Source organism: Dama dama, chromosome 5 (assembly GCF_033118175.1).
Source record: "Dama dama isolate Ldn47 chromosome 5, ASM3311817v1, whole genome shotgun sequence".
In the NCBI taxonomy this organism is placed as follows: domain Eukaryota; kingdom Metazoa; phylum Chordata; class Mammalia; order Artiodactyla; family Cervidae; genus Dama; species Dama dama.
Window position 1 is genome coordinate 106,096,701 of NC_083685.1, and position 67,423 is coordinate 106,164,123.

At 52.2% G+C, this 67,423-nt stretch overlaps 2 protein-coding genes across 2 annotated transcripts; one reads left to right on the plus strand and one right to left on the minus strand.

The window, feature by feature from the left end:
* Positions 1-18,463: 18,463 nt before the first annotated feature.
* COL1A1 (collagen type I alpha 1 chain) lies at positions 18,464-36,281 on the plus strand. The gene is made up of 51 exons (XM_061143758.1): positions 18,464-18,691; positions 20,180-20,374; positions 20,538-20,572; positions 20,683-20,718; positions 20,808-20,909; positions 21,727-21,795; positions 22,013-22,057; positions 22,216-22,269; positions 22,464-22,517; positions 23,040-23,093; positions 23,211-23,264; positions 23,597-23,650; positions 23,738-23,782; positions 23,899-23,952; positions 24,068-24,112; positions 24,280-24,333; positions 24,585-24,683; positions 24,770-24,814; positions 24,912-25,010; positions 25,143-25,196; positions 25,364-25,471; positions 25,550-25,603; positions 25,868-25,966; positions 26,146-26,199; positions 26,286-26,384; positions 26,998-27,051; positions 27,243-27,296; positions 27,414-27,467; positions 27,566-27,619; positions 28,052-28,096; positions 28,189-28,287; positions 28,567-28,674; positions 29,248-29,355; positions 29,564-29,617; positions 29,827-29,880; positions 30,090-30,197; positions 30,284-30,337; positions 30,456-30,509; positions 30,649-30,810; positions 30,902-31,009; positions 31,155-31,262; positions 31,367-31,420; positions 31,515-31,622; positions 32,162-32,215; positions 32,334-32,441; positions 32,785-32,838; positions 33,120-33,227; positions 33,503-33,785; positions 33,893-34,083; positions 34,373-34,615; positions 34,730-36,281. The coding sequence occupies exons 1-51, from the start codon at positions 18,589-18,591 to the stop codon at positions 34,874-34,876; spliced, it is 4,392 nt and encodes a 1,463-aa protein (XP_060999741.1). The 5' UTR covers positions 18,464-18,588; the 3' UTR covers positions 34,877-36,281.
* Positions 36,282-44,126: 7,845 nt separating this feature from the next.
* On the minus strand, positions 44,127-53,114 carry SGCA (sarcoglycan alpha). The gene is made up of 10 exons (XM_061141104.1): positions 52,967-53,114; positions 52,000-52,122; positions 51,741-51,895; positions 51,492-51,564; positions 50,969-51,167; positions 50,379-50,541; positions 49,164-49,372; positions 48,938-48,964; positions 44,490-44,682; positions 44,127-44,223 (listed from the first exon to the last, which is right to left on the minus strand). Exons 1-9 carry the CDS (start codon positions 53,001-53,003, stop codon positions 44,502-44,504), a joined length of 1,167 nt encoding a protein of 388 aa, XP_060997087.1. The 5' UTR covers positions 53,004-53,114; the 3' UTR covers positions 44,127-44,223; positions 44,490-44,501.
* Positions 53,115-67,423: the final 14,309 nt, after the last annotated feature.

Genomic DNA, 67,423 nt, shown 5'->3' on the forward strand with positions numbered 1-67,423 from the left:
ATTTAATCATGAGAAAATATCAGACAAACCCAAATTGAGAGATACTCTACAAAGCCCATACGCTTCAAATTTACAAAGTCAAGATCTCCAAGGAAGGACTATTTTTAACACGGTCTCCTTCCAAATTGAAAGGGACTAAAGAGGCATGGCATCCCTTGACACTAAACCGGGTCTTTTTGCTACAACTAACTTTATTAGAACAAATGGTGAAAAAGGAATAAATTACAGTAATACATCTGCAATTCTTATGGTTCCTTTGTGATTATTTAGGAGAATGTCATTGCAGGACTTAAACTAAAGTTTTCATGAATGGTGGGGACATTTTGTCAGCAATTTAGCCTCAAATGCTTCAGGAAAAGAAAAGTTCTTTGCACTATTCTTGGAACTTTTCTGTAAATTTGAAATAATTTCCAAATAAGAAGAAAAAACAGTGACAAAAAGCTTATCAATATTATGTGTATGGAAAGAGTACGTGTGTGTCTATATGTTACCAGCCAAGGGGTGGAATTTTTGGACATCCATTGTTTCTGCCTTCCCTAGCATTCATTCCTTCTCCCTCCAGAAACAGCATCCAGATTTTATTTTCGGGAACTGCCCCTTCCCAACTCTTGGTTTATGTGTCACTGGTGTGGGCATGTGCCCAGGTCAACAAGCACATTTCATCTTCTTGGCCACAGTCATTGCTTTAGGGAAGGACTCAAGTTAGCTTAATATGGGTCAACACTGTGATTTTTTTTCCCTGAAACTATTGTGAAAGAGGTTCTGTTTTTCTCTTGGGGTTGCTTAGCTTTTAGAAAATAAACCTGGAACTGCCCAAGACTCTACTACATGGAGCCAGACTGTCCAGAGGGGGGATAATCCATTTCAAAGAAAAGCAAAAGTAAGAGACAGAGAAACTCAGTCTTTTTAATAACATTTTAGCCCACAGATCCAGCTGTACTTTGGCTTTTTGGTTAAATAACCCACGTATATTTAATTTTCTGCATAAGCCACTTTGAGTTAGGTTGTTGGCACTTGCAACCGAAAGATTCATGACTAATGTTAGGAAATTCCTAATTCAGCTGGATGGGAGTTTGTGGGTGGGGGAGGGGAAGAGAGTTGTAGCTGACAGACATCGCAGGGCCTCTGGGTATCAGGCTTCAGAAGGGATCTTGGGGCCCTCAGGGGAACTTGAAGGTACTTTTGGAAAGGCGGTGGGAGCAGGCGGCATGGACAGAATGACCAAGCAGTAGCCACTAGGCTTATCCCTAGCCAACCCCACCTCATAAAAGCTTGCTCCCCACTCAGAGCCCAGTAGTCACACCCTTGGCACAGCCCTAACCAGAAACGCCTGCAGGCCCAGAAACGCCAATATCCCCACTTCCGACGCCATGGTCAACGTGCTTGCATTTCTTCACACTGCCTCTGTTTATAAAGCACCCTTCCTCCAGTTTGTGCAACTGAGCATCAGGACAACTCTATGAGGCAGGCAGGACTGAGATTATTCCCATTTCACAGATATGGAAAGTAAGGCTCAGAAAGGGAAAGCAACCCTCCCAAAGTCACACTGTTCAGTGGCAGAGCCACTAGGGGACAGGGTTCCTCTCTCCAAGTCCAGATCTCTCCGAGCTCTGAAATTTCTGAGAAGGGCCTGAGGGACTGGAGTGTGTGGTGGAAGACAGAATCTCTCCCTTTGGATTTTGGGACTGCCCTTGAGTGAATGAGGAGGTGGTCAGGCTTTCAGGGGCACATGAGCGCTCAGGAGAGGAGAGTGGGATGGGAAGTCTGTCAGGGGTCAGGATGCTGTTTGGGACAGGGTAGGGGAGCTTCACAGAGGATATTCAATCCCCAGGGAAGATCCAAGGACAGCCTGATGTCATGCTTTGGATGGGGCTCTGGGGACTCAGGAATAGAGGGCTCCTCCCACACATAAGGAGTTTGCTGTTGAGTGGAAGAGCCTCACAGAGGAAACAGTAAACTAACAACATGAATACAGTTAATAGTAATCACATGAATACCTAATACTCCTTATTCCAGGTACAGCTTTAAAGTCTCACGAAAAAATCTAGCATTAGCCCCATTTTAGAACTGAGGAAACTGAAGCACACAGAAGGAAAGTAAGTTGCCCAGAGTCACACAGCTGGGAACAGGAGCGGTTAGGATTTGAACTGAAAGTCTGAGCCCAGAGCCCAAACTCGAAAGAGCTCCTCTTACTTTCAGCGTATTCACTGAGCACTCACTCTGGGCCAGGCCCTGTGCTGGGAGCCAGGACGAAGATGACAGGCCAGGGCGCCCTTGCAGGGTGGGATGGGAGAGGGCGGCCAGCCAGGCTGGGCTTGGGCTCTGGTAGGGGAAGTGGGGGTCCGCTGGGGGGACCCTGATGGGGGTACTTGAGGTTCCCAAGGTGAGTCTTGTCAGGATGAGGAATCCTGACACAAAAGGGAGAGCAGAGGTGAAACGGTGGAGAGGAGGCTGCTCCAGACAGAAGAGGGGCGCTGGCGCCAAGGCCTCCAAGTGCCTCAGCGCCCCCAAAGCCCTGTAATGGCCGCAGGGTGAGGGAGGCTCCAGCAGGGGTCGGGGAGCGGGGCGACTTGAAGGGCGGTGGGCGGCGGTTTCAGAAATGTACTCGAGAGAGAGGGAGCCTGGGGTCCGGCAGGGAAAGTCCTGGATTGTAGAGGTTCCGAGGAAAATGTCTGTGGAAGTGACAGAAGACAGTGACCGGCGGGGAAGGGCGCGAGTGGCAGAGGTGTGTGTGTGTGAGCAACCGGAGACGTCTACGCAGGACGGTCACACTCCGGAAGAGTTGGGGGGCAGGGTGGGAGCTGGGCGGGGCTGGCTGGGCCGGATTCGAGCGGAGCCCGACCCACCGGCCTGGGTCCCAGGAAGGCGGCTGGGGGCTCGGGTCTTGCGCAGGCGAGGGGGCGCTGCGGCGGGGGCAGAGCCCGGTGGAAGGAGCCGGCGCGGCGTGGAAGGCCACTCCGGCCTCTAGGGGAAGCAGTTGGACGTGGCAGGGAGAAGAGGAGAGAGGGAGGCTCTGCAGAGCTGGCGAGGCAGGCGAAGACAGAGCAGCTCCGAGGAGGGCCGTGGACAGAGATTTTAGAGCGGGGAGAACTCCGAGCCCAATGCGTTGGCCGTTTGCAATGGGGGGCTAAAAGCCCCGGGGCTGTCGGATTTTAGTTTGAAGCCGGTGTTACCACTTCCTAGCAATGGATCAGAGGGCAAGTTATTGCAGCTCTCCCAAGCTCAGTTTTCTCATCTGTACAGTGGAGTTAATACATGGCATATGGTGTGTTTCACCTGCCCCCTGGGAAGGCTGAGGTGATGTGAGAGTAGGGGCCTGGTATTCACTAAGTTCCAAGTAAACTGTAGCCCTTATTATTATTCTGTAGTTGAGGTTATTTGGCAGACATTTAACTATTCAGGAAAGAGCCTTCTGGGGACATAAAAAGACTTGGGTTCTGGTCCCAGCCCCTCCCTCACAAGCTGGAGGCTTTGGAGAGAAATTCCCTGGGCTTCTAGGTCCTGTCCCTACACTGGGAACACGAATACCTCCCACACCGGACTTAGGGTGGAGCAGAGGGAACAGAGGGTGAGCAGGAGCTTGTGACCCACTGGGAGAGGCTGCGCTGGAGGGTCAGTCCAGCTGGCACAAGGGCCTGCACTGGATAGGCAGGGCTGCCAGATCTTAGCCTCCCGCCCCCCACCATGGATTCCCTCTAGGGATTTCTTTATCTGCTGTGGAATGCAGCCATGTTAGGCAGTAGGGGAAAATGTTTCTCACACTCTTAGTATCAGCAATCCCTTAGTGGGTGTCGAGCTCATACACCAACCATCAAGTTTAAGCAAATTTTAAAAGTACACTGTATTTCTAAAATAATAAAAAATGTAACTTTGCAAAAGTAATGTGAAGGATAGATGTTTCATATCAGTGAGACATGATACTGTCCAAAAACTTCCACCAGTGTATCTATGCTGTGTGACAATAAGGAGCCATGAGTTTTCACATCCTGTCAGTTTCTTTTCTTACTCCTTATTTGTACTAAATTAGAAAATCCTAAACCACAATTATAGGTCATTAGAAATGGCAGCAAATGTTTGGTGGATGTCAGACGGTTGTGGATTCAGACCAAACAAAAATCCAGAAATCACAGAGCTAAAGAAGAAAGCAGGTCAAGCTTCCAAACATTAGAAGACTGACTGTTTCACCTTGAAAAAGAAAGAGATTGACAAATGGAGCCATGATCCTCTCTTTGGTTGAATTTGACTCTGGAAAGAATTCTTTAAGTTCTGATGTAATATTTAGATGTGGTTTTTAAATAATCTTAATAATATGTCACCAATTCTTTTCTCCTGCTCAGAAACAAGAATCACCGTGTTCAGAAAGAATTAAACTCTCATAATGAAGCAGTTATACTGCAATTTGGCTTTTAAAAATTGTTAACTTGATAGTCATCAGTAAATATAATAATTTGGTGATGTCTGGGCAGTACAGAGGTTGAACATAGTGCTGTCTGAGCAGAATACTTAAGATTGTAGAAGTGGTCTTGAGTGGCATTATTAGTGATATAAAAAATGGTTTTATCTCATTTCAAAACTCCTCCTGGGAACTTTTTCCTTCCACAGCTAAACTATATCAGGGTGGTAGAAAAGTGGGCTCTTGAACTTGCCATCCTTCTGTTTGCATAAGATGCTGAGAAGTATTCTCAGTGAATGAGACTGGATCATAGCCACAATTTTCAGTATTTCCCTCAACTCTATATTGGGTAGAACAGAGACCCAGAATAATAGTAATAATAGTAACTTCAACAAGCAGCAATTTATTTCTTTTCCATCTAAAAGTCCAGAGACAAGTGGTGCAGTGCTAGGAAGGTGGTTCTTCTGCATTTGCTCGTCCAGAAACCCAGGCTCTTTCTGTCTTGCCATTCTGCCACACTTAAGTCTTGCTCTCATTCATATGCTTGAAACTGGCTCACCATGACATGAGATTCCAGACAGTAGTTGGAGGAAAGTAGGTGGAAAGGCAAGTCCCTATAAGGACCTGAGGGTCATACTTCAGCTCATACCCTTTTGGCTAAAACATCGTGAAATGACCACATCTAGCTGAAAGGTAGGATGGGAAATAGAGTTTTTATTCTGCATGGTGATGGATCCAGCTAAAATTTGGAAATACAATTACTATGAGAGAGAAGGGGAAAGCAATACTGGGGGGCACTAGCTGGTGTTGCCAAAATGCTGGCGAAAGTTCAGAAAATAGATGGGACTTGGCTTTCAGGCACAACTCCTATCAGCCTTGGAGGAGTACCCTTCCCGGTGCTCCCTCAGCAGTAATTGCCAAGCAGTGCTGCCAGTGTTTCTCGTGATTCACAGGACAATCACTTCAGCAAGGAATCTTTTTTCCTGAAGTATGGGTTTTAAGTGATAAAATTAAAAGTTATCAAATGTTTTTCTCTGATACATCAATATGAACTACACATATGCTAAATGTGCTTGGACGCTGCACATCATTGATTTTTACTAACTTCACACACTAGTCACAGCTCTTTTGAAAAGAGAGATGAAAAAAAAAATAAATAAAAATAAAATAAAAAAAGAAAGAAAAGAGAGATGAGATATAACAGTTTCTTCAAGTCATTGATTATGCCACTTGAGACCAGTTCTGAAATCTCAAACAGCTTGCTCAGATGCCAAAATGTTCACTACCTACGGTAGTCCAAACCTAAACTTAAAACAGCAGAAATTTACAATTTTCATGAAAAGTATAACATAGCAGGATTTATTAAAACCAAACTATTTTCTCATAATGCATGCCATTGATACTGTGTGATGCCCAACACTTCCTCAATTTGTTGGAGGAAGTTTGTCAAAAGCTGGTTTTGCAGTGCTGTCTGAGAAAAATGTGTCATTAATAGCACAGCTATTTTACAAGCTTCTTTTTATAGTGTTACTTGTATCTGTGTTTTACTAAGAGGAATGCAATTTTAAATGCTCCCTACATAGTTTTGTTTTTCTTCCTGCCTTTAGTGGGGGGCAAAAAAGCTATCAATTTTGTCCTGGAAAGCTTATTTTACACTTGTTCTGGAAAAAAAAGAAGAAGAAAATGGCTCTAATGGTTTACCAGAAAGGTCACTGTGCTTTGTTTGAAAATGATGTGAAAGCCTTGATGGCTTTATGCCACTACTTGACAAAGTTTCATAACACACAACATGCTGGGGATTAGGATGGGACAGATAGCCAATCCAGTGAAGTCCAGTGTCAGTATTCAATATCATACTCAGTATTCACACTTTTCTTTCTTAGCTGCTTGTGTGAAATCATCATGCATGTCCAAGTTCTTACAGATTTACATTTTTTTGGAACCAGAATCTGGTCCACTATTTACTTTTACAACACTGTTCTCAGCTGTAGTATTCGGGTTACTATTTCCATCACTGTTCTTCAGCTTGAATAAGCCACTTTTGAACCATTGACTTCTCTTTTTTCCCCTTTCCTTTTTATTTTTTAAATTATGAAAGTATGATAACACATTTTTAGGTGACTTGGAAAATAGAAAACAAAGTTACCTGTAGTTCCACTGAATCATTGACTTCTTATTTGAGTTGAGGACACTATACATAACAAATTTATAACAAAAAACCCATAAAGGATCCTAAAAATATATCACCTGAGACAAACTGCCAAGATTGATCAACCTTGATTCAAACCTTGTATCATGCACAATGCTAAAGCATGTGACAGTTAAGAACATAATGGGATTGCAGTAAAAAATCTTAATCAATTTTGCATTTCAAATTTATGAGTAAAATAATTCCATCCTTTCTTCCTTGGGAACCTCCAACACCTATTAACGACTGATAAAGAAAACTCAGGTTATATCCTCAAGGAACCCCGATCTTGAGGGAGAAACATAGTCCCTGTCCTCAGGGAGCCATAAGTCTGAACAAGGAGATATACATCAGATATATTCTGATGGGAGGGACAGCTTCCTCTCCCAGGATGAAGGGGGAGGCAGGTCGCCTCTCTGACATTCAGATATGATATCAAGACTGGTCTTTGGACAATGGACAGGAAGAGCCTGGGAGGCAGGCTTGAGGAGAAGACTACTGTGGTCTTTTTCAGAGAGAAGGCCAGTAGGAAGAATCCTGGGACAGAGCTGATGTGTCCCCCAGAAGTGGGCCCAGCTCAGACACGGATGTCCACTCTGATGGTGGGTGCCCAAGTCCCCCATCCATTGTCTCCACAGTGCCTGATAGCATCTGACAAGCAGTGAAGGGACAGGGAAAGACAGGAGACAGAGGGATACAGAGAGACAGATATGGAGAAAATCAGCCAGAGATGCCAGGAGAAGATCTGAGCTAGAGAGTCCAGAATAGATGGAAGCAGAAGACCAAAATGGAACAGAAACAGAGCAATGTCCCTACCCTCAGCCCTGTCCCCCCACTCACCCCAGCCTCTCCCCCCACACCCCTTCTGGCCTACTCCATTGACGTCTCCCTACCTCTGAGCTGCCATCCAGGCTTTGGCACCACCTCAGTATTTTCCCTCACAAGATGTCAGATGCAAACCAGAACCAAGATCCACATGTCCTAGCTCACTGGGGAGGATGCTCTCTGGGAAGAAAGGAGAGTGAGAGTGGACACAGCCCCCCATCTACCACATAGTACTGGGCAGGGGCAGGCAGGGGGTGATTTAAAAAAAAAGCCTGATTTGGCTGTTGGAGCACGTGGGTTCCCTCTCAGCTCTAGGAGGGGGTTTGGGGCGACGCCTTGATCCTTCTGGGTCTCAGCTCTCCCATCTGTAAAGCAGAGACATTAAGACTGACCTCCCAGAGCTGCTGTGAGGATTAAATTGGATGACCCCTGCAGTGCGGTCCCCTCTCAACAGTTCCCCGGCAGAAGGAGGGAGATGGCACCACTAGGCCAGCAGTGATGGTGCCAGCAGTCCACTTCCAGCCATGGGATGCTGTGATCTTTAGCCTACATGTACACAGATGGAGTGTGTGTGTTTGTGCAAAAAAACACTCTTCACACAGGGGAGAGCACCCCTTGGCATCCACTCTGGGTCTCTTGGACCTGTGGAGAATAGTGGTTAAGTCTGTGAGCTCTGGAGCCAGGCTGCTTGAGTCTGAATCCCAGCTCAGCCACTTTCAAGCTTTGTGACTTCAGGCAACTGACTCAGCCTCTCTGCTTCTCTTTCTTCTTCTGAAATTGGAGGCAATAACGGCACCCACCTGGGAGGGCCTTGCGAGGAGAATGCTAGTTCAAACGTGTGCTGATGGCATGGCCTGGTACAGAGTAGGGCTGGGTCTGAGGGCTGTGCTCTGCGCACAATTCCCAAGGCTTTTCTGGCCAAGAGATAGCTCATCCCCTGGAACAGTTCTTTCTGAGCTCTGACCAGTCTCCCTCAGGCCGGAGTTCCTAGAAGGGTGCAGCCTGGGGCAACCCGGCCAGTGCAAGCTGCAAAAATAATCACACTTCCAGGGAGGCTCCAGGATGGACAGACGCTTTTGAAAGTGAATGTTAATAAAGCTCAGCTGGGGCCGGGGTTGGGGGGGGAGGGGAAGGAGCCACTCTCTGCTTCGCTCCTCCTCTCCCCCCCATCCTCTTTCCCACAGAACCTCAGAACGCTCAGGACAACCGAGGGATCTGAGAGGTGGTGGGAGTGCTCTTTGGCGGGGTCAGAGGTCTGAGGTTCAACTCTCATCCCACTGCCCCTTCTTGCCCTCGTCCTGCCAGTGACCTCAGGAGCAGAGAATGAAAAGGGGTGGGAAGGCGGGGGGCCGTGTGATGGGGGTGAGGGAAGAAAGCGGCTGTCTGAGAAGATGCAGGGGTCTGCAGCACCCAAGTGAACAGGGGGCCAGGCGCGTGCAAAAGGGAGAATGCCCGAGTTGTGAGTGGGTATGTGTGAGAGCAAGAACGTGAGTCAGGGGTACAGGTGAGTGCCTGAGTGTCTGATGGGGAAGAGACAGAATCAGAGACCAACTTCACCAGCAGGGACTTGTTTGGTCCAGACTCCTATTTTACAAATTAGGAAACTGAGGCTCAGCAGTGGAAAGCCGGGACGGTGGGGGTGTCACTAGGCAAGTCAGGCCCTAGACCCTGTTCTCCTGACAAGGAATCCAGGGCTGAGAGCGGGATTAGGGAAGGTGGGGGTAACAGAGTGGTTGGAAAGGAGGGGACTAGAACTTATCTAACGCCAGCCCTTCCCCGCCCCCGCCCCCCCAGCTCCTCTCCGTTCCCAGGCTGGAGAGGAAGAGGTGGCAGGACCAGGCTGCGCAGGAGGAGGAGGAGAAGAGGAGGGGCCAGGGGCAGCCTCTCAGGGTCCAGGCATCAGCCTCCTCCTCTCCTGCAGACGTGGACTCCCCAGCTCATTTGAGACGTGTCATCCTTGGAGCAGAGGCGGCGGCAGCGGTCTCTCTCTCCAGCTCTCTGGCCAGACCCAGCCTCGAATGTGGGCAGGGCCCTTCAGAAAGAGGCGTGGGCAGGCTCCCAGCTTGGCAAAGCTGAGCCCAGAAACGGAGGAGGGGAGCAGCCAAAGCCCAACGCAGTGCAGGCCTTCCTCTACCTGCTCCTCCTCAGTTTCCCCACCTGGGAAATGAGAGAAAGGACAAAGACATTCTATCTGTCATGTGCGAGGTGGAGTCCGGGGGAGTCACTGAAGCCCCTCCTCACAGCACTGGGGGTGCAGGGCCTCACTCGCAGTCTTGCACGGGGCCTCCCTCCCCCTCCTCCAGGGCCCCTTGCCTGGGAGGGGCTCCCTCTGCCCTTCATTTGGGGGAGGAGGGGAAAGAGGGTCCCCAGCCAGGAGGAAACTGCAGCCAGAGCAGACATTCCCGATGGTGACTCACAGGCCCGGAACGCCTTGAGGAGAGGCGGCAGTCGTGGGACAGGCCCCCGTTCAGCTGGGGCAGCCAGAGAGGACCCCGGACCCGGGAGGGCAGGGAGGCCAGGGGAAGGCAAAAGGTCAAGAGGCAGAGCCCAGGGACTTTCCTGGTGGTCCAAGTGGTTAAGCCTCCGCACTTCCAATGCAAGGGTGTGGGTTCGATCTCTGGTCAGGGAACTAAGATCCCACATGCTATGTGGCAAGGCCAAAGTATTAAAAAAAAAAAAAAATCTTATTTAAAAAGGAGAAAGTTAAAAAAAAAAAAAAAAAGGCAAGCCCAAGGGAGGCTGCAGCCTGGACCCAGGATCCAAGGAAAGGTCACTGAGAGGGGCCTGAGGGAGGGGAGACAGTGTGCCGTCCCACTGCCCACAAGCAGGAGTGAGGAAGGCTGCATAGAACAGAAGACACTGCCCACCACCCCCGGCCTTCAGGAAACTCCCCTTTCTTGAGAAGAGGGAGACGTCCTGCTCTGTGCCATCCTGAGATCTGAGGATGACACCTCCTGTCCTAAGGAAGCCTGGGGATGGCTTCAGTGACCTCCCTCGGTTCTTGCCCACTCCAACTTGCTTCCCTGTCATGCTCCCCTCCATTTCCCGGCCGCGTGTTTAGGGAGGGGAAACTGAGGCCCAGAGTGGTCTGGGGCACAGGGAACACATCAGCTCCCCCAACTCTGCCTGACCTGGCAGAGTTCCAGGCTTTTCCTCTCCCTTCGGCTGTGTCCTGTTTTTTCTCTCCCCAGAAGAAGATACAGCTAAAGCCTTCAGTCTACGTGGCAGGCAGAGGGGGGCCTGCAAGGGGGGAGAGCTGGGAATGAGGTCAGCGGGTTGGATGGGCCAGGCCGTAGCTGTGAAGGCATCTGGGCTGCAGCAGTCTGGAAGGTAGGGGCCTCTGGGTCGGGCCACTCCCAGCCCAACCCGCCATCTACCCGCCCACCATGGCCTCTTTCCAGTCTCCTGCTCCTCCCCTCTCTGCAGCCCACACTCCGCCCAGGCCAGATGGTTCACATCAACCGTCTTCCATGTGGCAGTTCCACCCTGCCCACCAGGCTCCCTTCCCCCTCTGGCCACACGACTCAGGGGAGAGTTGGCGAGCAGCTCTCATACCCTGTACCCCCAGATCTGGGCAGGTATTATGCAGGATCCCTGTAACATGTTGAGCCTCCCTCAATCCCAGTTGCTTCTCTGGCCCCTCCAGCTCCTTAACACCCCTCCACCCCCACCAAGAATCTTGAAGTACAACAGAGATCCTTCCTCTAATCCCTGAATCTCAGCTGTGTGACTTTAAGCAGGTCACTTCCCTTCTCTAGACCTTGGTTTTCTCCTCTGTGCAAAAAAGGAGGACAGGGCAGAAGTTTTCTTCCAGCTGAACGTCTATTGTTCTATGGTATTTCCACACTGAAACTATAAGATTCAGAATCTAGTGGAAGTTGAACACCAACTTTGGAGGGGTCATCTGGTCTACCTCTTTGCCTGCCCCCCAAGCCATACTTTCCTGTTGACCCAAGATCCACAAATCCCATCAACTTACCTTGCACCTCTTTCTCCTTTCAAGGGCCTCAGTCTTCTAACCTGAGTTCTCCTACTGTCAAGGTATAGGTTCTCTGGACAAGTCTTTGGCAAAAGGCTCATGAACATACCTTACTCAAGAGCAGTCACTGGCTCTCTGTGGCCACCAAATTGACTGTGAATCTCTCTCCTTGAATTCCAAGGCTCTAGAAGTTGGCCCCAGCCTATCTTTCCAGCCTTTTCTTTCACGTTTCCTCTGCCCAAGGCACTCTCTCTCTCTCTCTGTATGTGTGTGTGTGTTTCAGCTTTCCCAGATTTAGCGATGCCTTTCCTCCCATTCCAACCCTGCATTTCCAACCCTCCCAGGCCCAGTTCTAAAACACACACTTCTCCATGAAACCTCCCTTGTCTCCCACTGGCATCCTTATAATCCCTTGCATCTCTCTGGAGGCTTCCATTTACCTTGCTGGATAAAGTGGTCTTCTTACAACCCCATTTCACACATTGGAGAAATGAGGTTTAGAGAGATGAGGCAACTTCTTAAAATCACACAGCCAATGCTGCCTTGGGTAAGAGACATTTTGGAGGTTTATTTTCTTCCCCTTCCTGATCCTGCACTCTCTGAAGGCAGAAGTCATTGCCCCCAGAACTCTCTCCAATGCAAGGCTGGCCCCAGGAGGTCTGCAGTAACCATCCACTGAATGGAATTGACTAGAGTGTCTGCACTAAGCACTGATCTCAGGATCTTCATCCCTAAACTTGGTCCCTGCCCAGCCTCCTCTCTTCCAGGGTACCATACCATTTGGTCCCTCTGGTCATCCCTATTCTTCACCACCACACTCCCTCATCCAATCCAATCCCAATTTCTCTAAATTCTGCCTCCCAAATTCCTCTTGAATCCATTCCCTTCTCTGTCTCCATCTGCTTCCACCCGATCCAGACCCTCATCAGTTCTCACTTGGGTGCCTCCAGCATCCACTTTCTACCACAATCATCTTTCAGTACCTGTTCCCTTGAGTGACCATGGTGATCTTTGACAACTGTAGACCTAATTGTGACGCTTCTTGTTTCAGATCCTCTACTGGGTCCAAAGCTGTAAGGACAAGACTGAAACTGCTGATGTGGCTTCTTTGGCCCATCTTTGTTTCCTGCGCTCCAGACACACTGCCCTTCGCTGGATTCTGTTAGCATCTAGAACTTGCCACGCTCCCTCCTGCCTGGGATTGCTGCCGCTCAGAGCTGTGTTCATTTCTTTCCTAACATTTACAGTTTTAACTACAATCTGACTTATGTGACTTCATTCCTGTCTGTCTGTACCAGATGTAAGCTCCATGAGGACAGGCACTGAGTGCCCAGTGCCCGGCAAAGTGCCCAGCATATAAGGATGCTGAATGAATGATTCTGGATCCTTCCTGTGTCCAAGCCAGACTCTGACAAAGGGGTCCTCTGCCCAGTGATGACCCAGTTGAGCAGACTACCCCATACTCCAGCAGTTCTCCTGCTGGAACTCCAGAATTCACCCCCTGCTCACTTTCCCACCCAGGGAACTCCAGAATTACAAGTGTACCAGGAAGAAGAACTGGTGGTTGAAGTCACAAAAAAGGACACCAGTTATCTGTGGCTGAGGATTTCTTGTGGGAAGATGAGAGTGGGGGTGACAGAAAGAAATCAGGATCTGGACAGGTGCCCTTGGCTCACACAGGCTGCCCCTTCACTCTTCCACCCCTCCCACAAATCCCAGCTTCAAAGAAACCTTTGCATCCAGCCTCTGAACACTTCAACCAGACATCTGGTTGTGATGCAAGCCTTAACCTCCCTTGATCCCTTCTCTCCTAGACTGCTGAAGCTCTCTCCTTTGGTGGAGTCCACGCACGCGGGAGACAGGCACCACCCCTCAAGAAGGGGTGGAGCACCAGAGATGCTGGAAGAGAATATGAGAGAGAAAGAGAGAGAGAAGGAATGTGTGCATGGAGGGGTGGGTCAGTGGGATGGAGGCAGAGGAGAGAAAGAAAAGAACTAAGAAAAGGAAAAAAAAAAATACATGAAAAGGGAAAAGGTTAAGGGTAGGGGAAGATAAAAGAATCGAAAATGGAAAAGAAATGGGGGATGGATAAAACAAGGGCAGAATTGAACCAAGCCAGGAAGGGGGAACTAGCAATTCATTTGACTGACTCGCTCAATCTTCAACAAGAATTTACTCTGCCTTCAGATGCTGCGAATGGGGCCAGTGATCTGATGATGACCTTGACTGGCCCCTGCCTGGGGAGCTTACGCTTCAGGAGGAAAGGTGGGCTTTGGCCCCTCACTTTAGTCACCAGAGTGGACACTAGGACTGTGGCCCCTAATACTGACAACATCCCCATCTAGGACATTATTCTCAGTTGGGACCTGGCTACAACCTGGTGGGCCTGGGGAGTCCTAAAGTCATCTAAAGGACCATGCCCCAGCCCTTCTCTCCCAGCTTGTTCCAGCTCCTTCCCTGGTTCCTGCCCCAAAGTCCCCCTCTTGGACCGGGGTGCGGGGTTCCCAGAGAATGTGACAGGATCTGCAGGACTAGAAATCAAGCCTTCTCTTTAAGAGTGTGGACCAAGGGCTCGCTCTCGAAGAAAGTGAAATGAAGGCAAGAACTGGATGTGGATATTTGAGAAGATGAAGATCGAAAAAGTCACCCTGAAAAAGAGCTCCAGAGAAGGAAGGATAGAGAAAGATGCAGAGTTCCACAAGGAAGAAAGGGAAGGCTGGGGACAAAAAGATAGACAGGAGCTGTGTGGGGATATAAGAAAAAGAAAAAGAGAAGGAAGGAGGGTAGGTGGGAGGATGAAGCATCTACATGCTCTCCTCCCCTTAAGAGCTAAACTCCTCCTCTGAGTTGTCTGCACTCTGACCCCATTTCCTGGCCTCCCACTCCCTCCTCAGCCCACTCCAGTCTGGCTTCCTCACCCATCACTCCACCCAAACAGCTCACACTTTGGGCACCAGGCACTGCTATGCTGCTTAATCCAGTGACCCTTTTACTCCCTATCATACTAATTCTCTCTGCAACATAGAACTCTCCTAGAACAATCTTCCCTCTGCATACATGACACCCTTGATCTTCCTTCTTGCCTGCTTACTTCTCCCACTCCTGTTTTGTCTCCTGTGCAGGCCCCTCCTCCCCTTCCTGACCCTTCACCCTGAGCATCTTCAAGGTTCCATCTGAGCCCTTCATCTCTCCTCCTTCCATACTTTCTCTGGAAACAACTCCTTCCCGTCATCACCCAGTGGAGGCGGGAGTCGCACATTTGTCTCTCCTCTGGATTCCAGACTCAGATACTGAAGGCTTCCCTCCATGCAGCTGACCGAATGTCTCATAGGTACCTAACACTCAACATGGACACACTTAATCCATCATCTTCCCTCTAAACCTGGACAAGATGAAGAGATGAAAGGAAATCTCAGACCAAGGGACTTGGGTTGAGGCTGAGGCATGGAGAGTGGAGCTGTGCCGGGTTGCTAAGGACCAAAGGACCCAGACAGTATGATGCTGAAGAAAGGGAAGAAGAGAGACTCCTCCACTCCTGGGATCTGTTCCCAGACTCTGACTGCAGGGATCCTCAACAGGAACCCTGATGGGAACATGATGGGAACCCATGACGGGAACACACGGAGACCAAGGTCTTCACTGCAGCCTCACTCTTAGACCTCTTCCCTTCCTCTATCCTCAACCCCTTTGCCAGGGACCCTCTCTTCATCACCATTCTGGGGCAGAAGAGCATTCTGGAAGGTCAGATCAGGGAAGCAGGGCAACAAAACCTCAGCAGGGGACCAGGTAGTTGGAAAGGGCTGACCAACCAGCACCAGCACCTGGGCTGCCTTTTCGCTTTTACTCCACACCAGCAGACCAGACCAGGCCTTGAGGGGCTCCTCGGGAGAAGGGGGAGCTAGGGAGCACAAGCGCACTGAGGAAGGGCACTTGAGGAAATTTGGAAAGGGAGCGAACTCAGAGCTCAGCACTTTCTTCCTTCTGTTTTTCTTCTTGAGGAATTTTTTTTCCCTGACTGCTGATGACTTTACCATTTCTAAGAGGTCGGGGTTGGGGGGGGGAGGAGGAGATTTTGGCTTTTGCTCCCCCCACTCCAAATGCCAGACAAAGTCTTACATTCCACAAGAAGCCAGGGCTTCAGAGTTTCCTAAAGATGAGGTGGCGTCTCCTCCCCTCTCTGGCTTCAGCTCCCTCCCTCCTTCTCCCCCCCACCCCCCCACCCCACACCAAGTCTCAAGCCCTCAGTTCTGGCCAAGGAGGCCCAGGCAGGCTGGGAGGAGACCCCAAGCACATTCTTCCTCTCATTGTCATGCTGCAGAAATTAGAGACACATCTTCGGGCTGGGCGCCCGCCAAGCGTTTCAAGTTGAAAAGTGGCAAAGGAGGCCCTGGGCCTCAGCTCTCTCTGCCACGTGTAAAGGGTGCTTGGGAAACGTCTGCCTGCAGCCCCTGGGATGGAGGTCTGAAACTGGACATTGGAGCAGGGGCTGTCACACACCACACTCACAAAACCCACCCCCCAATCCCAAGGTTCCCTAAATATTCTTCAGAACCCCAGGCTCCTGATATAGCAACTCCCAACCCGCATCTCTGAGTCTTAATCTCTCCTGTAAGGTGGTCGAGGGCCAGCCAGAACAGGGACCAAGTCGGGAGGGAACTGTAGGTACGAGTCTTCTGGCTGCAAAAACTCAGCGAGCAGGGAGGTGGAAGGTCACAGCAACCCTCACTTCTAGCCTGTAACTCTCCGCCCCAAACAACCACTCTGGGGGGTGACTACTCTGAGGGGCAGGACTCCTCGTTTCCCCTGTTAGGGAGGGGGTGTTCCTTGTCCCAGAGCCACGCTGGAGGGGGCAGGAACTGCCATCTCAGCACCTCAGCCCCCAGCCCTGCCCTGCAGTAGCTGGCACGATGGGGGCAGATCCTGGGCCACAAGTTGCTGCCACATGGTGGGGATAATTGATGAAGGCCCATCCCTCCATTGCTGTCTCCAGCCCTGCCTCTCTGGAAACTCTATATTTTCCCTTTAATTATAGCCCCTGCAGTCTCCCTGTGCTACCCCACCCGCACCGCTCATCCTGGCTGCCCACGGCCAGCCGGCCAGCCGACGTGGCTCCCTCCCCTTCTGTTCCCTTGGTCTTTTTTTTTCCTTTGCCTTCGTTGCACAAAACCAGCTGGGGGAGGGCGTGGAGAGGGGCGGGGAGGGGGGGAGGCAATGGAATCTTGGATGGTTTGGGGGAGGCGGGACTCCCCGCTTCCACGTTTGCAGCTCTGGAGTGATGGGGGTGGGGAGCAGCACAGGCGGGATCGGAGTTGACGGGCATTGCAAAGGGACCCTCTTTGACTCTTTGAATTCTCTTGGGCCCACAGATTTTGGCAGGATCGGGAACCTGGATAGATTGGGGTTGAGGTAGAGTACTGGTGGGAGGTTGGGACATAGAGAAGGCAGGACGCTGGCTTCTAGAGTCGTCTCCTATTATAGCCTGTTGTTCTTGGGGTCTCCATCGCTTTTCAGAGTGTAGATGATTTTCTCCTGGTTCCAGGGACAAAGAGCGATGCCCTGGGTTTCCAGGAAAGAGGTGAGGCGGAGAGAAACAGCCTCTAAAATACTGTCACTCACCTGTAATTCCACCTCAGACTTCCAAGGCAAGCCTTCCCCCAGACACCCCAGTTCTCCCATATGTCCCCAACCCTGAATCCAGGTACAGACAGAGACAGAGCTTTACACCGCCTCCAGAAGGAGCACCCTCTCTCTTGTCAAGTGCTTTCCAATACAGTTCTCTCCATTTTGACGGTGCTGGGTAGAAGGGTGTCTAAACAGGCCATGGCCATGGCCGCAACAGACTCTAACACAAGACCCTTTTCTAAGTCACGAGTGACCACGGCCCTTCCGTGCAAACTTACTGCTCCTGGGGTGAAAAAATCCTAGCAATTTCCCACCACCACCCTGCTGCCCCATCACTCAACACTAAAGCGTCCTTCTGGAGAGACCGCATACTCAAATTTTTCACTCAGTGCCTTAGCAGCCCCCCTCACCCCATCTCTTTCAATCCTGCTAGGGTTTAGGGGAGAGTATTTGAATCTATCCTGGAGCCTCAGGCATGGCAAAATTGACATCCTCAAAACAAAAACCCCAGAGTGAAGTAAGCCAGAAAGACAAAGAACATTACAGCATACTAACACATATATATGGAATTTAGAAAGATGGTAACGATAACCCTATATGCAAAACAGAAAAAGAGACACAGAAATACAGAACAGACTTTTGAACTCTGTGGGAGAAGGCGAGGGTGGGATGTTTCGAGAGGAATCGGGTGGAGAGGGAGGTGGGAGCGGGGATTGGGATGGGGAAGACGTGTAAATCCATGGCTGATTCATATCAATGTATGACAAAACCCACTGAAATGTTGTGAAGTAATTAGCCTCCAACTAATAAAAAAAAACAAAAACAAAAAACAAAAACCCACCCTAAGGATCTGATTCTTAACGTCTATAAATGAATCTATGTTGTTCCCCAAATATTCCTACATTCCATACCCCAGCCACACCAGAAGACACCCCTAAACAGGCACTTTTTTTAAAATTCTCTGGTCCTCCTGCTTTAAAGTGGTCCCCAGCGGCCTCTCCATCCCCATCCCTGAGCTCTTGCTCTGGATATCAGGAGGGTGAACAAGGCATGGCGGGCAGGACCCTCTCCCAATCACCCAGAGTCCTTCCATCTTTGAAAGCCTCCCAATTCCAGTCCCCTCCCTGAGACTGGGGGGGTCCTAGAAAGAAAGCCGAAGAGGCGCCCCTACCCACTATTTAGCCGACAGTATGTTGAGGACCTAGCCGCACCCCAGCGGCAGCATCTCTGGCCCAGACTGAACTGGGGGGCTGGGGAGGCAGAGCTGCGAAGGGGGGAGATGTGCGGTGGACTCCCTTTCCTTCCCTCCTCCTCCCCCTCTCGGTTCCGACTCCCAAATTGGGGGCCGGGCCAGGCAACTCTGATTGGCTGGGGGACGGGCAGCCGGCTCCCCCTCTCCCGGGGGCAGGGTTCCTCCCCGCTCTCCATCAGGATGGTATAAAAGGGGCCCGGGCCGGTGGTCGGAGCAGACGGGAGTTTCTCCTCGGGGTCGGAGCAGGAGGCACGCGGAGTGAGGCCACGCATGAGCGGACGCTAACCCCCACCCCAGCCGCAAAGAGTCTACATGTCTAGGGTCTAGACATGTTCAGCTTTGTGGACCTCCGGCTCCTGCTCCTCTTAGCGGCCACCGCCCTCCTGACGCACGGCCAAGAGGAGGGCCAAGAAGAAGGCCAAGAAGAAGACAGTAAGTCCCAAACTTTTGGGAGTCTAGGGCTGCTTGCTATCCTGCCCTGCGCTCGGTCCCGGGGGTCTGCGACTTAAACTGAGACTCGGGATGCTCCGGAGGCTCAGGGATGGAAGGAAGATGGTGAGGGCTCTTCCTCGGTGCCCTCTCTGCGACGGGGTGTTGATGAAGGCCCCCCAGGAGTGAGCGGGGAGGATGCTGCACAGCACGAATTGGCGCAGGAGGAGTTCTGAGCGCTCACTGTGAAGTACAGCGGGAGAAATAGGGTCTGGGCACCGGTTTGGGGGAAAGTACGTCGAAGATGGGATGGAGGCGCCGAATCGGGAATTTGGAGCCCAAGATGTAACAGTGATCAGGAAGGTTATGGGATGATTCATCAGGAAAGACTGTTTGCCCTCTCTGCGGGCTAGCAGTGTTCCTGGGGCCGCGGAGGTCTTGGACTGAGGGGGGAGGGGGCGCAGAGAGTGGGCGGGTTGAATGATGAGAAACTTTGGCGCGGACATGGCCACGCAGGGTCTTTGCGCCCTCTGCTGATCTACACTGGGCAGTGCGCGTCCTTATCCAGCGCTTCCCCGCGCAGGAGCTGGAGCGGGAAGACTGGGATTGTTGTTGGGTGTGGACCCCACCTCTAGATCTGGAAAATAAAGCTGGAGATGGGATAGCCCCTGTCTCTAGAAGAAATAGCTAGTTTGGGGAAATTGCTTAGTGTTGCCCGCCATCTAGTGGCCGTCTGGGTAGAAGATCTGCGGTGGGCGTGGTTAACTAACCACTTACTGTTGCGGACTTTCTGGTTCTTTGACTAAGTGACCCAGAGCACTGGCTGGCTTTGGGAAACGGGGGTTGTCCCTGCGCGAGGCCTTTTGAGATGTCTGGGCGCCGGAGGTTAGGGCGTACCCTATTTTTACCGTACATTTCAAGTCTCTGGGCGGGATCCCACGCCAATCAGCCCCACCCCATCCTCTTAGCCCCGCCCACTCCATCCCACCTGCCCCGGGAATGGGGCGGAATCTGGGTTGAACCTCCCATCTCTCCTCCCATTTTCCTCTGAGGTCTCCAACCAGGGTCACGCCCCAGAAGCCTGCCCTCGGGATGAGGCGCCTCTCTTCCTACTCCTCCATCCTCCACCCCCACCCCCACCCCTACCCAGTGGCCTTTTATTTCACTTGGCTTCAGCGCCAATGGGCTGAGGTTACAGTTGGAAGCGACCCCGGCCTAAAGCTTTGTTTAAATTCCTGAGAACTGGAAAGAGTTATAGCTGCCCTGGCCAGGCGCCTCGGCGCTGTCACTGGCTCTGATGAAGAGCAGATGAGCTTTTAAGGATTTGGGGAAAGGAAAAACAAAAGGACAAAAAATGGAAAGGCGGGAAATGGAAAATCTAAATGTGCCTCTTAGACCGAAGGGAAGGGACGGTGGGGTTGGTGTACCTGGAGCTCCGAGGTGGGGGACTCGCGCGCCGCTGACAGCCCCCGTCTCCCCGTCTTGTCCCAGTCCCACCAGTCACCTGCGTACAGAACGGCCTCAGGTACCATGACCGAGACGTGTGGAAACCCGTGCCCTGCCAGATCTGTGTCTGCGACAACGGCAACGTGCTGTGCGATGACGTGATCTGCGACGAACTTAAGGACTGTCCTAACGCCAAAGTCCCCACGGACGAATGCTGCCCCGTCTGCCCCGAAGGCCAGGGTATATAGCTCGGGGCCTGGGCCGGGACGGGCAGGGACCGGGCGGGGGCTGGGCGGTATAAGGGGGGACGCTCCTTACCCCTATCAGGGAAGGCCTCTTGTCTCTGGGAGCACCTGGAGCAAACCTTGCCTCTAAGTCACGTCTCTCCCCACCCCACCCCCAGAATCACCCACGGACCAAGAAACCACTGGAGTCGAGGTAATCCTCTGCCCCTTTGCCGTCGACTCTCGCCACACCCCGCCCCCCAGGACTCTTCACGATTCTTCTCTAACCCCGTTCCTTTTGTTTCTTCTCCTGCAACCCCATAGGGACCCAAAGGAGACACTGGCCCCCGAGGCCCAAGGGTAAGTGGCGCCCTCTCGCGGCTGTCGGGGGAGGGAAGTGGGCGTGGCTCCCGGCCAGCGCTCACCAGGCCTGCCCTCTCCCGCTGCAGGGACCCGCCGGCCCCCCTGGCCGAGATGGCATCCCTGGACAACCTGGACTTCCCGGACCCCCTGGACCCCCCGGACCTCCCGGACCCCCTGGCCTCGGAGGAGTAAGTGGAGAGTCGAGGCTTCTGTGGGAGGCCTTAGGAGCCAGCCCTGCCGCCCTGCCCCCCAACCCCCGACGGTGTTTTCGTTTGCTGGGTTTTGTTTTGGCAGATGGCATACTTTATATTGTGAAATAATTTCAAACTTATAGGGGAAAAAGGGAAGAAGAGTTGAAAGAATAATGCAAAGAACTTTCATATGTCGTTCACAATTTGTCACATTTGCTTTATCAGTCTCTATGTATACTTAAAATTATCGGGGATTTTTCTCTGAACTCTCTGAGAGTAATTTGCTGGTATTGTGTCCCTTTGCTCTCAAATACTTTAGTGTGTATTTTCTGAGAGCTAGAACATTCTCTTACATGAGCATTACGTAATGATTACATTGTAGAAATTTGGTGTTGATGTGATACTATTATATAATATGCAATCCATATTCAAACTTCAATGTCCTCCATAATATGCTTTACACCATCTCCCCCCCCCCCCATTCAAGATCCAATCCAGGGTTATGAATTGCATTTAATTATCATGTCTCTCTAGTTTCCTTTCACCTGGAACGTTCCTCAGACTTTCCTTGTCTTTCATGACACTGAACTGTTTTGCAAAAGCCAGTTGTTTTGTAGACTGTCTCTTAAATTGGGTTTGTTGGATGTGTCTTCCTGATTAGATTCCAGTGATGCATTTTGGGCAAGACTATGCCACAGGTCGTGTTGTTGTCCTGCATGGAGAATGTGATATCATTGGGTCCCATTACTGGTGATATCTTCTGCCTTTCAACTCACTGCCCTGACCCTGTTTTCTCATGCACTCTCTCTTCTAGAACTTTGCTCCCCAGTTGTCTTATGGCTATGATGAGAAATCAACAGGAATTTCCGTGCCTGGTCCCATGGTGAGTCATCAGCAGACGATGTAGAGGACAGAAAAAGAGCAGACGGGCCAGTGAAGGCGCATAGGGTGGCATAGATAACTTGGGAGGTCAAGATGACCTTTGGGACCTCAGAATCCAGAGAGAACATGAGGCAGCTGGGTGGTCTGAACAGGAACCATGGGAGATAAGCTTTACGACCAAGGCTTCACTATGGCCTCTCTTTCTTTTCCTTCCATAGGGTCCTTCTGGTCCTCGTGGTCTCCCTGGCCCCCCTGGCGCACCTGTGAGTATCCAGGATGTCTACACCCCTTTGGGCTTTGGGCTTTAGAGGGAGGATTGGCATGAGGGCAAGGAAAGTACTCAGAGATCTCTTAGTGAGATGCGGGACATGTTGTCAAGGACCTGCCCTTCTAACCCTACCCCTCTCTCCTTGGCCTCTAGGGTCCCCAAGGTTTCCAAGGCCCCCCTGGTGAGCCTGGCGAGCCCGGAGCCTCAGTAAGTGGCCCCTGATTTGTATTCTCTATGCAAATATCCACCCCCTCTACAAATATATGGATTCTCCTATTGAAGGACCACCATCTGGGGTCTTTCTTACCTCCTTCTTCCAATCCTAGCCTTCCCCTTCTTTTCTGGTCATTCCCCTTCCTTATCCTGGTCATTCTAACATCTTCTCTCCCTATCACCTCTAGGGTCCCATGGGTCCCCGTGGTCCCCCTGGCCCCCCTGGCAAGAACGGAGATGATGTAAGTAGCCCTGGTGAGGAGATACCATCTGACCCCCACCACCTCTCCATGGGTAGGCTCCTGTAATCTCTACCCTAGTGCCTCCACCACCTTTGGGAGTGACACCCAGAGAAAGAAGGACTTGTTCTCCATGACATATGGGACTGCCCTTGAATAGGGAGCTTCCTGGGATGTTTCCCCATCTTCCTACCAGATATGGCTGTCCCTCCCCTCCCCTCAGTCACTTTAAGCAGTCCCCAACTCTATCCTTGACGTGAGGATGACGTGACACCTATGGCTTCCCTAGGTGTAACCTCAGGTTTTCACTCCATGTGGTGAGGTTAAGATGCTGGTGACAGAAATAAACAGAAGTTCTTTGGAGGGAGGCACAGTTCACCAAGCGAGTGTTTCACAGTATATTTAAACTGAGATAAGATTTTGGGTCCCGAAGCCTGACCCTCAGCAATCCCAAGAAGACCCAAGCCTTCCATACTTTTCCAACTCTGGGGGCCTGGGCATGATGGCCTTTTCTTTTTCTCTCAGGGTGAAGCTGGAAAGCCTGGTCGCCCCGGTGAGCGCGGGCCTCCTGGACCTCAGGTGAGCAGGATGGTGTGGCTGCCTCCAGGCTTTGCTGCACTGGGGCTTCATTTGGGAGCTGTGTCCACAGCGGAGTCTTCTAACGGCCATGCCTTTGTCTCTTTCTTTTCTCTCCAGGGTGCTCGGGGATTGCCTGGAACAGCTGGCCTCCCTGGAATGAAGGGACACAGAGTGAGTCTCCTTTGTATCATCTAAGTTCCCAAAGTCCCAGTGTCATATTCTAGTCCTTTCCCCAAAGGATCCTGGCATGTGTCATGGTGGGTGGTAGCTCCATAAGAAGTTCCAAGGGACAGAGAGTAAATGTCCAAGAGAACTTCCCTTTGTTGGAAAAGAAATCCCAATAAAGGGAAGGAGGGAGATCTTGGGTCAGTTGGGGTTTCATCTAGCTCAAACATAGGGGGATAGATGTGATGACCTTCTGAGGCTCCTTCTCTTGGCTGGGCGGGTGTCAAGGTGGTCCACGGTCTCCACAGGGTCTCACTTGGCCCTCCCTCCTATCTTAGGGTTTCAGTGGTTTGGATGGTGCCAAGGGAGATGCTGGTCCTGCTGGCCCCAAGGTAAGATGCTGTGTGATGGTCATGGTCCTTCACCTCCTCCACAGTCCCACCAAGAACAGATTCCTCACACCATTCTCTGCTCTGTAGGGTGAGCCTGGTAGCCCTGGTGAAAATGGAGCTCCTGGTCAGATGGTGAGTGTGTCCAGTTCTAGAAGGAAGGGAGGGAGCAGGGTGTAGGAGCAAGATGGGGGCTTGGGGAGAAGGGGGTGTCTCCCATCTCACTTGGCTTCTCTTGGTTTTGTTATCAGGGCCCCCGTGGTCTGCCTGGTGAGAGAGGTCGCCCTGGAGCCCCTGGCCCTGCTGTAAGTACTCCTGGCCCTTTGGGGAACCCAGAGCTCTGGAAAGTGTTCCTTAGGAGCTAAAGGGACTGGCCAGTGCTCAGAGAATGTAACCGGGATTTCTCCCACTCTTCTGCAGGGTGCTCGAGGAAATGATGGTGCTACTGGTGCTGCTGGTCCCCCTGTGAGTACAGCTTCTAGACCTCAGTGCCTGGGACTGGGGAGGGGTCTCAGCGTCAGCTCTTGTGGCTGACTTCAGAGCCAGGTCTCGACCCCAGGACCTTTTCTGTCCCAGGGTGTGACTTGCAGCTGCCATCTTCCTTCTTACTAACATTGCCCTTTTATTCACAGGGTCCCACTGGCCCCGCTGGTCCTCCTGGTTTCCCTGGTGCTGTGGGTGCTAAGGTGAGACCCCTGCCCTCCAATGAGCAGAGCTCCCATGGGCCAAGGGGTGGGCATCTCTTTGCTCCTGAAACCTGAAGGACTCAGAATCAAGAGCGAAGCCTAGTCCCCAGCATCTTTGTCTTGGGGGGGGGCGGTCTCTGATCTTAGAGTCATGACTCTTGGTCTCCTGCCCTGGCCCTTCACCCCTTGCCATCTGGAGGTGAGGTTGGGTTCCCAGGGTGACTTCTGGCATATCCTTTCTTCCAATCCAGGGTGAAGCTGGTCCCCAAGGACCCCGAGGTTCTGAAGGTCCCCAGGGTGTACGTGGTGAGCCTGGCCCCCCTGGCCCTGCTGGTGCTGCTGGCCCTGCTGTAAGTATCACTTCCTCAGTGCTCCCAGGCTCCTCCCTAACTCAGAGTCCTTGCCTTTCACTCACCCACCTCCCTCTGTGTCACAGGGCAATCCTGGTGCTGATGGACAGCCTGGTGCTAAAGGTGCCAATGTAAGTATCCTGCAGGGTTCAGAGCTGCCCCTGGTACCCACCTTCCACCCACCCTGTGCCCTACACTCCTGGGCTCAACTTGTTCTGCCTCCCTCAGGGCGCTCCTGGTATTGCTGGTGCTCCTGGCTTCCCTGGTGCCCGAGGCCCCTCTGGACCCCAGGGCCCCAGCGGCCCCCCTGGTCCCAAGGGTAACAGCGTAAGTACCACTGTCTCTCTTCTGTCCCACCTCCTACGTTGGATCTGAGGCCCTTGTCTGGGAAGCATGATGGGCCAGGCCAGCTGAGCACTGTACCCATTCTCCACTCATCTGCTTCTCCCCCTTACTCAGGGTGAACCTGGTGCTCCTGGAAGCAAAGGAGACACTGGTGCCAAGGGAGAACCTGTAAGTCCTTTTGCAGCTCTGTCCGTCTACCCCAGAAGCCCCTGGGGGGTGGTCCAGGGAGGAAAGGGGACCCCCAGGTGCTGGAGACCCAGCCTCAAGCCAACTCTGGAACTGGCACCAGGACAACCCCTCACTGCAGGCTGCCCCCTTCTCTCTGCCCTCACCAGGGTCCCACTGGTATTCAAGGCCCCCCTGGCCCCGCTGGGGAAGAAGGAAAGCGAGGAGCCCGAGGTGAACCCGGACCTGCCGGCCTGCCTGGACCCCCTGGCGAGCGTGTGAGTGCCCCCTTCTTCACCCTGGTGCCGACCTGGTGCCCACGTGTCTGAGCTCACTGACCTCCTCTCCTCCCACAGGGTGGACCTGGTAGCCGCGGTTTCCCCGGTGCCGATGGTGTTGCTGGTCCCAAGGTAACCTCTCATCACGACTGGGAGGCTGACCCTGCCACTCCCTGGACATCACCTTCCTCTCTCGGATGTAGTCAGCCCCCTCCCACCCCCACCACGCAGTTCATTAGTGCCCACACTGGGGCTGCCGACCTCGTCACACTCAGCTCAGCTTGACCTTCCCACCACCACCAGTGCCCCTCACGGCACCCACCCCCATGGCCCAGGAGGAGGAAGATGCCGGCCCAGACTTGAGGCCCTAATTGTTGCTGTGCCTTCCCCAACCAGGGTCCTGCTGGTGAACGCGGTTCTCCTGGCCCTGCTGGCCCCAAAGGTTCTCCTGGTGAAGCTGGTCGCCCCGGTGAAGCTGGTCTGCCCGGTGCCAAGGTGAGACTCCAGCGCTCTGCCCAGCTTGGCCCAGGACCCTGCCCATCCTATGTGGGCTCTGGAGCAGGACCACAGATCTGCCTTCTGGAATGTCCTCCACCCAGCCTACACCTTCCTCCTCCCCCTCTCCCACCACCTGTATCCTCCACTCCGCTCACACCTCTCTGCCTCCCCCGTAGGGTCTGACTGGAAGCCCTGGCAGCCCTGGTCCTGATGGCAAAACTGGCCCCCCTGTAAGTACTGCTCCTCCAGGCCCCTGCCAGCCTCCTGGCCTCTCACCCTCTGTCTTCACCTATGCTCATGTACCTTCCATCCCCAGGGTCCTGCCGGTCAAGATGGCCGCCCTGGACCCCCAGGCCCTCCCGGTGCCCGTGGTCAGGCTGGCGTGATGGGTTTCCCTGGACCTAAAGGTGCTGCTGTAAGTATTCAGGGAGGTGGGCCACAAGGACATACACACTTGGGGCGAGCGTGGGCGTGGGGGGAAGAGTCCAGGGTCTGGGTCCAGCCCTGCCACTGACTTGCTATGTGGCCTCGGATCACTTACTGTCCCCCTCTGGGCCTCAGTTTCCCTATTCCATGAAATGGGAGACCTCTCCTTGGCTTCACTACCATTGCTCTATCCCTGGAAATACGTATTGTTGCCTACCCCACCTCCCACTATCCCACATACACTTGGGGATAGGATGGGCCTTTTACATGATAGTCATCCCCAAATCTTGGTGAGTTCTTTGAGGCTCAAAAGGAGATTTCAGAGGAATGAAAGCCCTTTGCAGCTCAGGTCTCCAAAGGTATACAATGGAGAGAAGAAAGGGAAGAGGGTGAGAGAGGAGCCTAAGGGGCAGGTCGTCTGGGAGGAGAGGGCTCACGGAGAGGCCAAAAGATGGAGCAGTCAAAGCCAGCAGAGGCCTTCCTCAGGGGCCAGAGCTGACAGAGGAAAAAGCTCCTTAAAAATTCCACTCAAAGTAAACAGGAGGGACCCAGGAGGCCTGGTTGCCCATTCAACTCCCTCAACCCTACCTGTCTTTCCCCAGGGAGAGCCTGGCAAAGCTGGAGAACGAGGTGTTCCCGGACCCCCTGGCGCTGTTGTAAGTATCTCCTTTGGGTCCCTGTCCCTTTCCTGCCCGTGTCCCATCCCTGTATCCTGCAGAAGGGATACAGAGCCTCCAGCCCATCTCTCGGGCATCAGGACCCCCAGCTCCAGGCCCCTTACCTGTGCTGCCTTCCTCAGCTGCCCACCCACCTCACCACCCTAACCCCTTTTCTACTCTCTCCCCAGGGTCCCGCTGGCAAAGATGGAGAAGCTGGAGCCCAGGGACCCCCAGGACCTGCTGTGAGTGTCCCTGACAGGGAGGCCTAGGGAGGGGGTTCTGTGGGGCAGGAAAGGGGAGACAGCCCCCTGCGGCCTTCTCCTGGGCCTTCCCATGACCACAGCATCCCCTCCATGCAGGGCCCTGCTGGTGAGAGAGGTGAACAAGGCCCTGCTGGCTCCCCCGGATTCCAGGTGAGGTCTCACGCGGTCAGGGTATTGGGAGAGGGGTGTGAGGAGCACTTCTTCCAGATTCTAAGCCCATTCTTCCCTCCCCTATTTCCCACCTACAGGGTCTCCCTGGCCCTGCTGGTCCTCCTGGTGAAGCAGGCAAACCTGGTGAACAGGTAAGGTGTACCAGCTGGCTGAAGAGATGGGGAGTGCAGGAAATACAGACAGTCCAGTCCTCCTAGCTAAGCACACAGCCATTGGCTAGAGGGATCAAGGTTAGACTTGAGGAAGGGCTTCCCATCGTGAAGGGCGCCACTCAGAGGGGAGCACAGAGCTACACCCCTGCATGCTAGGATCTGCAAGGAGCTGCCTGGCTGCGGGTCTGGATGACTTCTTTCTAGAGCTGCTGGAATACTCTGGCTTTCCCTCAACCTCAAGGTCAGGGAAGGTGACACATCCTGAGGACGGATAAGCCCAGTTCAGTGCTCAGAAGGGGTTGGTCTCTAATCACAGACCCTAAGGGCTAGCTCCCAGGCGGGCGAGAATGTTTTCTAGTGGGGAGGGCCAAGGTGGATTTTGCTCACTGTCTCTCCCTCCGTCCCCCTCAGGGTGTTCCTGGAGACCTTGGTGCCCCCGGCCCCTCTGGAGCAAGAGTAAGTAGAGCCTCTTCCCACATCACGGAGATGCCCTGCACTTGGGCCTGTTTCTGGAGCCACCACCACACACCCTTGTCCTTCCCTTCCAGGGCGAGAGAGGTTTCCCCGGCGAGCGTGGTGTACAAGGGCCTCCCGGTCCTGCAGGTCCCCGTGGGGCCAATGGTGCTCCTGGCAACGATGGTGCTAAGGTAAGGGCAGCACGGGGACCAGGTCTCACCCTTCCCGTGGTGGGGGCCGCCTGGCTGGGACCAGAGCCGGCTCGATGCTGGGGAGGGGTGGAGGGATAAGACCAGGGTAGGGTCCGTGTGCAGCCTGAAGTTCTGGGCTGTGAGCCCTTTCTCTTAGCTAGTGCCTGTCTTTGGCCTCAGGACCAAGCCTGGGAGGAATTAAGAGGAGGTTCAGAGTTGTGACCTAGACCTAGTTCTGAGATCCCAAGTCTCACTCCAGTCTTCCCCGTTGTCACATAGGGTGATGCTGGTGCTCCTGGAGCCCCCGGTAGCCAGGGTGCCCCTGGCCTTCAAGGAATGCCTGGTGAACGAGGTGCAGCTGGTCTTCCAGGCCCTAAGGGTGACAGAGTAAGTTGAACTCCCCCTCCCTTGAGCCATGTGTAGTTCCCATCTCTCTCTGCTTTGAATCCCTCAACATCTTTCTTTCTGCTCCCTGGGGTGTTTTCCTCTTCTTCTTAATCCTCCTTCTTCTCTGGCCTCTTAACTATCATCTACCTGTAGTTCAGGCCCTTCCCGTCCCATGTGTTACCATGGCGACAAGCAGTAGTGGGTGCCTCCTAGAAGAGGGATCCCTTATTTGGGAGCTTCTTAACCTAAAGTGTTAGTTGCTCAGCTGTGTCTGACTCTTTCCAACCCCTGGACTGTAGCTCACCAGGTTCCTCTATCCATGGGATTTCCCAGGCAAGAATATTGGAGTGGGTTGCTGTTTCCTTCTCCAGGGGATCTTTCTGACCCAGGGATGGAACCCAGGTCTTTCCCTGGAATCCCCACACAGGCATCTTACTCCTGAAAGATCTTGTGTTCTTTGCTCTTGTGGGGCAGGGCAAACATAAGCTGGGGAGGGGTCCCAGACACAAGCAGGGTGCTGAAGGTCACCTCCTTGCCCCACGCCAGAAGTCTCATGCTTTCCTGTGTCTTTAGGGCGATGCTGGTCCCAAAGGTGCTGATGGTGCTCCTGGCAAAGATGGTGTCCGTGGTCTGACTGGTCCCATTGGTCCTCCTGGCCCCGCTGGCGCCCCTGGTGACAAGGTGAGATGGCCCCCTTCTCACCTTCTTCCCTAACACACAGCTTCCCTTGTGAGCCTGGGCACGGCTCTGCAGGGGAATCAGCTCCTGCCATTCCAACCTGGCAACCAGTGGTGGTGGGACCAGGAGGGAGGAGGACTCTGCTGGGGTCATCTGGCAGGAGTATTCAGCGTGGCATCCTGATCCTGAGCTTCTTGTCCCTTCTTTTCAGGGTGAAACTGGTCCTAGCGGCCCAGCTGGTCCCACTGGAGCTCGTGGCGCCCCCGTAAGTACAGAAGACCTGATTAAGGCCCCGTACTTGGCCCTTCTCTCCATACTGCCCCCAGCCCTCTTTCCGTCTCTTCTCCACCTTAGCTCCCACTTGCTCTGGTCCCTGGGCAGTGCTCCTCAGGCCCTCCTCTCCACCCTCCTGTCCATCCCCACCTGCCTTCCCCCAAATCAGGGCCTTTCTCCATTTGCCTCCTTTTCTTATAGGGTGACCGTGGTGAGCCTGGTCCCCCCGGCCCTGCTGGCTTCGCTGGCCCCCCTGTGAGTACCAAGATCCCGTTTATCTTCCATCCCCGACTAGGACCTGGGGCCTTGGGTGATTGAATGAGGACAGAGGCGTTGGCCGGGTTTAGAGGTGGTTTGTCTCCCATTGAAAGCGTCTTCCTGCCTGGAGTTCCGGGGCCCCCTAGGCTGACTTCATGGGTGAGCACAGACCTCTCTTCCACTCACCACGCTCCCTCCTCCCCCAGGGTGCTGATGGCCAACCTGGTGCTAAAGGCGAACCTGGTGATGCTGGTGCTAAAGGTGACGCTGGTCCTCCCGGCCCTGCTGGACCTGCTGGACCCCCTGGCCCCATTGTGAGTATCTCACTGTTTAGGCGCAAGCTGCCAGCAGGCTGGACCCAGGATCGGCCCAGTCTTGATGCCTCTGTGTTCTCCTCCAGGGTAACGTTGGTGCTCCCGGACCCAAAGGTGCTCGTGGCAGCGCTGGTCCCCCTGTGAGTACCCACTCTGCCTCTCCGCTGAAGCTCCCCCCAGGCAGCGTTTGGAGGTGGGGCAGCTGGGCCGGGCAAGGGGCTGTTCTCCCTCTGATCACTTCTTTGTCCTCTTCTCCAGGGTGCTACTGGTTTCCCAGGTGCTGCTGGCCGAGTCGGTCCCCCTGGCCCCTCTGTAAGTGTCCACGGTGAAGACTCCACTGGTCTGGGAGGGTGTGGGACACGGGGTGTCAAGAGTGTGGTGGGCCTGACTGAGGCCTCAGGAATGCTCCAGAATCTGCTGGACTGTGACAGCCCCAATTCTCCCCGTCCAGGGAAATGCTGGACCCCCTGGCCCTCCTGGCCCTGCTGGCAAAGAAGGCAGCAAAGGCCCCCGTGGTGAGACTGGCCCCGCTGGGCGTCCCGGTGAAGTCGGTCCCCCTGGTCCCCCTGGCCCCGCTGGTGAGAAAGGAGCCCCTGGTGCTGACGGACCTGCTGTAAGTACCCCCTCCAGAGGGGTCCAGAGTGGGGGGCGTCATCCCTGGCCATTGGGAGTCATCTCACTCCTGTCTGCCCCCCTCCCCACAGGGCGCTCCTGGCACTCCTGGACCTCAGGGTATTGCTGGACAACGTGGTGTGGTCGGCCTGCCCGGTCAGAGAGGAGAAAGAGGCTTCCCCGGTCTTCCTGGCCCCTCTGTGAGTGCCCTCTCACCTTGGGGCAGGACCATTGCAGGACTTGGAGGGTGCAGGATGGGGGTGGTAGGGTCAGCAAGGACAAATGTGGGGGGCCATAGGACCCTCTCCCACCCCATCTCTGGCCTGACTCTCTCTTCTCCCTCAGGGTGAACCCGGCAAACAAGGTCCTTCTGGAGCAAGTGGTGAACGTGGCCCCCCTGGTCCCATGGGCCCCCCTGGATTGGCTGGACCCCCTGGCGAGTCTGGACGTGAGGTGCGTGGTTGCCAGCCCCACGCCAGTGCCCTCACTGTGGCCATTTGGGCCTCGGCCTGAGGCTCCCTTTCCTTGGCTGATGTTCACCTCCCCACCCCCCGCAGGGAGCACCTGGTGCCGAAGGATCCCCCGGACGAGATGGTTCTCCTGGCCCCAAGGTAAGACGGCTGCACCCAGGACCGCAGCCCCACAGCCACTCCCACTGGGCCTCTTCGGCTGGGGCTCACCGGATTTCCCTCCTTCTCCTCTTAGGGTGACCGTGGTGAGACCGGCCCTGCTGGACCTCCTGGTGCTCCTGGCGCTCCCGGTGCCCCCGGCCCTGTCGGACCTGCTGGCAAGAGCGGTGATCGTGGTGAGACTGTAAGTAGCTGGGCCTGGCTTGCTGCTTCTGCTCAGGCCAGGGGCTCTCCAGACCTGCCGGGGGATCTGCAGGTGGACACTTGACTTCACCTCGGCAGGGGAAGAGGGGAGGACTTGCAAGATGTCTGGCCCTTGGCCTCCCTGGAAAAATGGAGCCATAGGAGTTTGGGTTTTTTGAACCTGAACCCCCCACCATTCTCTTTGCTTGGCTCTGCCGTAAACTTTTCTCTGCTCCAAACTTAGTTTGGAATGTTTATTTAGGAAAAAAAAAAAAAGTGAGCCACAGCTCAGCCTCAAGGCCCCTCCCCATCCCGTAGCCTGTTTCCCCCAAGGAAGGGGGTTTGTTCCCAGGTGCTCGCCCCAGCTTACACAAAGCCTAAATCTGCTTGAAGATTCACCTGGGGTCAGGAGGGGTAGATATGGTAGGAACAGATGTGAAGGGATTTGACCAAGGGGAGGTCTCACCTGCAGCTCAGGCTGTTCCAGCCCTGAGCCGGGCTCCTCTGACCAAGATCTAATGCTCTCTCTGCTCTCCCTAGGGTCCTGCTGGTCCTGCCGGTCCCATTGGCCCCGTTGGTGCCCGTGGCCCCGCTGTAAGTGCCCTGCTCTGGCCTTCACATCATCCTCAGAACCCTTGTCCAGGTGGGGACTGTACCCTGCTCAGTGCTAACAAAACTTTCACCTGACGGCCTGTCCTCATCTCTCTTCTAGGGACCCCAAGGCCCCCGTGGTGACAAGGGTGAAACAGGCGAACAGGGCGACAGAGGCATTAAGGGTCACCGTGGCTTCTCTGGTCTCCAGGGTCCCCCTGGCCCTCCCGTGAGTATGCCCAGCACCCCCCCTCAGCCCCCTAGCTGACATTGCGTCTTCTTTCATCATCTCCCCAAGCCTTGCTGTGTGATGGAAAGAACACTTTACCTTAGTTTCCCTTTTTGGACAGTCCTTCTCCTCGCTAGTGGGGACTGGGGTCTGAAGATCAGTGGGCATTTCCAGGTAGCTTCTAGGAGGGTGAAGAGTGCACAAAGAGGGATCGTGGGAGGGGTCTCAGCCTATGGACGCCCTGGGGCTAGACTTCCAGAATGACTCAGTTGGTGGCAGTGGGATGTTGCTGGCCGCATCTGACCTACACTTGGCCTGAGCTGCCTTCCCGTCTCTCCTGCAGGGCTCTCCTGGTGAGCAAGGTCCTTCCGGAGCCTCTGGTCCTGCTGGTCCCCGCGTGAGTCATCTTCTGTTTGTCTGCTCTTCCTGGGTCCTTTATCTCTCTGGAGAAGGGTCTGGAGCAGGGGATGAAAGAGAGGAATGGGGTCTGTGGACAACCTTATGTGGCCTTTGGCCTCTCCCTCCCCACTCCTTCCTCCCACAAACGTTCCGTGGGAATAAGCCGTAATAAGGCTGGGGAGTCTGAACTAAACAAAGTGGGAGATGGGCTTCTCTACCAGAGCTGGGGTGGGCCCCTGCTTTCCGGAAGGCTTTCTCCAACCAGCTTCCTCCCTGCAGGGTCCCCCTGGCTCTGCTGGTACTCCTGGCAAAGATGGACTCAATGGTCTCCCAGGCCCCATCGGTCCCCCTGGGCCTCGAGGTCGCACTGGTGATGCTGGTCCTGCTGTAAGTTCCCCAACCCTGTCTGCCCATGGCCCCCCAGCCCTGAAAGCACCAAGCCCCAGTAATCACTGCTCTCCTCCCCCTCTGCCCATGGCCCCCCAGCCCTGAAAGCACCGAGCCCCCAGTAATCACCACTCTCCTCCCTCTCTGCCCATGGCCCCCCAGCCCAGAAAGCACCAAGCCCCAGTAATCATCACTGTCCTCCCTTCCTGCCCATGGCCCCCAGCCCTGAAAGCACTGAGCCCCAGTAATCACTGCTCTCCTCCCTCTCTGCACAGGGTCCTCCCGGCCCTCCTGGACCCCCTGGTCCTCCCGGTCCTCCCAGCGGTGGCTATGACTTAAGCTTCCTGCCCCAGCCACCTCAAGAGAAGGCTCACGATGGTGGCCGCTACTACCGGGCTGATGATGCCAATGTGGTCCGTGACCGTGACCTCGAGGTGGACACCACCCTCAAGAGCCTGAGCCAGCAGATCGAGAACATCCGGAGCCCTGAAGGCAGCCGCAAGAACCCCGCCCGCACCTGCCGTGACCTCAAGATGTGCCACTCTGACTGGAAGAGCGGTGAGGGCCAGCCCAGCTGTGCCTCCCGCTCCTGCCGTGATGGGGCTGAGCCCTGAGGGGCCATCATCCCATACATCCCCTGATGCCATCTTACCTTGCCCACCCAGGAGAATACTGGATTGACCCCAACCAAGGCTGCAACCTGGATGCCATTAAGGTCTTCTGCAACATGGAGACTGGTGAGACCTGTGTGTACCCCACTCAGCCCAGCGTGGCCCAGAAGAACTGGTACATCAGCAAGAACCCCAAGGACAAGAGGCACGTCTGGTACGGCGAGAGCATGAACGGCGGATTCCAGGTGCGTGAGCAGGACCTTGTAGCCAGTCTTAACAGAGATGGGTTAGCCCAGGGCTCAGAAGGGCCTGAGGGTAGGTCCTGGGTGGACCAGACCTCTGCTGAGTGTGATGGGCTGGGAGACAGAAGACTGGGGACCTTGATACTGGCTCAGACATAGGGTGCCTGGGGGGCAGGGGATGCCACCTCTGGAAGTGGGGTTCTCTGGGATGCCCTCAGAGGAGTCCAGGGAGGGAGGCCAGGACTGGGGGCTCAAACACAGCCATTCACTCCTCGCTCTGCCACCCCCACAGTTCGAGTACGGCGGCCAGGGCTCCGATCCTGCCGATGTGGCCATCCAGCTGACTTTCCTGCGCCTGATGTCCACCGAGGCCTCCCAGAACATCACCTACCACTGCAAGAACAGCGTGGCCTACATGGACCAGCAGACTGGCAACCTCAAGAAGGCCCTGCTCCTCCAGGGCTCCAACGAGATCGAGATCCGGGCCGAGGGCAACAGCCGCTTCACCTACAGCGTCACCTACGACGGCTGCACGGTGAGTCCAGCGGGGCCCCTGTGCTGGTCTTTGGCTTTCTCGGCAGGCCCAGTCCCCCAGCCCCTCACTGCCACATGGTGACACCCCTCTCCCATTGTCTCCCCTTCACCCCAGAGTCACACCGGAGCCTGGGGCAAGACAGTGATCGAATACAAAACCACCAAGACCTCCCGCTTGCCCATCATCGATGTGGCCCCCTTGGACGTTGGCGCCCCAGACCAGGAATTCGGCTTCGACGTTGGCCCTGTCTGCTTCCTGTAAACTCCTTCCACCCCAACCTGGCTCCCTCCCACCCAACCCACTTGCCCCTGACTCTGGAAACAGACAAACAACCCAAACTGAAACCCCCAAAAAGCCAAAAAATGGGAGACAATTTCACATGGACTTTGGAAAATATTTTTTTCCTTTGCATTCATCTCTCAAACTTAGTTTTTATCTTTGACCAACTGGACATGACCAAAAACCAAAAGTGCATTCAACCTTACCAAAAAAAAAAAAAAGAATAAATAAATAACTTTTTAAAAAAAGGAAGCTTGGTCCACTTGCTTGAAGACCCACGTGGGGGTAAGTCCTTTTCTGCCCTTTGGGCTTATGACACCCCAGCACTGCCCTTTCTGCTCCTTTCTCCATGCCTTCTTAGGGCCTCCCCACCACTGCTCCCCAAATCTAAGTCTCCCCAAAAGACACAGGAAACAAAGCATTGTCTGCCCAGCAACCAAAGGCAATGCTGAAACACCCAAGTGGCCCCCACACTCCCAGCCCACTCCCTTCACCCAGAACCCCCAAACCCTGGGGGACCTGGAGTCCTCAGACTGCCAAAGAAGCTTTACCATCTGACAACCCTGTGGCCCCGGCAACATTCCCTCTTTGTTTTTTGAGGGGAGCACGCCAGGGGGACCACTGGCCCTTCAACACCGGGTTTGGAGGAAAGTCAGGAGGGGCCAAGACAGAGCAGAAACATCGGATTTGGGAAACGTGACATTCCCCCCGTGCAACCTGGCTGGGTGGGAGAGACTGCTCTGTTCCTTGTGTAATTGTATTGCTGAAAGACTACCTCGTTCTTGTCTTTGTCACCGAGGCAACTGCGTGGGGGCGGGATGGGCGCAGGGTGGAAGGGGGTCCTCATTTTATATCAAAGGTGCTACATCTCTGTGATGGGGTGGGGTGGGGAGGGAATCACTGGTGCTATGGAAGTGGAAACACACCCCCCCCCTCAGGCCAGCAAATGTTCCTTTTTGTTCAAAGTCTTTTATTATTCTTTGTTTTTTTTTTTCCTTGTGGATGGGGACTCATGTGAATTTTCTAAAGGTGCTATTTAATGTGGGAGAGAGTGCCGCCTCAGTGTCACTCACTCTCCCCCCTCTCTTCATCCCTCTGGGCGCCTCTCACCTCCTCAGGCCTCTTGCCTCTCTCTCCCCACCTTTCCCTTCTCTGAAACCCTCTCCCCCTCTTGAGCTGCATCCCATTCTCATGGCCTCTCTCTCAGTCTGTCCTGCATCCTCTCTCACTGGGTTTCAGAGCACAATTTCCCAAAGCACAAAGCAGTTTTTCCCCCTAGGGGTGGGAGGAAGCAAGAGACTCTGTACCTATTTTGTATGTGTATAATAATTTGAGATGTTTTTAATTATTTTGATTGCTGGAATAAAGCATGTGGAAATGACCCAAACCTATCTGTAGTGGCCTCCTGATTTCCTTCCTAGGAGTTGGTGGAGGGGAGACCCAGGGGCGGGCGGGGAGGGAGGTGGGCCTCCTTCGTGTCTGCCCCTTCCCTGCCCCTCCTCCTCTAGCACCCTAGAAAGCCCCTCTCCCTCCCTCTTGACTTTCCTGGGCCTATACCCTTTCTGTTTTCTCCTGCCGTCTTCCTTGTGTGTCTCCCATACCCTCTTGTCCCTTCCAATGCCAGACAGGCAACCCTTTTGTGCAGCCACACACACACACACACACACACACACACACTTCCATGCAGCCCTGCTCTCTCACACACACACACACACACACACACACACACTTGCATGCAGCCCTGCTCTGACCAAACCTCAGGCCCTTGCCCATGCTCATCAGTGTCATTAACTCTTTCTGCCCCCTTCCATTGCTGGGGGCATCCTGCAGGGTTGGGGTCTTTGGCAGCACTTCCTCAGCAGGGGTTGGGCACTGGGAGGCCCATGGTTGAGGGAGGGAGGTGGGGCAGAGAGGAGAAACTGGGAGTCTCCCTGGGCAAACGCAGCGAGTCATCTGGCCTCTTCTCCCTTCTTGCTCTCTCTGAGCTCCTCCAAGGGAGCATCCCGCAGTACTGAATGAGAAGGGGTTGTTGAGGCTGCCCTGAGGGCCAGAGGACACCTAAAGGAAGGAGTGCCTCCTGCTCCTTCTTCTGGGTTCCCCGGGAGGAAAGGGGAGAACCCTGGGCCTTGGAGAGGTGCAGCCCAGGTCCTTTCCCAGAGCTACCAGAAGGCAATAGGCCTTCCTGACCAGCTGGGCATGACCTAGATCTCTCTTAGTCTTCTAAGTCCCCAGAACTTGGCCCCTGGCCTGGGAAGTTCACTTTGACCAGCTCCTGCCTCCTGCTCGTTCTTTCTCATTTTTAAAAATTCTTGCTTCCTCTTCCACCTTCTTCTCCCCACCTTCCCCTTTCCTCACCCTCTGCCTGCCCCTCCTGCTGGCCTGAGAGCCCGAGGCCCCCACCGGGAAGGTGACTGGTCAGATCCCCAATCTCAGGGAAGAGGGACAGCAGTGTGCAGTCTGTGGGGACACAGCAGATCCAGGGAGTCAGAGCTCTGACGCAGACCAGGCGCCCAGAGACCTAGAGATGGGGAGATGTTGACAGCGACCCTGTCCCGCAAACCCTCCTACCCCTGCCCCCTGCAAGGTCTTAGGGCATAAACCTTTGGGCAGGAAAGGCCCGCATCCCTCCTTCAGGTCCACAGAGAGGTGGACAAGTCCTTAGAGTCCATTGTCTGCCTTGGCTGTCATTAAATAGTCATGGCGGTTAACTATGGCCTTTAATAATTCATCATTAGCACTTCTCTCACCTTCAGGGTAGTGGAGTACTAGAATTAGCTTAAAGAGGACAAAAGATTGTGGCTTTGAACAAAGGTTTATTCAATATGCAAATTATCTCAAGTTACCCGATGATCCTCTGATCAATCCAGTGAATGATTAGTGATGCAGACCCGACACCAGCCTCAGCAACCCATCCACCTGGACCTCCTGCTCCTTGGCGCCCTTGGCCGTCTTGGTCCCATCTCCATCTGCCCCCACAGGGGATCCAGAATCTACCCAAGCCTGGCATCCAAGGCTTTACCTGATCACTACCCACCTGTTCCTTCTCACTGTCTCCTCCCCTGCTTGTGTGACACTTGTCACACCAGCAATTGCACCACGCTTCTTAACTTCTAGATCTTTCTTATATTTCACATGTCTCATTGTCCCCTCATTCTCCTGCCCAACTCAAGCTGAGTTTGACTGGAGCTTCCAAAGCTCTCCATGTCTGCGGAATTCAGCTCAGCCTCAGACCAGACTTGCTGCCACTGTCATGCTGTCCTGTTCTAACCCTGTTATTCTCTCCAGGTCAAGGGGAGCTGGCCAAGGCAGGCTGGAGGCCAGGTACTGCAATGCTGGGCGCAGGTCCGGGCCTAGATGCCGGGGAGACTAAGAAGGTGAGCTCGAGAGGCGGCCTTTTTAGGAGAGCGTGTGGCGTGTGAGCATCACTGCCAATAAGAGTGAGCAAGTGTGAGAGGAAGAGCACATACAGATCCACGTGCGAGCAGCTAGCAGTGAGAGGTTCTAGGCCTGGGCTTGCTGCAATGAGAAACATGTTCTCTGTCTACCAATGTGGTAGCCGCTAGCCGCTGTGGCTGTGGAGCGCTTGACCTGAGGACATGCTGCCAAAGGACTCCTTTTTCATTTTATTGTGATTAACTTTAATAGCTACCTATGGCTGGTGGCTACTGAGCTGAGCAACACAGTTCTACACAAAGCGGGGGGACTATGCCTCTCACTACACGTGCGCGGATCTACACGTGGGCACGTGTGTGTGCTTGCAATGTGCACATGCATGCGTGAGGGCATGCGAGGTGACACCCGCGCTGGTCAGGGCTGTGATGGTGACAGAGCCCCACTGTGCAGTCCTGCCGGTGTCACGTGCGTTGGAGCCAGACTGTGGTTCCAGTGTGCGCGCGGACAGGCTGGGAGGGGGACAAAGGGGCCATTGTACTACATTCCAAATTCAAGCCCTCCTCGCTGCTGACATCACAGCTGCCTAAATACAGCTGTCCAGAGCTGCTCCCCGAGACCTGCTGCCCGCACGCGTGGAGGCACCGCGGCCCTTTCTGCCTGCTGCTCCATGGACTCACTTTTGCTTTTAGGTGAGGGAATGGGTCATGTTCCTGCAACTGATTTTTCAATCAAATCTAGACCGAAGATTCTAGAAAGAGAGGAGGCTACCTTTGGGTTTTTCACTTTTTGCTTTCTCTCAGAATCCTTGGACCTTTTTGTGGCTCGAACCCACCTCCTGGCAGGACTTTCTATAACTGAAACATGGCGGATTTTCCCTCTTTTTTTCCTGGCTCTTTAACTCTCAGCTCCCCAGGTGCCTCTAAGACAGAGCTGGGTGATGTTGAGAAGGGCTTCCAGGCTGAGCATGGGAGCCTCAGGCCAGGCACCCACAGGGCCACGTGGAGCTGATCTCGGGGCTGCTGGAGCAAGCATGGGGCTCTGAAAGCAAGACCACCCACTGGAGGAGAGGGAGTGAGGTGGGTTCCCACAGTCATCCCTGGGTGAATGAGAAAGTACCCACTCACCTAGGACCAAATGCTTCAATGTTCTAAGGGATCCTGCACCAGTGTGGGTGTGTGAGGGACAGTGGGGGTGGGGGGTCTGCACACATGGGGCATGTGTGCACAGACATGACAGAGGGCATAGGAGAGCTTGTCTGTGTGATGAGGATGGAAGGGAGATGATAGAGCAGGGAGGAGTGTGGGGGGAATAAGGAGAAACTGGGGGCAGGGAGGCCACCATCCAGAAGTCCAGGGCTGCTGAGGGTTTAGTGCAGGTGAGCAGCTGTCTCTGCATCCCCTTCCAGGTGTGAGGGCTGAGAGATGTCCATGGACCAGGAGGCAAAACCCTGGAAGAAGGAAGGCTTTTGTCTCAGAGGATGATCAGGCCCTTACACTCACGGAGAATCCAGTGCTTTGCAGGGGACGTGCATGGCAAAGCCTGGAGGGAGGTGAGTCCAGTGCACATGGGTGATGGAGAGACTGGGGTTTTCTCTGCATAAGACAGCAGTGGAGGAAAGGAAGATGGGGTAGGGTGGAGACCAGAGCACGTTTTAGAACAAGAACGCCACCACATATTCAATGCTAGGTGACTTCACTGCTGTGAGGCAAACCGCTCCCTCTCCTCAAGGCTTCCGAAAACTGAAAACTGATGCACGCAGAGGCCTGGAAGGAGCAGGTGTTCTGGAAAGCAGCTGAGTTCTGGTTTGGGTTTGGGTCAATCTGGACTTGAGATACAGGTAGGACCATGAAACCAGCACTGCCCAATGCAAGTAAAAAGTGAGCCACACGTGTAATTTTTCATTTTCTAGCAGCCGTGTTAAACATACAAAAAGAAACAGGGAATGTTAATTTTAATAAGATATTTTATTTAACCCAGTATATCCCCAAATATTATCATTTCGTGAGTCCATCTGCAGCACATCTCCGTTTGGAAGCCACATTTCAAGTGTTCAGTGGCCACAGGTGGCCAGCAGCTGCCTGAGCAGACAGCGCAGGATTGGACCAGACAGCAAGCCAGAGCCTAGGAGCAGGCGAGTTTCAGGCTCCTCCCCAATTCACAGCTTGAACTCTTCGTAGAATGGAAATTGAGCCATTTCGGATCTTAGGGGACAAGGAGACCTCACAGGCCTCTGGTTCTGGGGTGATCATGGGAGTACTTGTATGTAATAAAGTTTTCATTCTTGGGAGCTGCCAGATGCCAGGCACTTGCCTAGTTCTTCCAAACTCTCATAAAAGCCCCCAGGACAGTTATAATTAATGTCTGTGAGTAAACTGAGCCGTGATGGGAACCCTGCTCACTCTGGCTCCAAATCCCAGCAGATACACCAAGGGAGTCGCTATAAAATGGGCGTAGGTGTGAGTGTGCATGTGTAGATATGAACATGTCTCCAGAATAAGGAAGAAGTGTGCGTGCAGGGGCTGAGGCCAGCTTAGGGGTTCCTGGGTCCTTACAGCTGGCAGAGGGTCCTCACCAGTTTGAGAGGTGGCGAGGAACCGTCTAGAGTCAGGTCATACGTGAGAGCTGTGTTTGGGGTGAAGGTGGAGACATGGAATCCTGTGGGCAGTGTGCGTATGGAGCTAGAGGAAATGAGGGAGGGAGTGAGATAGAATCTCAGGGAGGAGCAACTATTTGTCCTTGGTGGTGAGGGGCTGAGGTGTGACTGCCAGGTGGAATCTTGCCCCTCCGAGCATATGTAAAGGGGTGCTGAGTGCCAGGGCAGTGGGGCTCGCGTGCGTATGCGTCCAGGCACAGCTCGCTGTCCTCCGCAGTCACGCTATCCCCCTAGTCGTGTCTGGGCCACTTCCTCCTCGGCCAGCAGCCAGGATCCCGTGTGCTCCTGGTAGCTGAGCTGGGAGGGAGGCACTGCCAAGATCCCAAGGCAGAGGGAAGTATGGGGCTGGTCTCAGACTCTCCCATCCAGGCGGAACAGGAAAAGCGCATGGGTCCAGGGTGAGAGGATGGCCTCCTCCTCACGGGGGTGGGGGGCAGACAGGGAGTGGGGAAGAACCATCCCAGACCACAGGCTGACTGCGCAGAGCCTCCAATCTGAGCGGATTCTGTGCAGCTCCGGGTTTCAGCCAGATGAGGGGCCCCCAGGGAAAGGAGGAAATTGCGAATGAAAAAGTCAGAGTCCATGTGATTGGGGGTTGTTACCTAAAGAGCCCTTGAGTTTATTGAGCACATATATTCAAGAGGCTTGGTGCCTCTTCCTGCCTCCATGGATGCTTCTGGGATTAACTAACCAATGGGTGTGGGATGGCCAGCAGGGAAGTGGGGCAACCACAAGATAATGGTAAAAGCTCTAGCAGTGGCCTTGCTCACCTCACCCTCTTTGCCCAGAGAGGAGCAACCTACTCAAGAACTCTGAGCAGCCCGGACCTGATGGCTTCCCTTCACACATTCTTTCATACTACTTTCCTGGGCGCCGGCTGTGTGCAGGCACTGTCCCCGGGGGAGCACAGAATCTTGCCCTCCTGGAGCTTAGCCCAGGGCCAAAGCCCACCCCAACAAGGTGCTCATACAGGGCACATCCTATGGTGAAGAGCGCTCTCTGAGCAGGGGAAAGGCCTCTCTAGAGACCTGCCATTTGCCCAGAGGCCAGAATGACAGCACTAAGGGGTAGTTTTGTGGGCATAGGAGACTGGGGGTCCCAACAGAGGGAAGAGCAGGGGCTAGGGCACTGAAACGGGTGTCAGGAGGCAGTGTGGCTGGAGCAGGCAAGCATGGAGAGCTAGGATGATGAGGTCAGAAGTATACATGGGGTCTCTAAGCCTGGCCAGGACTTTGGGTTTTCCCCTTGCTGTCACGGGAAGGCAATGGAGAGTGGACAGCAGAGGGGCGAGACTCCTTGATGTTTCCTTTCAAAGAACTGGCCTGACTGGTACTGGAGGTAAGACAGAAGGGGCAGGGAGGAGGCAGGGAGGCTACAGGGAGGCTGCTATGGGGGTCCAGGAGCCAGATCCTGGAGCTGGCCTGGGAAAGTCACTGTGGAAGCTGTGAGAAGTGAAGGAATTCAGGATATGTTTTCAAGGTGGGGATTCTGGGAAGTGAGAGAAAGGGGAGGGGAGTCCAGGAGCCCCCATGACCCCTTTGCCTATACATTCCTGAAAAGTGGGATGCAGTGTTCAGAAACTCAGCCCTCCTCAGTGGCCCTGGGGGAACCACTATTAGACTGGGGGCTGCCTCAGCTGGTTCCGCTTCCCCTCAGCCCCAGGCTGGGCTCTCGCGTCCAGGTGAGAGAAAAGTCCCGTGTGTCCCCCCCACCTGCCCCCTACACACACACACACACACACACACACACACACAATACACACATAACACACACACATATAACACATGTACACATGCATACATATACACACAAACATACATACATACAATACACACATAACACACACATAACACATGCACACATGCATACATATACACACAAACATACACACATACAATACACACATAAAACACACAAACATACATACACATACATACAATACACATAACACACACATATTACACACATAACACATATACGCACATACATACAACACACACATAACACACATATAACACACATACATACACACAGAAACATACACACAATACACATAACACATATATATTACACACATAACACACATACATATACATACAAACATATATACATACAATACAAACATAACACACACATATAACACACACACATACATAAATACACACACACACACACACACACACACACACACACAGAGAAGGGGTGATTGAACATCAGCTACAGGATAGTGGATAGGGCCCAGGCCTAGTGTGAGGAGCTCAGAAAGGGGTGTAGAAGCCTCAGAGTGGCAGAGCTTCCCCTTGTCTGGATTGTCTCAGAGTTGCCCCCTTGGCCAGGGCCCTGAGCCAAAAGACTCTGCTCCTCCCTCCCCCTCTTTAACCAGGTCCCCTCTGAGGCCATCTCCGGCCTGCTCTCCCAAGGGGGCATCAGATGTGAGACTGGGTGTGGCTCTGGTGGCAGGGCAGGAGCGGACCTGGCCTGCTTTGCTTCCAGCCACCTGGGAAGAACAAGCTGCGGCTGCTTCCCGGTCAGTCGTGCTCTCCGGGGCTCACACGGGGACCAAGCTAGGCTGGTGACATCAAGCTCCAGGGCTCCAGGCTGTGCAGTGTCCTGAGGAGCCCACCGAGAGGGGTCACTGATCCAGGGCATTAAGAGTCCTGCACCCTAACCCCCTCTCCATATCTAGGTTATGACTTACAAAGGGGCCTCCCTCCAGGGGATCTGAATGGGTAAGAGCCCAGATCTCCTGCTTCCAGAACCTCTCAGCCCTCCAAAAGGCAGGGCAGAGGTGGACACAACAGATCTGAATCCAAGCTCCGCCACTTGCCTGCTCTGTGACCTTGGGTAAGTCACTCTCTCTCTCTGTCTGTTAAACGGGGATAATGATCCAATTGTCCCTCACTATTGGGTTCAGGTGAGGATCAATATCAAGGCTGCATATGCAGGTCCTTCCCTCTTACTTACAGAGAATTTGAGAAATGTAAAAATGCCAAGAGTCCCGAGGTCAGGCTGCAGCCCCAGGCTAACTCTGAGGGCGTCCACAAGGCAGAAAGGGAAGCAGAAACAGTGAGGGCTGGGAAGGAGGCTTCTGAGACCAAAGCACAGCAATCGATGAGCAGAGCGGCAGGTATTTATTCTGGGGGTCCTGATCCCAGACACCCTCACCCCACGCCATCCTCCAAGCCTGGGGTCCAGAGGGCCAAGAACTGGAGTCAGGATGAAGGATGTGGTCTTGGTCATGGCTGCTCTGTGAGTGGGGAGAGAAGGGAGGACAAGGCCAGGGCTGGAATGGGAGCAACAAAGAGAAGAGAGAGTGGGAGTTTGTGAGAACCAGGCCCCAATTCTCCCGTTTTCCCCACCCTGACCCTCGGACTGTGAGTGCTTGGCACTGGGGCCACACCCCTGGCACTGCTCAACACCTTCCCACCGCTACCCTGGGGGGCAGACAGGTCTGTGTGCCCCTTCCCATTCCCCAACCCCCCGTAACAGCCTTGAGATGGAAGCCACATTATTCCCAGAAAGAGGCTGGCCCTGCCCAGCTGGACCCACCTGGGCCGGCCCTCAGTGCTGGTCCAATATGAGGGGCACCTGAGCGCTGTCCACTCGCGGGGGCAGCCGCTCGCCTGTGCGCACATTGAACATAGGCAGGGTAGAGAGCGGCCTGGGCACCTCTCGGCTAGATGCCATCTGTCGCAGCTCCTCTGTGTTCCCACGGATGGTACAATGGTGGACCATCTGGATGCTAGGGGCACAGGAGGGGGACACATACACGATAGGTGGAGGAGGACAAACAGGAAGTTCTTCAGTGCCAGCTCAGTATCCAGGGAATGAGGCATAGGCTCTGGGTGCAGACATCCTGGGTTCAAACCTGCGTATCCTTTGCAAGTTGCTTAACCACTCTATGCTTCAGTTTCCTCAACTGTAAAATGAGGATAATGAAAGAACCTACTTCCTAGGATTGCTATGGAGTTTAAATGAGAAAATACAGGTTGGGTGTTTAGAAAAGTGCTTGGCACATGGTGAGTGCCTGAGATATTAAGTCATGAATAGATACCCACAGTGGCATGTATATTCAGAGGCCACTGTTTGCTAGGCTCTGTATGGTTTTTATATTCTGATGATCCCCTGGATCCCTTCCAGCAATCAGTTTCCATTTCTAATACTCTCTCTCTTCCCCATCATCCTCATTTTAGTCTGGCAAACCTACCTCCTCCACCTTTTCCTAGCTTTTGCCCAAGCTCTTTCCCTGGCGGACTTTGACTGCTTCTGTTTCAGATCCTCAAACCTTGACCCTCTCCCACCCTGCCCCACACTGCCCCCAGCATTGCTTAGCTCAGACGCTAAGTCTTACTTCCTGTCTGCGTTTCAGACCTATCTCCTTGAGGCTGGAACCAGGCTCCATCCTCACCGGGCCAGAAACCCTAGGAGGGGCTGAATGAACTGACCGCCACACCCATTAGCAAGTCCCTCCTGAGCTCTAGATCCAGTTTCCTCTAGGAAGGCTGAGCCTCCTCATCTGACATTCTCATGGGCTTGTTTTCTGCTGTCCAGAAGCAACTTTAATTCATTTTGAGAAATAGGGTAGCACAGTGGTTAAGCTTGAGGACTTGCTTTGGGCCTGAATGTGAGTTCCTCTGCTTACTGGTTGTGCTACCCTGTGTGAGTTATTTGACCTCTCTGCCACCATTTCCTCAACTGTAATAAAGCTGTTGTATGAATTAAATGAATTAATGCAAGAAAAACATTTACATCTACTGGTCAGCATGCAGCCAAAGATAGCTATTATTACAGGGAGTCTTCTGTTGCTATTATTATCACTGGTATTATTATAGTAGGTCCACTGATGAACTTGGCCTTCAGTAGGAGGACATTTCCAAGCCCTTTGGCGTGAACCCACCCACACTCGTGGGCTTTTCACAGACTCCCTGGTTGCCGGGTCAGACAGACAATAAGAACTGGTTTTCTTAAAGGGGCGGCGGCCCCAGGCAGGGTGGAAGCCATCCTTCTTACCATTAGATTACTGATCAAATCCAGGAGGGGGAAATGATTCCCATCTATATCCTCATCTCAGGTAGTGGACACAGACTCCGACTGGAGTCTGAGAGATAAGACTAAAGGAAAGATATTCTAGCTTCCTGCTGAATGGGCCACCCTCCTCCCCAGAAAGAATAGAACCAAGCACTTTCTGGCCAGCGGAAGGAGGTGGAGCCACCCTCTTAAGGCGAGAGGAGGGTCAAAATGAGCTATTGAGTCTGGAATTTGGCAAGCAGAGTTGTCCAAAACACAATTTTCCATTCCCAGGCAAAGGGAGGCTGAGACGGGAAGGGAGCAAGAAGAGTATGGAAGTGGAGGCAGCCAGGCAGGTAATGATCTCGGGTGGGGGAGGCCTTGGTCGATGGGCCCCCTCCCCACCCCTAACCCCACATCTGGGTCTCATTACTCTGGCAAGACACACAGGTGGAAAAATGGTCCAGGGACATGTTTTCCAGAGCAGGAGCAGAAGTCAGAGCCACAGTGCCCTCCCCCACAATCTTTCCACACCAGCACTTGGGCAGAAAAAATGAACAGGCAGGCATTCACACACACACACACACACACACACACACACACACACACACACACACAGCCCCTTGAGCCCTGCCTCTGGCACACAGCTCACGGGAGAGGGTCGTTGGGCTGGAGGATGTTCTGACCAATAAAATCTCATGCAGGTGAAAAACAGACAGCAGATTCACTATTTATAATTTCAATTTCCTCAAACAAGCAAAAAGAAAAATGAATAAAGAAAAGAAAATTGGACTTTGTAGAAATAAATCAACACAAAATCCACACCAGCAAGGGCTAATATCACACACACATGGTAAAATTGGTTATTGACTCAAAATTGATGGAGGAAGCCTATTTTCCTGACACCAGCAGAGCTAGAAAACTGACACAGGAAAGCTGGACATGGTGGAAAGTAACTGGTCAGAAAAGAATATTCTCAATGGCAGAAGATAGAATTGGTCAAATTTGGCACAGGCCGAAAAAAAAAAAAAAGGAAAATCCAAAACTTACATAGAAAATCACTGATCCCAATAGGGAAAAAATTCTACCAAATAAACATGAAAACAGAAAAGAAGGAAATCCGTTTTATTACTTTGTTAAAAAAAAGTTGATCAAGGAATTAAATTGAGTTAGATAGATCAAAGAATTACATTTCTGTTCACACTGGGAAATTTATTCCCCATAAAAATTCAGAAATGTAGGTATAATACTGATTCTAAAGTTTGGTGTTCTTCAACCTAATGAATTGAGATGGTGGGGTCAAAATGGTGGGTTTAAAACTGGGGTCTTGGGCACCCTAAAATCAGCTGGTGAGCATATACACACCACATGGGTCCATCTGCCTGATTCACTCAGCCACAGCCCTTCTTTCCAGGCTACCTGGCATGTCAGATGTCCACACTCTGGTATCTCCCATCTGCCCCACCTAGGGGGAACAATGGGTCCACTGTGACCCTCACAGGATTCTGGTCGCCTCACAATGTCCCCCTGAGGTCACTACAGAGATAACCTTACCACCCCCTGCACCTCAGGCACCAGTCTGCCAAGGCCAGCGTAGGTGATCATCCTTGGTCCTCCTTCTGGCCACCCAGGGCAAGGCTCAGGCCAGAGCCCTACAGGAAGCTTCTGAGGGAACCAGGAACTGGGGCGCACCTCCCCCACCAAGGAGTAACCCAGGAGAGACTTCCAGCCGCCATCCTGGAGGTCCTTGCACCCAGCTCCCTTCACCCACCCCAGGAAGAGATGCAGAAAGACACTTCGCTGCCACCCCCATCTGGGCCCTTGGCCTCCAACACTGCCCTGGGTGCAGGCCCGCAGGCCAGCTCATCTGGACTCCCGAGCAAGAGCGAGACTCGGCGCCGCACCAGCCCCAACCCCCACCGGAAGCCCAGCATATCCAAGGTGATCCTGGGGTTCGTGGCAGACAAGGGAGCAGGCAAGCGCGTGTCCCTGGCCGCCCTGAAGAAGGCTGTTGCCACCAGAGGCTACAACATGACCCGCAACGCCTGGCGCTTCAAGCGAGTGCTCAAGGGGCTGGTGGACAAGGGCATGCTCAAGCAGGTGACAGGCAAGGGGGCCGCAGGCTCCTTCCTCATGGGCAAGAATCATGCCTCCAAGTTTAAGCTCAAGGCCAAGAGACGGCGGCAGCGGCGGCAGCAGTCTGGGCAGCGCCGATCTGGGCAGCGCCGGTTGCTCATGGGCTCCAAACGGGGGCACAAGCAACCCATCAGGGGTGTTCGCAGGGCGGCCAGATGCCGCCGTAGTTAACCAGGAAGGTTGGGCAAGCAGGCAGGGGTGCCAGGCCCGCCACAGGCTCAGTGCAGTGAGAATAAAAGGAGCCTAACTTATTTCACACCTGCCTCCTGGAATCTTTGGGGTTCAAGGGAGTGGGAGAGGAAGAGGTCTGGGGGTACACAGGAAAGGTAAGGCCAGGGGTGGGGGAAACCCTGGGGTTTGGGAAGGGCTGGAGAAGAAAGCATCCAGGTATTAGCTAGTCCAATCGCATTATCTTGGAGGTGAAGAAACTGAACGCTGAAAGGGTCACAGTAATTATGCAGCAGAACAGAGCCTGCAACCTAAGTGTCTGACTCACAGTGAAGTGTGTGTGTGTGTGTGTGTGTGTGTGTGTGTGTGTGTGCGCGCGCTGGTACACACACTGGAAGTCTTGTAAGTTGCTTCTCAAACCCTTTGCCCGAAGGTGGCAGCAGATCCCTAAAGCCTGGCTAGATCCCCTCTCCTGTCCCACATTAGACTCTTCCATGGAGACCAGAAAACGAGAAAGCCAAGCCAGAATAGGTGGGACCCAGCCCCCAGCCAGCCCAGGATTGGAGCGCATAGACCAAGTGTGGCCCCATTATCTGGGATTTGTCTGCTGCCCATGGAGGTTGGAGGGTCCAGCTTAATAGTCCAGAGGGGGGCTCCCACCCAGCCCCCAGACTTCCCCTACTCACTCAGAGGTGGCCAGGTCTCTCTTCAGCCTGTGGAAAAACAAGGGTGAGGATTAGCTATTATCTACAATCCTCCAGGTGCAGCCACGCAAGGGGCCCCCGCTGTTTTCCTGGCTAAGGATTCCACTCTCGGAGGGATCTGGGTCCCCAGGCAGCACATGTACCACAAGCAGCCTACAATGTGAGCACCAGCCTCGGTGCCCTCCCTGCCCTCTGCCCCCATACTCACCGTCCCTCCCGCCGGCAGCACATGACGTAGGCCAGCAGCAGGGTCAGCAGCAGGGCCACCAGAAGGGGCACCAGGAGGGTGACGAGGAAGTCGGTCAGGAAGTCTCGGGCTGTGGCCTCGGTGGGTGGGCAGAAGAACGGGTCGTGCTCCAGGATCCCATCACCTGGGGCCGGTACCTCGTCTGCAGGCTCTGGCACTGACTTGTCCACCTGCTCAGGAAGCCGAGGGTTGATCCAGGAGTGGATGGCTAGACAGAGACCCCCAGGGCACAGAGCAGGAGTTCTCCTCGAGGAAGCAGCGGGGATTCCTCCTGCCTCGCCTCTCCCAGCTCATGTAACTGAACAGGACAAGCACTGGTCTAGAAACCAGGAAAAAATTCTAGGAGAGGCAGGACCATACAACGGGCAGAGTACAGTCCTCAGGTTTGAATCCTGTTTCAGAAAACTTCTGTGCTGCGATGATTTGCCTCTATGTGCCTCGATTTCCTCATCTGTAAAAGTGGGATGCTAATGGTGGTATCTGTCTCCTGGGTGGTTGTGAGGATAAAACACACGGATTACATAATGCCTTACCCATAGCAAGTGCTCAAGAATATTGATTACCAGTTTCTGGCTGTGCTATTGGTCAAATCACAGAAAGGGTTCCTAGCCCTGGGAACAGGATCTCTAGGGACCCTAGACACCTCAGCTCCATATCCCAAAGAGCAGAAAGTGAGCATCTTTGGTTTATAACATAGGGGTGAGCTATCTAGTCCATGTTTCAAGATAATTTGCTAAGTGACACCTTAGAGGAAAGTAAAGTAAACAGCTGTCACACAGAAACCCTAGGTGGAGAAAGAAGCTTGGCACCACTCTATGGGAGTGACTATTGGAGCTGTTGAGTTGGGCACAGCTGGGGCTCCAGGAGCTGGGGATCCTTTTGTCTGGATTATGGACTCTATTGCCCTCTTGTGGGAGAAGGTGGAACATCAGGCTGTGTGTGTGTGTGTGTGTGTGTGTGTGTGTGTGTGTGTGTGTGTGTGTGTGTGTGTGTGTGTGTGTGTGTGTGTGTGTGTGTGTGTGTGAGAGAGAGAGAGAGAGAGAGAGACAGACAGACTGACAGAGACTGGGAAACAGTAGAGATAATTGGAGTAACAGAGATGGGATGGGAAGGTGAGGCTGGAGGAGACCGTGATGGGGGCCATGTCCCACCCCCCAATCCCAGAGCCCTCCTCACCAAGGACACATTGCACCAGTCGACCCGGAAGTGAGGTGCCAAGGTGTCATAGCAGGACAGTAGTGGAGGCTGGCCCTGGGCACAGCGCGCGTGGCTGTCGGGGGATGCCACCATCTTCAGGCAGGTGGAGAAGGGTGAAGCAGAGCCCACCTTGATGTATACCCTGGGCCCAGATAGAAACCACTATTAGGTAATTGAGGGTGTCACTGAGCACTGGAGATTTGGGGGTTATGGCCATCCTGAGATCTGGGATTATGGAGAGAGTATACAGAGCACCCCAGTCTTCTGGGGACCTTGTCCCCCCAGCAACGTCCTTTAATGGATAAACCTTTTGTGTCCTATGGGTACCAGGAAGTGCAAAGTTCAGGGTAACTAGGGTTTGGGCCCTGGAAAGGCAAGAGGAAGATGGAATGACCAGAAGAACTGGACAGTGACATGACGCTGGGAGGTAAAGACGGGCATGGTGAGCATGCAAGACAATGGATAAAGCCCCACTTGGAAGTTAGGGAGACCTATGTTCTATGCCCACCACCTAGACAAAAGGCAAGTGGCTCCCTCCTCCAGGAAGCCCTCCTGGGCTGCATACCTACCCTTCCTTGCGGCCCTCAATAGGAAGGGGGACTCGGCCCCCACGGTCCAAGGCAGAGGTGATGTTGAGCAGCTGGAGTTCCCCTGGCTCCCAGAGCCCCCCCAAGGCTGTGAGGAAACGGCTGGCAGGTGTCGAGGGCAGCACTTCCTCCACATCATGGCTGCGTACCAGGAACTCAGCCTGGTAGGGCAGCAGGGGGCCTGGGAGGGCCAGGTGGGCACCTCAGATTGTACCCAACCCCCAGCCCGGCATGGATCCTTCCCAAGCCTCCCCCCATCTAAGCTCCTCCCCATAACCCCTCAAATCCCTTCCTTCTGCCTAATACCTCATATATCACAGGCCTCAAACACCCTTCCCCGGCACCCACAGCCTCAGCTACTCCCCTGTCAGCAGAGCAGCCGAGAACACAATTCCAGTGTTTTCAGGGTGCCCTGCCCCCCACTAGTTGCTTCTACAACCCCTTCCAGGGGAGATTCCCCCAAGACTGGCATGGTGGGGGAGGGATGGGACAGGGCTGGTGGTACCTTCTGGGTCCCCAATCAACAGCACCAGCATCTGCTGGGTGGTGTCGAAGCTGTCCCGATTGTAGGCTGTGACCTGGAGGATGGGGAAGCGGGGCTGAGAGGTTGGTTAGGAGACAAACGTGGTGCCGCTGGGCCTGGTGAGAGAACTCTGAGCGAGCGCACCAAATCAGAGGTGCGTGATTCACGTAAATGAGTGAACCCCGGGCCCCTGCTGCATGCGACACAGCCAACTGGGGCCCCTGCTGGTACCTCAATGACCTGGCGTCCACGATCTTCTGGGGTGGCAGTGCCATAGAGGAAGCCAGGCTGGTAGGGGCTTCGCTGGGTGTAGCGGAGCCACCGAGGCAGGTCTGGGTGTCCCTGGAGGTGGGCGTGGTAGGTGATAGGGACGGGGGCTGGGACAGCTGGCGGAGGGGAGGAGAGGGGATTGGAGACATGACAGCAGCCTTCCCCAGCCCTGGGCCAGGCACCCCCCAGCCCACCCCAGTGCCCCTCAGACCCCTCTCACGGAAGACGTGCTCAGGAAGGTGCGGGAAGCTTTCGTGGTCCAGGGTATGTACAAAGACGCGGCCCACAAGTGGATGCAGGGTGGTCTGCTGGGCCTCGGTGCCCCCCAACCCTTCCAGGAGACCTGTGGGGAGCCACGACCCCAAACACAACGGCCCAGCCTCAGTCCCAGCAGGGGAATCAGGTCCCCTTTCCGCCCAGTCCTTGGTGGCCCTGAGAGACCAGAGAAATGTGTGAGAGGAAAGGGACAGCTTTGCTGGCTCCCAGGAAGGTTGGGTGGGGCCCTGACTGTGCCATACACTGTCATCAGTGATGAGACCCAGACCTTAGTTTGGTTTGGATTCATGGAAGCTCCTCACTCCTCATTTTAGGCCCCCAGTGAGAGTCACAATGGACAAGGATTAATGTCTGACTGAGAGGGGTGTGGGGTGTGTGTGTGTGTAAGGGAAGTTGGAAAAGAATTCCAAGCTGACTATCTGGGAGACTAGAGAGGAAGGGAAGAAGGGAGGGAGCAGGAAGGACCCCTTGGAGGAGGCTGCTAGCCACTCTAGGGCCTCCCCTAAAATGCAGGGGGAATAGGGTCTACACCAGAGTCCACTAGGAGCTGAGCAAAGGGAAGCCTGAACCCGGAGGCCCAGGGAAAGGATCTGCCCCAGCAGCCCTCACACCTTCCCAGGGCCAAATTTAGCCTGGACCCAGAAAGAAGCCAGCCCAGCCAGCTCATTAAAGGGCCCCAGTGCTCTGGGCCTGTGTGGTTAAGACCCAGCCTGACACCCCACCCCTCAGAGTTCCCAGCACCCCTACACACCTCAGCTCCCAGCCCCAGTTTCCTAGAGCCCCGTGGACTGTAGAATTTATACCCCAAAGTCCTTCTGGCCCCTGCCTCACCCCAATGACCAACCCCTTCCCTGAGGAACTTCTCACCCCCTCAACCTGGGCCTCTCCCCTGAGGAAGACCCCCAACTTACCCACAAGGAGAGAAATCCAGATTAGCACTGCTGCCATGGCTGCCCCAGCCTGGCCCTGCCTGTGAGTGACAGAGACAGGAGCGGGGAGCGGGGGGAGGCGGGGAGAGGCCTGGGCAGGTGTCCCAGAGCAGCTGGGCCTGGATTCAGCCAACAGGGCCCTCCCCATCCCCACCCAGAGCGGGCGCTAAATCTGGGGTAGACCCGGTCTTCACATGACAAGATCCCTCCAATCATCCCCTTCCAGGGCCCAGAGTGTATTTTCTAGATCACCAACCTTAACTGCCTTGATTCCCCTCTTAAAACCCTAATGACTCCCATTGCCCTGAGCTCCCCAGCAGCTGATGGCCTTCAGGCCCTGCCCATACCTGGCCATGCTATCTAGAATCCCCACCTCTCTTCACTACCCCCACCACACACACACACACTACCGCAGGCTTCTGCCCCACCTCACTCTGTCTATACCCCTCTGCGTAAGCTGTTCCCTCTGCCTGAGTTCCCTTTCTGCCCTCATCCTACCAGCAAACTTCCACTCACTTTTCAAGCCACAGCACAGGCCCCCTGTCCTCTCTGAAGCCTTTCTGCCTTCCATCCTGCCCCAGGCTGAGCACAACCCAACCACACAGCATTGTGGGTGGAATGGGATCTTATGATCTTTGCATCCCTGGGCCTGTGCCACCGAACCCCCAAGCAGATGCCCCAGACAAGGACATCTGGAACCTTCCCTGGGTTAGCCTGAGGGGGAGGGTGCTGGCCCGCAGACGGAGGTGACTGATGGGCAGGTCACCCAGTCCTGTCCCTTCCATCTCTCCCACGTGACCGTCCCACCTGTCCCAGGATAGACACAGATTCCACAATGAGTGTCCACTCAGGCTGTCAGACCGGGCAGGGTATGTTTCAGAGTCACTTTGGTACCTCTCTGCCTTCTCAAAGATGAAGGGCAAGAGGAAGGAAAGAGGCAGAAGAAAGAGAGCTCTGGGGGAGCAGGCAGAGGTGCCAGAACCTGGCTAGTTGCCCAGGCCTCAACCCCTCAGTGGCAACATGTGACTCCCTCCCTTCCTGGCTGCAGCTTCTCCTACTATTTTTAGAGCCACCCAATAACACCCTCAGTTGTCTTAAGGTGGCATTGTCCGAAGCCAGTGCCACCAGGCTCACTGAGGCCAGCCTTTCTTATTGATCCTTCTCTCTTTTCCCAAAACCAGGGGAACCAGGGACTGGGCCAGGAGCCAGCTGAAAGTGCCCTGAAAGTCTCCACTGGCCCACAGAGGACCTCCCCAACTCAGGGCTGTCCAGATTGCAATCTGCTGCTATAATACTCAGCACCTCTGTCCTTTGAGGCCTAGGGGTAGTGAGAGCAATCACAAGATCTTTCAACCTATTTTGGAAAATTTCAAATAAAACTAAAATATACATAATAATATAACGAACCTCCTATCTATCACAGAGCTTCAACCATGATCAACCCATGGCCAATCTCATTTTATGTATACGCTTCCCAATTAATTTCCTCTGTCAATTTTTCAAGAGGAATTTTTGAAAAATAATGACTTTTTAAAAACATAGCCATGCATCCAGTTCAAGATGGCAGAGTAGAAGGACGTGCGCTCATCTCCTCCTGCAAGAGCACCAAAATTGCAACTAGCAGTTGAACAACCATTGACAGGAGGACACTGGAACCCAAAAGAAGATAACTCACATGCAAAGACAAAGAAGAAGCCACAGCAAGATGGTAGGAAGGGCACAATCATGATCAAATCAAATCCCACACCCGCCAGGTGGGTGACTCACAGATTGGAGAACAGTAATACCAAAGAAGTTCTTGCACTACTCTGAAGGTTCTGAACCCCACGTCAGGTTTCCCAGCCTGGGGATCCGACAAAGGGACTGGGAATCCCCAGGGATCTGGCCTTGAGGGCCAGTGGCATTTGATTATAGGCCTTTCAGAGGACTGAGGGAAACAGAGACTCTAGTCTTGGAGGGCACAAACAAAATTTTTCGTGCACCAAGACCCAGAGAAGAGGAGCAGTGATCCCATAGGAGACTGAACCAAAACTACCTGCTGGTGTTGGAGGGCCTCCTGTGGAGGCGTGGGTTGGCAGGGGCTCACCACAGGGAAGGAGGCACTGGACAGTCCCTCTTGGCATAAACCCTCTTGGGTTTGCCATTAACCCTACCATAGAGCCCACAGACTGGAGAACTAGGTCACCTCAGGCCAAACAACTATGAGGGAGGGAGTGCAACCCCACCCATCAGCAGATAATTGGATTAAAGCTTTACTGGGCAAGGCCCTGCCCACCAGAGCAGTTTTTCCACTGTTAGTCCCTCCCATAAGGAAGCTCACACAAGCCTCAGTCTCATCCATCAGAGGGCAGACAGAAGAAACAAGAAGCAGCACAGTCTCACAGCAGCTAAAACAAACCATGTAACAGAAAGTTATTCACAATGAAAAAACAGAAAGTTATGACCTAGAGGAAGGGACAAGATAAATTCCCAGAAAAACAACTAAATGAAGTGGGGATAGGCAACCTTTCAGAAAAACAATTCAGACTAAAGATAGAGAAGATGATCCAAGATCTCGGGAAAAGAATGAAAGCAAAGATTGACAAGATGCAAGAAATGTTTGCCAAAGACTTAGAAGGAGAAAAGAACAAGCAAACAGAGATGAATAATACACTAGAAGGAATCAATAGCAGAATAACTGAAGCAGAAGAACAAATAAATGACCTGGAGGGCAGAATGGTGGAAATCTCTGCCATAGGACAGAATATAGAAAAAAGAATGAAAAGAAATGAAGACCGCCTAAGAGACCTCTGGGACAACATTAAATGCATTCACATTATAGGATCATAGAAAGAGAAGAGAGAAAGAAAGGACCTGGGAAAATACTTGAAGAGATAATAGCTGAAAAAAAAAAAAAAAGAGAGAGAGAGAGATAATAGCTGAAAACTTCCCAAGCACGGGAAAGGAAATAGTCAACCAAGTCCAGGCAGCACAGAGAGTCCCAGGAAGGATAAACCCAAGGAGGAACACACTGAGATACATAGTAATCAAACTGACAAAAATTAAAGACAAAATATTAAAAGCAACAAAGGAAAAATGGTAAATAACATACAAGGGAACTCCCATCAGGCTATCAGCTGATTTCTCAACAGAAACTCTGCAAGCCAGAAGGGAATGGCATGACATATTTAAAGTGATGAAAGGGAAGAAACTACAACCAAGAATACTCTACCCAGCAAGACTCTCCTTCAGATTTGATGGAGAAATAAAAGCTTTCCAGACAAGCAAAAGTTAAGAGAATTCAGCACCAACAAATCAGCTTTACAACAAATGCTAAAGGAACTTCTCTAGGCGGGAAACACAAGAGTAGGAAAAGACCTACAGAAAATAACCCCAAAACAATTAAGAAAATGGTAATAGGATCATACTTATCGGTAATTGCCTTAAATGTAAATAGATTAAGCACACCAACTAAAAGGCATAGACTGGCTGGGTGGATGAAAATACGTGTATGTATGCTCTTCCAAGTCCTAAATCGCTTCAGTTGCATCCGACTCTTTGAGATCCCCTGCCCTGTAGCCCAGGATAGGCTCCTCTGTCCATGGGATTCTCCAGGCAAGAATACTGGAGTGGGTTGCCTTGCCCTTCTCCAGGGGAATCTTCCTGACCCAGGGATGGAAACTGTGTCTCCTGTAGCTCCTGCGTTGCAGGCAGAACCCAGCCAAACCCTGCTTGGGACTTGAACCCACATGGCTGGGACTCAAACCCAGCCAAAACCCATGGTACTTGGTTTCAGGACCTAATGAAGCTGGGGTTCTTGATGTTTCATCGCAGAAAGAATTCAGTGAGAGACAAAGTGACAGGTAAGGAGTGGATTTATTCAGACACAGAGAGAAGCGCACTCCAGAGGCAGAGTGTGGGCCGTCACAAGTGTAGCAGAAAAGCTTTTTTATACATATATATGTAAGATATATATATTTTAGAAAACTTACTAATTTTTGCCTAACTAAAAAAATTATGACATTTTGATTCCACTTGTTTGACTTAGTATGAATATAATGCTAGATTTCTAATTAAAAAATAGATATGCAACAAGCAATAAAGATTTACTGTATAGCACAGGGAACTATAGTCAATATCTTATAATAACCCATGATGGAAAATAATTTCAAAAATAATATAAATTATATAACTATAATATAAATTGTATAACTGAATCACCTTGCTGAGCACCTGAAACACTGTAAGTCAACTATACTTCAATAAAATGTATATATTTTTAAAAATAACTGCAATGAATATACCTAATCACACATTTTATGTAAGGTTAATTCCTTAATATCAGATCTATAGAGTTCAAATTCCCAATTTTTCATACATGTCTTTTCTTTTTACGATGTATTTGTTTGAGTCAGGATCCAAATAAGATGTATACATTGCAACTGACTGATAAGCTTCCTTGAAATCTCTTTAAATCTATGGGTTCCCCCTTCAACTACCATTCTCTCTCTCTCTCTGGCTTTCCTTGGGAGTAACCAGGTCATTTGTTGTGTAGCCTGGATTTTGTCTGGATTTTGCTGATTGCAACTCCACTGCGTTCTTTAACATATTTCTCTGACCACTGTACTTCCTGTAAATTGTATTTCCTGTATGTTGTTATGTCTCACAAATTGTAGTTGGGTTGAGATTCCTGATCAGTTGTAAGTTCCACTTTCTCTGGCAAACCATTTCAAAGGTGATCATAGGAGCCCATCTTGAGCTTGTGATTTGTCCTATTCAGCTGTAGCATTCATCTAGGGAAACTGGAAGGTCAGTTCTGTATCTCAGTCTCTCAACCGTGTCTACAAAAGCCCAGTCCAGATTCGCATGCCTCTGCTTACTCCTGCTGCGGGGGCACTGACTTCAACTAGTTGATTTTCTGTCCTTGCTGCTTTGCCATCCGCACCTGTTTCCCCAGCTTTCCGCCCTATATTGGCCCGTCAGTGTCTCAGTTTAATCCCTTTGGTCCTTTGTCCCTGTCTGTCCCCATCTCCATCAGTGTTTGCTGAATAAATGATTAATTGAATATCATCTCCCCAATTCTCTCATTCCACTTCCGTCTCTATGAACCTGTCTTTTGATCTCTGAGCCATATTTTCTTCATCTGCATCTAAAACCGAGGTTTAGATGTCATGAGGGACAAAGGAAAGGGATTATCGTCATTGTGATCCGACCGTCGCATCCGCCTCCTAGACTCCACCCACATCTTTTTCTGCCGCATCCTCTTCGCTGCCCCCTGCAAAACAAAGGGTGCGATCTCTCATTCTGCCGCGAGAGGGCGCATTCGCCTGTTCCAGCCCGGACCTGCGCCTGCGCAATATTGGGCTGGAGCTGGGTGGCCAGTCGGAATCTCGGCAGAGCGCCCCGCCCCGGGCTAGGGATACACGTCAGAGGCGCTTGCTGAGCGCGGCGGCTAGAGGGGACACACAAGCCTCTTGTCCTCCCCTTCCGGGTCCAGAGGATGTTCTCCCAAAACACCAAAGCAGGGAGGAGGACCCGCGAGGAGGCAGGGGACTGGACACAATGCCCTCTTTCCTACCTCCCCCATCATCTATATCATTGCTCGGACTTAAAAGGACAATTCCATTTTTACCCACCCGCACGACATTTGGGGGAACCAGCCTGAGGACCTAAGTGTACCCATAATACCCCTCCCCTACTCGGCCTTTTATCGGTGAACTTGTCTTCAAAGGGGTTCCTTGAGCCTCCTGACGGCCCAAAGCTATCAATCTTGAGTCTGAGAAGGCCAGAGGCCAGCCCTGGCCAAACATTTTAGCTTACACAAGAGATACGGAAGGACAGGGTCTGTCTGAGGTCCCACAGCGCAGTAATCTGCACAGCTCGATCTCTGGACTTGGAGCTGAGTCCTACACAAGCACTCCCTTTCTGTAAAGTGGGGGCAATAAGGACTGATGACATAATGGACGTGAAAGTGCTTTATAACCTGTAAAACTCTGGAGGAAGTAAGGGGGCTTTTATTTCTTTATAACTGACAGTGCAAGGCAGCAGCTGCCCAGGGTCAGCCCACTAGCACAGCCTGAGAGCTGGGAGAGGTCAGATTTAGAAGCCTTCTCTTCTGGAGGATTAGGAGATAAACAAAATTTTACTGTCTTACCAAGGACTTGCCAACATGGGCCCCTGTCTCTCCAAAACCAGGAAGAAGGTAGCTGAGGTCATCACTGAGAAGTAATAGAAGTGCCTGGGCAACGACTTCCAGTGAAAGGGATCTCCATCAAGCTGCAGGAGGAGAGCTAGAGAGATAATTACGTGACTGAGGTCTGGGGCCCTGGCGCAACAGATCACTGAAGTATTGTAGATTCTGACACTAAGGAAGTGCTGAAGCTCTTGAACTTTGGCAGTCTGTTCAAACTGCAGGCCACTCAGCCCACAGTTGGGATGAATTTCAAAACACCTCATGGAAACTTTTGACTCTTGCTGCTGTACTTTAGTATTTTCACCCTAAACCTTGGACAAAAAAAAAAGAAAGGAAACAGAGTCTCTGACTTTTTTTTTTTTTTTTTTTTTTTGCAGATGGTATGATTATTTATTTGGAAAATCCAAGAGATTCCATAGGTATGTTGTCAGAGTTATTCAAAGAGATCAGCCAGGTTGCTGGACAAAATTGAAACATCCAAATTCAAATAAAATACAGAATTCAACAGTTGTTTCTATAGACAAGCAATAATTTATTAAAAACTGTAATATCTTTTTAGAAAGAAATCATATACAAAATTAAAATTGTACAGAACCCAGAAAAAAAAAAACTTAGAAAAGATATTAAAAGATATTTATGAAGAAAAACTAGGCTATAAAACTGTAAAAACTACCAGCTAGAAAAGGAATAAATTGAGTGATGGAGAGATACATTAAATTTAGGGATGAGAAACCTCAATGTCACAAAGACAGTTCTCTCCATAAAAATCTGCTGATTCAATCCAAGTCCACTGAATATTGCAACAGGGTTTTTCAGAGAGTTAGGCAAACTGATTCTAAAATTCATATGGGAAAGAAGAGGACCAAGAAGAGATTAGACAATTCTGAAATGAAGACTTATTTGAAAGCAGTAGTAATTAACAAAATGTGGTATTGTTGCTGGGCTAGACAAAGAGATCAATAGAATAGAGTGCCCAGAAACAGATCCAAGCATATGTGGGAATGTGATTTATGATGGCAGTGGCCTTGCAACTTAGTGAGCGAGAATACACATTTCAATAAAAAATGTTGTAACAATTGACTTTTCATTCATAAATATTAATTTCAGATGGATTAAAGATCTGAAAGTGAAAGACAAAACTTTAATTAGCAGAAAATGTAGGAAATCTCAGGGAGGAAAAGTTTTCTTCGATGAGAGACATAATTTATAAAAGATCAATTTCACTACATCACCAAAAAAAAAAAGCTTTCTTCTATGAAAATGACATTATAAACAAAAGACAAGCAACAGCCTAAATGATAAATATTGGTAGTACATACAGCAGATAAAAGGTTAGTATCTGGGTATTGATCTCCTACACACCAATAAAGCAAACACAGAACTTTTTGAGTGCCACACCAAATGACATTCTTTTCCTTCTTCCTAGCTAATAGACTCCTGATTCAAAAGGCAAGGGTCTAGGCTTTGGATGAGGCTGGACTTTCCCCATCCCCATCAGGTGAACAGTGATTGGTCTAAGTAGAGCATGCTGATAAAGTTCCTCTGGTCAGTGATTGGTTTAGATATGGATATGTATACAGTTCTGTCCACTGAGACCAGAAGGGAGATCTCCCGTGGGACTCTGGAAAAAAAGACACTGAGAAGAAAGGATCATTTCTTTTGCTCCTGGACATTGTTGTCTGCATGAGACACCCAGAGAAGAGGCAGCCATCTTGGACCATAAGGAGGCCAGTCTAGGAAGCAAACCAACATGATGAGAAGTATCTTATAGAAAGATGGAAAGAACCTCTTCTTTGATGTCACAGTTGAGTCTCTGAATGAACCAAACCTAGGACTCCTTGTTATGTGAGATAATATAACTCCCTTTTTTGCTTAAACCACTCCTAACTGGACTTTCTATAACTATATCAATAGTTGCACCGGGTAGCAAAGAATGTGGATGTAAACAATTTGCCTGGAAGAAACCCAGATGGCCTATGAGCATGATAAGATGCTCTGCCTCAGAGGCAAGGAATGCAAATTCAAATGAGATACTACTTCACACCCAGCAGATTAGCAAAAATAGAAAGTCTAACAAGAGCAGATGTTGGCAAGGATGTGGTCAGATAGGACATTTTATACAAATGCTGGTGGCAAGAGCATAAACTGGCTACAGAATAGCTCAGCAGTTCTAGTCTAGGTGACATGTACCTGCAACCTTGGCTTCCTGCGCCGAGGTGTACTCTCCAGAGATGGGTTCAGATGAGCACCAGGATGTTCATCACAGACCTGCTTACAACGGAAAGTCACAGAAACAACTCAAAAGCCCATCAGTAGAGGAACTGATAAATAAGTTGTGGCTTGTTCATATAATGAAATAGTAAACAAGTTAAAATCAATGAACCAAAGCCACATATATCAATGTGGCTCCATTGTGAAATGCACCTCAAGTGGAAAAAAGACACAAGTGATACATACAGCATGATGGTCTTACATACATTTTAATAGTACATGCTGCTTTATGAATACTTAAATCTATAGGAAAAATGTGAAATTATGGGCTAGACTTAAAAGGGAAGGAAATTCTGACATATTTTACAACGTGGGTGAATCTTGAGGACATTATGCTATTTGAAATAAACCAGTCACAAAAGGACAAATACCATATGATTCCATCTATAATGTAGATTATATATGAGGTAACTAGAGTAGTCAAATTCAGAGACAGGAAGTAGAATGGTGGTTGCCAGGGACTTGGGGGTGGGGGCCTGGGGAGTTACTGTTTAGTGGATAGAGTTTCAGTTGGGAAGAGGAAAAATTTCTGGAGATGGATAATGGTGATGGTTGCATAACAATGCGAGTGTACATAATGCCAGTGAACAGTACACTTAAAATGGTTAAAATAGTGATTTTTATGTTATGTATATCTGACAATTAAAATAGTAATTAAAAAATTCTGGGCCATAAAGGATGCATTCCAAATTTTTGAGAGTGGGTAGGGTTGGCAGTGGGACTAGGGAGCCAGAGAAAGGGGTTTCAGCTCAAATTCTCATGTTCTGTTTCTTTTATTTGAAAGAACCTGCAGCAAAAATGACACAATAACAGCGGGATTTTTTGTTTTGTTTTGTTTCCTTTTGGCCACTTCCTGCGATGAGGGATCTTATTTTCCCAACCAGTACCCCCTACTTTGGGAGTGCAGTGTCTGAACCACTGGACCACCAGGGAAGTCTCTGAAAGTACTTATAAATTTTGTTTGTGGACTTCCTGGGGGCTTCCCAGGTGGCACTAGTGGTAAAGAACCTGCCTGCCATGCAAGAGACAAGACAGATTGGGGTTTTATCCCTGGGTCAGGAAGATCCCATGGAGAAGGAAATGGCCACCCATTTCAGTACTCTTGCCTGGAGAATCCCATGGACAGAGGAGCCTGGCGGGCTACAGTCCATGGCGTTGCAAAGAGTTGGACACAACTGAAGTGACTCAGCAGCAGCAGCAGTTGGTGGAGCAGTGGATAAGAATCCGCTGCCAATGCGGGGGACATGGGTTTGATTCCTGGTCCAGGAAGATTCCACATGCCTCAGAGCAACTAAGCCTGAGTGCCACAACTACTGAACCTGCTCTCTAGAGCCCAGGAGCCGCAGCTGCCAGGCCCATGTGCTGCAACTACTGAGGCCCCTGTGCCTAGAGCCTGTCCCCCACAACAAGAGAAACCACCCCAATGAGAAGCCCGTGCATGGCAATGAAGAGTAACCCTCTCACCCCTCACCCCGACCCCACTCACCCCAACTAGAGAAAGCCCACACAAAAAAGTAACGAAGACCTGCCTCAGTCAAAAAAAACATTTTTTTAAAATTCTGTTTGTTATGTGATTCTTTTTCTTTTTTGGCCCCTAGCAGGGATCGAATCCAGGCCCACAGCAGTTGAAAGCACCACATCTTGACCACTGGACTGCCAAGAAATCCCCTGAACTTTTCTTATTTTTAAAGAAACTTTTCAAACTGAAAGTAAAAAAGTAGGTGTGTAAATTCTTTTCTCTCTCAGAACAGAGAGTTCTCTAAAGTAGAACTGCCCTGAAGTGGCAAGATTTGCCACCCCAATCCTCACTGTCACGGCCACCTGAAGTGCAAGGGGTTTAGCATAGAGCCTTAGCGCTAAGCTACTTTTGCAGAGGGTACCTGGGCTACGTACATGCAGCCCGCCGCGCCTGGTGGAGCCAGTTGGCAGGGAAGCTGGCAGGGTCCGGATTTGCTCTCCCTTGACCCTGGGCAGGTGAGGCAGAGGCTGATGGGAAAATGCCTTTTGAGAGCCAATCTCTTTCCCAGGCACCCACTGCAGATCCAGACAGCACATGAAAAATAGAAACCAACATCAAAACACGGGAATGTGTAATAATAGCACTTGGAGCAGGCAGGAAAAAAAGAGTTCTTCGAATCTGCTGATGACAAAATAACATTGCTCAATCTTTCCGTGTTTTTTTTTTTTTTTTTCCCGTTGACTTCCTTGCAATCTCTGGAGTTCCCATAGCTATGGCTGTCTGCTTTACAAAATACATATTTACAAGCCCTCTAAGCCTGGCTAAATATAGCCTTTCTTTTAAAGCAACTGATGATTTGGAGAAATCTTTCCTCTGTCCTATCCTTTCCCTGCCCCCAATACACACACACACACACACACACACACACACACACACGCACACACACAGAGCCTGACTCCTCCTTCTAGGTCTCCTTCCTAAATCTCCAAGATGTATCTGAACTTTCCAAGTAACACTAGAATAAAAAGTGGAGGGTGAATGAAAGAAAGAGGGGACCAAGCAGAGGGACCCAGGCAAGGCAGTCTCCCAGCTGTGGGAGGACCTCAAAGAATCCCTCTCTCTGCAGGGGCACTGGGGGCCTTGAGACGCTAAGAGGCAGGAATGAAAAACCCTTTGGGAGGTGGAGAAGCAAAGTCACCTTCACTCCAGGGATGATCTCAAAAGATTTGGAGACAAGGTGTGCTTATATTTCAGAATCTCATATAATAGACTTTAAAGGGAAACGAGAGGCCCCATAGTCCAGTGGAGACACAGGTAGAAATGCAAATATTGATGCCTCGTTTCAGCCACACTTCCCCACACATGTACACGTGTACACACATACCCTTACATGTTTGGATAGCCATGTAATCAATAACAGCCAACACACCAAGCTCAGACGTTCAAATTTGAATAATTTGATGAAACTGAGGCTTAGGGAGTAAAAACAACTACCCCAACCAAGGTTGCTCAGCAAGTGGCTGGAAAAGTGTTAGTCACTCCGTTGTGTTCAATTCTCTTTGATCCCATGGACTATATAGCCCACCAGGCTCCCCTGTCCATGGAATTCTCCAGGCAGGAATACTGGAAAGGGTAGCCATTCCCTTCTCCAGGGGATCTTCCCAACACAGGGATCAACTCAAGTTTCCTGCACTGCAGGCAGATTCTAAATGGGTGGAGCTAGGGCTCAGTTCAGACCTTATAAACCTCTGTTTCTTTCCTCCAAAACTGGAAAGTCATTTCCCACTTCATGTCTCAGCCTTCTTCATTCCCCCTGGGAAGAGGTCAGCCAAGAGCCACTAAAGCCCATTCAACACTGACATCCTGGATTTGAGCTCTCCTGTATGTAAAATGTACTCACAGGCAAGTCTTTCTAGCATCCTCAAATTAGCCCAAATCTCTGGCAGAGGAGGACAAAAGGAGAGTGGTTGGAACAGGGGCCACTGGTTCACCACAAAATGACCAGAGAGCAGGGTCTAGGCCAGCCTTTGCTCAGGTGACGCTAGCCAGGGAAATACCACTTTCCTAGGCTGAATCTCAAGACCCCTGGGCTGGAAAGAGAAGACAACCTTGGCTTGATTACCCCAGGAGTCCAGGGCACTAAAAGCTCCAGATTTATTTATCACAGAACAGTTCTCTCTCTGCCTTCATCACCTGTCTTTGCAGTAAACACCTGGTGTTTAAAACACAAGCCTCAAGAACAGTCTCAGAAGGCCCTCAAATTTGAGGGTAGGTGGGAAAATAAAGAGGGGCTTTATCTGGAGGAAGGTTGGGTGTGAATTATCTCCCCCTAAGAAGCCGCCAGGCTTTTTAGCAACAGCTGGAAGAGGCACACACCCTATCTTCTGTGTTCCATCCACTTTCACTTCAGTTTACCCTTACTGAGCACAGAAAACCGAAGTGATTTGTCCAAGGTCACACAGCTGGTAAGTAGTGGATCCAGGATTTGAACTCTGGCAACCTGGCTCCAGGGCCAGCTTTGGGAACCATTCATTCTCTATTTCATAACAGAGGTAAGGAAGGGTTAGAAGACCATCAGGCAACAAAGGATAAAGGAGAGAGAAAGAAAGGTTAAATTACTCCGGGAGCTGAGTAAGGATCTCAGCCTGAGGAATAAAAATTAGGTTCAAACCCTTCAGTTTGGGCGTAACCCTTCCCAAAGTAACCGTCCTCCTCACCCTCCCCTTCCTGCAGGTGTGATTACTGCCTCAGGCAGGCAGGGATGGGTGGAGAAGATAACACCCCATTCCCCACCCCTCTCACAGGCTAGCCTGCCTGGCGCCTGACCCCAGGGAAGGACATGCTAAAGCACTCATTGCTTCATAAAAGCTTCTTCGGGAATTCTGGCTGGGAGGGTCACTAAGCTAACTGGGAGCCCAGGAAATAATGATCCCTCTCGTTAGCCTCAGTCATCTGAGCTCTGGGCTGGCTCCAACCCTCCTGCATCCCAAAATACTCAAAAGGGTTTCTTGGAAGTCTCAGGACAAGGGATACCCAAGCATCCCAACAATTAGAGTTCAACCCAAGCTGCTGCTGGAGATGTTGTTGGGGGCTGGGGCTTGGGGGGCCGGGGAGGGAGGTGTCCGCAGGGCCTGACAGTTGGCTCTTAGCTCCTCCTCCCATCCTTAGAAGCTGGCTTCCCCACCTGGCCAGAAGCGTGGGCACAGACCCCTGGGCTGGGACCAGTTAGAATGACTCATCAAAGGCTGTGGGAGATTCTGGGCAGAATACCCTGGGGCCTGAGCCCTCCCTCAATCCACACAGGAGTTTTTGAGGACACTGCTCAAACCCCCAACTAGTGAGACTTCTGTCTCACCTAACTTCCCTAATGAGGTTGGGGGTGGGGCCTGTAGGTGGGGAGGGTCAAGTCCCAGACTTGGGCTTGGAAATCCAAGTCACTGAAGCTCCTGCTCAGTGCCCAAATCTTCCCTTTCCCTTAGCCTCAGGATTGCCAGCCTCAAGATCAGTCCTGTGGCTCCTGGCCCCTCCCTGTCCCAATATTCAGGGTTCCCAGGAGGCTTCCCACACCCCATCCCCCACGAGCTTTTGCACGTGCTACCCAGTTTATCTCCCACAAAACCCACACACATCCCGACAGTGGAGGGATGAGAGAATTCCTTTGAACAGCCCTTCTAAGCAAGGGGGGCGGGTAGTGGGAGATCGGAAAGAAGAGGAAGAGGATGGAAGGGAAGAGGGAGGGGGAGGAGGCAGAGGCTGCAGGAAGGCCTGAGATGCAGGAAGCAGCTGGGAGTGGGGGGAGGCTTTGTGCCTGAGGTGTTCTCTGGGTCCTAGGGTCCACAATGTTCATTATTTTCTGGAATCTGTGGAGTGAGGCTGCGCATCTGGATCTGTCATGACCAAGTGGGTGGACCTTCACTCCCAGGCCCTGAGCAAGGGTACAGGGCAATCCCAGGCCCCTTGATATGTATGGGGGGTTGAGGGGAGTACCAAAACAGCTGCCAGGACAGCGGACGTAGGTGTCACTGCCACCCTTCACCCTCCCTCCCTACATTCACACTTGTACACAGTGGCCAGAATCCTTTAGATGAGAGATAAAAGCTAGAGCTCTCACTGGTGAAACTTGGGCCCCAGGCCTCCAGAATTCCTCCTCTAAAACTCCTTCTTCCTGTTTGAGAGGCAGGAGTGCCCTAGTAAGGCCCCGAAGACAGGGATTCCACCCTTCATTTCCAGCGTGGGCACAGTGCAGGCAGTTGACAGCATACCCTCTTCAGAATTCCAGAGGGCAAAAGCCAGCTTCAGGCGGCCACCTGGGTGATGAGGACCATTCCTTTCTTTCCCTTTCTCCCCCACCATGAGACCAGGAACACTGGGCCAAAGCTTCACACCTTAAAAAGTACAAAGGTTCCCTATTGTTACAATGCAGATTCCAAGGCCAGCCTCTGAGATTCTGCTTCACAAAGTCTGGGGGAGGATCCAGAAATCTGAGTTTTAAAAAAGTTCAAACTAGGCAGCTCCAAGAATCTTGAAGAAAATGATC

Excerpts from the sequence above, each read along its gene's own strand:
- COL1A1 (XM_061143758.1), top strand. The coding sequence starts at position 18,589 with ATGTTCAGCTTTGTGGACCTCCGGCTCCTGCTCCTCTTAGCGGCCACC. Across the intron at positions 21,796-22,012 it reads TTTCCGTGCCTGGTCCCATG|GGTCCTTCTGGTCCTCGTGG; the intron begins GTGAGTCATCAG and ends TTCCTTCCATAG. Across the intron at positions 31,421-31,514 it reads ATGGTTCTCCTGGCCCCAAG|GGTGACCGTGGTGAGACCGG; the intron begins GTAAGACGGCTG and ends TTCTCCTCTTAG.
- SGCA (XM_061141104.1), bottom strand. The coding sequence starts at position 53,003 with ATGGCAGCAGTGCTAATCTGGATTTCTCTCCTTGTGG. Across the intron at positions 51,896-51,999 it reads CCTTCCTGAGCACGTCTTCC|CTGTCCCAGCCCCCGTCCCT; the intron begins GTGAGAGGGGTC and ends CCCCTCCGCCAG. Across the intron at positions 48,965-49,163 it reads TGCTGCCGGCGGGAGGGACG|GCTGAAGAGAGACCTGGCCA; the intron begins GTGAGTATGGGG and ends GTTTTTCCACAG.